Here is a 72,089-nt window from a genome sequence, read left to right as displayed (position 1 = left end):
GCGAATTTCTCAAATAACTTTGTGTTTTGATAACCCCCAGAAGAGTTCTAACTTTTATCATAAAGGATCGAATCGCTGAAGTGAAAGACGAAAGTGTTATATCAGTCAAAGTACGAAATTTTTGTGTAAAATTGGTTTTTTTCCGAATTTCTTCAATATCCCTGTGTTCTGATAGCCCACAGAAGAGTTATAACTTTTATCATGATGTGTCGAATTTTTGAAGTGAAAAAGGTAAGACTTATATCAGTCAAATTTCGAAATTTTAGAGTAAAATTTTTTTTGCGATTTGCTCCAATATCTCTCTGTTCTGATAGCCCCGAGAATAGTTCTAACTTTTATCATAATGAATCAAATGGTTAAGGTGAAGAACGAAAGAATTATATCAGTCAAAGTACGAAATTTTGGAGTAAAATTTTTTTTGCGAATTCCTCAAATATCTCTGCGTTTTGATAGCCCCCAGAAGAGTTCTAACTTTTATCATAATGGATCGAATCGCTGAAGTGAAAGACGAAAGTGTTATATCAGTCAAAGTTCGAAATTTTTGTGTAAAATTGGTTTTTTTCCGAATTTCTCCAATATCCCTGTGTTCTGATAGCCCACAGAAGAGTTATAACTTTTATCATGATGTGTCGAATTTTTGAAGTGAAAAAGGTAAGACTTATATCAGTCAAATTTCGAAATTTTAGAGTAAAATTTTTTTTGCGATTTGCTCCAATATCTCTCTGTTCTGATAGCCCCGAGAATAGTTCTAACTTTTATCATAATGAATCAAATCGTTAAGGTGAAAAACGAAAGAATTATATCAGTCAAAGTACGAAATTTTTGAGTAAAATTTTTTTTGCGAATTCCTCAAATATCTTTGTGTTTTGATAGCCCCCAGAAGAGTTCTAACTTTTATCATAATGGATCGAATCGCTAAAGTGAAAGACGAAAGTGTTATATCAGTCAAAGTTCGAAATTTTTGAGTAAAATTGGTTTCTTTCCGAATTTCTCCAATATCCCTGTGTTCTGATAGCCCACAGAATAGTTATAACTTTTATCATGATGTGTCGAATTTTTGAAGTGAAAAAGGAAAGACTTATATCAGTCAAATTTCAAAATTTTTGAGTAAAATTTTTTTTGCGAATTTCTCAAATATCTTTGTGTTTTGATAACCCCCAGAAGAGTTCTAACTTTTATCATAATGGATCGACTCGGTAAAGTGAAAGACGAAAGTGTTATATCAGTCAAAGTTCGAAATTTTTGAGTAAAATTGGTTTTTTTCCGAATTTCTCCAATATCCCTGTGTTCTGATAGCCCACAGAAGAGTTATAACTTTTATCATGATGTGTCGAATTTTTGAAGTGAAAAAGGTAAGACTTATATCAGTCAAATTTCGAAATTTTAGAGTAAAATTTTTTTTGCGATTTGCTCCAATATCTCTCTGTTCCGATAGCCCCGAGAATAGTTCTAACTTTTATCATAATGAATCAAATCGTTAAGGTGAAAAACGAAAGAATTATATCAGTCAAAGTACGAAATTTTGGAGTAAAATTTTTTTTGCGGATTCCTCAAATATCTCTGCGTTTTGATAGCCCCCAGAAGAGTTCTAACTTTTATCATAATGGATCGAATCGCTGAAGTGAAAGACGAAAGTGTTATATCAGTCAAAGTTCGAAATTTTTGAGTAAAATTGGTTTTTTTCCGAATTTCTCCAATATCCCTGTGTTCTGATAGCCCACAGAATAGTTATAACTTTTATCATGATGTATCGAATTTTTGAAGTGAAAAAGGACAGACTTATATCAGTCAAATTTCGAAATTTTTGAGTATAATTTTTTTTGCGAATTTCTCAAATATCTTTGTGTTTTGATAACCCCCAGAAGAGTTCTGACTTTTATCATAATGGATCAAATCGCTGAAGTGAAAGACGAAAGTGTTATATCAGTCAAAGTACGAAATTTTTGTGTAAAATTGGTTTTTTTCCTAATTTCTCCAATATCCCTGTGTTCTGATAGCCCACAGAAGAGTTATAACTTTTATCATAATGTATCGAATCGCTAAAGTGAAAGACGAAAGAGTTATATCAGTCAAAGTTTGAAATTTTTGAGTAAAATTGGTTTTTTTCCGAATTTCTCCAATATCCCTGTGTTCTGATAGCCCACAGAATAGTTATAACTTTTATCATGATGTGTCGAATTTTTGAAGTGAAAAAGGAAAGACTTATATCAGTCAAATTTCAAAATTTTTGAGTAAAATTTTTTTTGCGAATTTCTCAAATATCTTTGTGTTTTGATAACCCCCAGAAGAGTTCTAACTTTTATCATAATGGATCGACTCGGTAAAGTGAAAGACGAAAGTGTTATATCAGTCAAAGTTCGAAATTTTTGAGTAAAATTGGTTTTTTTCCGAATTTCTCCAATATCCCTGTGTTCTGATAGCCCACAGAATAGTTATAACTTTTATCATGATGTGTCGAATTTTTGAAGTGAAAAAGGAAAGACTTATATCAGTCAAATTTCGAAATTTTTGAGTAAAACTTTTTTTGCGAATTTCTCAAATAACTTTGTGTTTTGATAACCCCCAGAAGAGTTCTAACTTTTATCATAAAGGATCGAATCGCTGAAGTGAAAGACGAAAGTGTTATATCAGTCAAAGTACGAAATTTTTGTGTAAAATTGGTTTTTTTCCGAATTTCTTCAATATCCCTGTGTTCTGATAGCCCACAGAAGAGTTATAACTTTTATCATGATGTGTCGAATTTTTGAAGTGAAAAAGGTAAGACTTATATCAGTCAAATTTCGAAATTTTAGAGTAAAATTTTTTTTGCGATTTGCTCCAATATCTCTCTGTTCTGATAGCCCCGAGAATAGTTCTAACTTTTATCATAATGAATCAAATCGTTAAGGTGAAGAACGAAAGTATTATATCAGTAAAAGTACGAAATTTTGGAGTAAAATTTTTTTTGCGAATTCCTCAAATATCTCTGCGTTTTGATAGCCCCCAGAAGAGTTCTAACTTTTATCATAATGGATCGAATCGCTGAAGTGAAAGACGAAAGTGTTATATCAGTCAAAGTTCGAAATTTTTGTGTAAAATTGGTTTTTTTCCGAATTTCTCCAATATCCCTGTGTTCTGATAGGCCACAGAAGAATTATAACTTTTATCATGATGTGTCGAATTTTTGAAGTGAAAAAGGTAAGACTTATATCAATCAAATTTCGAAATTTTAGAGTAAAATTTTTTTTGCGATTTGCTCCAATATCTCTCTGTTCTGATAGCCCCGAGAATAGTTCTAACTTTTATTATAATGAATCAAATCGTTAAGGTGAAAAACGAAAGAATTATATAAGTCAAAGTACGAAATTTTGGAGTAAAATTTTTTTTGCGAATTTTTCAAATATCTCTGCGTTTTGATAGCCCCCAGAAGAGTTCTAACTTTTATCATAATGTATCGAATCGCTAAAGTGAAAGACGAAAGAGTTATATCAGTCAAAGTTCGAAATTTTTGAGTAAAATTGGTTTTTTTCCGAATTTCTGCAATATCCCTGTGTTCTGATAGCCCACAGAAGAGTTATAACTTTTATCATGATGTATCGAATTTTTGAAGTGAAAAAGGAAAGACTTATATCAGTCAAAGTTCGAAATTATTGAGTAAAATTTTTTTTGCGAATTTCTCCAATATCTCTCTGTTCTGATAGCCCCGAAAATAGTTCTGACTTTTATCATAATGAATCAAATCGTTAAGGTGAAAAACGAAAGAATTATATCAGTCAAAGTACGAAATTTTTGAGTAAAATTTTTTTGCGAATTCCTCAAATATCTTTGTGTTTTGATAGCCCCCAGAAGAGTTCTAACTTTTATCATAATGGATCGAATCGCTAAAGTGAAAGACGAAAGTGTTATATCAGTCAAAGTTCGAAATTTTTGAGTAAAATTGGTTTTTTTCCGAATTTCTCCAATATCCCTGTGTTCTGATAGCCCACAGAATAGTTATAACTTTTATCATGATGTGTCGAATTTTTGAAGTGAAAAAGGAAAGACTTATATCAGTCAAATTTCAAAATTTTTGAGTAAAATTTTTTTTGCGAATTTCTCAAATATCTTTGTGTTTTGATAACCCCCAGAAGAGTTCTAACTTTTATCATAATGGATCGACTCGGTAAAGTGAAAGACGAAAGTGTTATATCAGTCAAAGTTCGAAATTTTTGTGTAAAATTGGTTTTTTTCCGAATTTCTCCAATATCCCTGTGTTCTGATAGCCCACAGAAGAGTTATAACTTTTATCATGATGTGTCGAATTTTTGAAGTGAAAAAGGAAAGACTTATATCAGTCAAAGTTCGAAATTATTGAGTAAAATTTTTTTTGCGAATTTCTCCAATATCCTTCTGTTCTGATAGCCCCCAGAATAGTTCTGACTTTTATCATAATGAATCAAATCGTTAAGGTGAAAAACGAAAGAATTATATCAGTCAAAGTACGAAATTTTTGGGTAAAATTTTTTTTGCGAATTCCTCAAATATCTCTGCGTTTTGATAGCCCCCAGAAGAGTTCTAACTTTTATCATAATGGATCGAATCGCTAAAGAGAAAGACGAAAGAGTTATATCAGTCAAAGTTCGAAATTTTTGAGGAAAAAATTTTTTTTGCGAATTCCTCAAATATATTTGTGTTTTGATAGCCCCCAGAAGAGTTCTAACTTTTATCATAATGGATCGAATCGCTAAAGTGAAAGACGAAAGTGTTATATCAGTCAAAGTTCGAAATTTTTGAGTAAAATTGGTTTCTTTCCGAATTTCTCCAATATCCCTGTGTTCTGATAGCCCACAGAATAGTTATAACTTTTATCATGATGTGTCGAATTTTTGAAGTGAAAAAGGAAAGACTTATATCAGTCAAATTTCGAAATTTTTGAGTAAAATTTTTTTTGCGAATTTCTCAAATATCTTTGTGTTTTGATAACCCCCAGAAGAGTTCTAACTTTTATCATAATGGATCGACTCGGTAAAGTGAAAGACGAAAGTGTTATATCAGTCAAAGTTCGAAATTTTTGAGTAAAATTGGTTTTTTTCCGAATTTCTCCAATATCCCTGTGTTCTGATAGCCCACAGAAGAGTTATAACTTTTATCATGATGTATCGAATTTTTGAAGTGAAAAAGGAAAGACTTATATCAGTCAAAGTTCGAAATTATTGAGTAAAATTTTTTTTGCGAATTTCTCCAATATCCTTCTGTTCTGATAGCCCCCAAAATAGTTCTGACTTTTATCATAATGAATTAAATCGTTAAGGTGAAAAACGAAAGAATTGTATCAGTCAAAGTACGAAATTTTTGGGTAAAATTTTTTTGCGAATTCCTCAAATATCTCTGCGTTTTGATAGCCCCCAGAAGAGTTCTAACTTTTATCATAATGGATCGAATCGCTAAAGTGAAAGACGAAAGAGTTATATCAGTCAAAGTTCGAAATTTTTGAGTAAAATTTTTTTTGCGAATTCCTCAAATATCTTTGTGTTTTGATAGCCCCCAGAAGAGTTCTAACTTTTATCATAATGGATCGAATCGCTAAAGTGAAATACGAAAGTGTTATATCAGTCAAAGTTCGAAATTTTTGAGTAAAATTGGTTTTCTTCCAAATTTCTCCAATATCCCTGTGTTCTGATAGCCCACAGAAGAGTTATAACTTTTATCATGATGTGTCGAATTTTTGAAGTGAAAAAGGAAAGACTTATATCAGTCAAATTTCGTAATTGTAGAGTGAAATTTTTTTTGCGATTTGCTCCAATATCTCTCTGTTCTGATAGCCCCGAGAATAGTTCTAACTTTTATCATAATGAATCAAATCGTTAAGGTGAAAAACGAAAGAATTATATCAGTCAAAGTACGAAATATTTGAGTAAAATTTTTTTTGCGAATTCCTCAAATATCTCTGCGTTTTGATAGCCCCCAGAAGAGTTCTAACTTTTATCATAATGGATCGAATCGGTAAAGTGAAAGACGAAAGAGTTATATCAGTCAAAGTTCGAAATTTTTGAGTAAAATTGGTTTTTTTCCGAATTTCTCCAATATCCCTGTGTTCTGATAGCCCACAGAATAGTTATAACTTTTATCATGATGTGTCGAATTTTTGAAGTGAAAAAGGAAAGACTTATATCAGTCGAATTTCAAAATTTTTGAGTAAAATTTTTTTTGCGAATTTCTCAAATATCTTTGTGTTTTGATAACCCCCAGAAGAGTTCTAACTTTTATCATAATGGATCGACTCGGTAAAGTGAAAGACGAAAGTGTTATATCAGTCAAAGTTCGAAATTTTTGAGTAAAATTGGTTTTTTTCCGAATTTCTCCAATATCCCTGTGTTCTGATAGCCCACAGAATAGTTATAACTTTTATCATGATGTGTCGAATTTTTGAAGTGAAAAAGGAAAGACTTATATCAGTCAAATTTCGAAATTTTTGAGTATAATTTTTTTTGCGAATTTCTCAAATATCTTTGTGTTTTGATAACCCCCAGAAGAGTTCTGACTTTTATCATAATGGATCAAATCGCTGAAGTGAAAGACGAAAGTGTTATATCAGTCAAAGTACGAAATTTTTGTGTAAAATTGGTTTTTTTCCTAATTTCTCCAATATCCCTGTGTTCTGATAGCCCACAGAAGAGTTATAACTTTTATCATAATGTATCGAATCGCTAAAGTGAAAGACGAAAGAGTTATATCAGTCAAAGTTCGAAATTTTTGAGTAAAATTGGTTTTTTTCCGAATTTCTCCAATATCCCTGTGTTCTGATAGCCCACAGAATAGTTATAACTTTTATCATGATGTGTCGAATTTTTGAAGTGAAAAAGGAAAGACTTATATCAGTCAAATTTCAAAATTTTTGAGTAAAATTTTTTTTGCGAATTTCTCAAATATCTTTGTGTTTTGATAACCCCCAGAAGAGTTCTAACTTTTATCATAATGGATCGACTCGGTAAAGTGAAAGACGAAAGTGTTATATCAGTCAAAGTTCGAAATTTTTGAGTAAAATTGGTTTTTTTCCGAATTTCTCCAATATCCCTGTGTTCTGATAGCCCACAGAATAGTTATAACTTTTATCATGATGTGTCGAATTTTTGAAGTGAAAATGGAAAGACTTATATCAGTCAAATTTCGAAATTTTTGAGTAAAACTTTTTTTGCGAATTTCTCAAATAACTTTGTGTTTTGATAACCCCCAGAAGAGTTCTAACTTTTATCATAAAGGATCGAATCGCTGAAGTGAAAGACGAAAGTGTTATATCAGTCAAAGTACGAAATTTTTGTGTAAAATTGGTTTTTTTCCGAATTTCTTCAATATCCCTGTGTTCTGATAGCCCACAGAAGAGTTATAACTTTTATCATGATGTGTCGAATTTTTGAAGTGAAAAAGGTAAGACTTATATCAGTCAAATTTCGAAATTTTAGAGTAAAATTTTTTTTGCGATTTGCTCCAATATCTCTCTGTTCTGATAGCCCCGAGAATAGTTCTAACTTTTATCATAATGAATCAAATGGTTAAGGTGAAGAACGAAAGAATTATATCAGTCAAAGTACGAAATTTTGGAGTAAAATTTTTTTTGCGAATTCCTCAAATATCTCTGCGTTTTGATAGCCCCCAGAAGAGTTCTAACTTTTATCATAATGGATCGAATCGCTGAAGTGAAAGACGAAAGTGTTATATCAGTCAAAGTTCGAAATTTTTGTGTAAAATTGGTTTTTTTCCGAATTTCTCCAATATCCCTGTGTTCTGATAGCCCACAGAAGACTTATAACTTTTATCATGATGTGTCGAATTTTTGAAGTGAAAAAGGTAAGACTTATATCAGTCAAATTTCGAAATTTTAGAGTAAAATTTTTTTTGCGATTTGCTCCAATATCTCTCTGTTCTGATAGCACCGAGAATAGTTCTAACTTTTATCATAATGAATCAAATCGTTAAGGTGAAAAACGAAAGAATTATATCAGTCAAAGTACGAAATTTTGGAGTAAAATTTTTTTTGCGGATTCCTCAAATATCTCTGCGTTTTGATAGCCCCCAGAAGAGTTCTAACTTTTATCATAATGTATCGAATCGCTAAAGTGAAAGACGAAAGAGTTATATCAGTCAAAGTTCGAAATTTTTGAGTAAAATTGGTTTTTTTCCGAATTTCTCCAATATCCCTGTGTTCTGATAGCCCACAGAATAGTTATAACTTTTATCATGATGTGTCGAATTTTTGAAGTGAAAAAGGAAAGACTTATATCAGTCAAATTTCAAAATTTTTGAGTAAAATTTTTTTTGCGAATTTCTCAAATATCTTTGTGTTTTGATAACCCCCAGAAGAGTTCTAACTTTTATCATAATGGATCGACTCGGTAAAGTGAAAGACGAAAGTGTTATATCAGTCAAAGTTCGAAATTTTTGAGTAAAATTGGTTTTTTTCCGAATTTCTCCAATATCCCTGTGTTCTGATAGCCCACAGAATAGTTATAACTTTTATCATGATGTGTCGAATTTTTGAAGTGAAAAAGGAAAGACTTATATCAGTCAAATTTCGAAATTTTTGAGTATAATTTTTTTTGCGAATTTCTCAAATATCTTTGTGTTTTGATAACCCCCAGAAGAGTTCTGACTTTTATCATAATGGATCAAATCGCTGAAGTGAAAGACGAAAGTGTTATATCAGTCAAAGTACGAAATTTTTGTGTAAAATTGGTTTTTTTCCTAATTTCTCCAATATCCCTGTGTTCTGATAGCCCACAGAAGAGTTATAACTTTTATCATAATGTATCGAATCGCTAAAGTGAAAGACGAAAGAGTTATATCAGTCAAAGTTCGAAATTTTTGAGTAAAATTGGTTTTTTTCCGAATTTCTCCAATATCCCTGTGTTCTGATAGCCCACAGAATAGTTATAACTTTTATCATGATGTGTCGAATTTTTGAAGTGAAAAAGGAAAGACTTATATCAGTCAAATTTCAAAATTTTTGAGTAAAATTTTTTTTGCGAATTTCTCAAATATCTTTGTGTTTTGATAACCCCCAGAAGAGTTCTAACTTTTATCATAATGGATCGACTCGGTAAAGTGAAAGACGAAAGTGTTATATCAGTCAAAGTTCGAAATTTTTGAGTAAAATTGGTTTTTTTCCGAATTTCTCCAATATCCCTGTGTTCTGATAGCCCACAGAATAGTTATAACTTTTATCATGATGTGTCGAATTTTTGAAGTGAAAATGGAAAGACTTATATCAGTCAAATTTCGAAATTTTTGAGTAAAATTTTTTTTGCGAATTTCTCTAATAACTTTGTGTTTTGATAACCCCCAGAAGAGTTCTAACTTTTATCATAAAGGATCGAATCGCTGAAGTGAAAGACGAAAGTGTTATATCAGTCAAAGTACGAAATTTTTGTGTAAAATTGGTTTTTTTCCGAATTTCTTCAATATCCCTGTGTTCTGATAGCCCACAGAAGAGTTATAACTTTTATCATGATGTGTCGAATTTTTGAAGTGAAAAAGGTAAGACTTATATCAGTCAAATTTCGAAATTTTAGAGTAAAATTTTTTTTGCGATTTGCTCCAATATCTCTCTGTTCTGATAGCCCCGAGAATAGTTCTAACTTTTATTATAATGAATCAAATCGTTAAGGTGAAAAACGAAAGAATTATATCAGTCAAAGTACGAAATTTTGGAGTAAAATTTTTTTTGCGTATTCCTCAAATATCTCTGCTTTTTGATAGCCCCCAGAAGAGTTCTAACTTTTATCATAATGTATCGAATCGCTAAAGTGAAAGACGAAAGAGTTATATCAGTCAAAGTTCGAAATTTTTGAGTAAAATTGGTTTTTTTCCGAATTTCTCCAATATCCCTGTGTTCTGATAGCCCACAGAATAGTTATAACTTTTATCATGATGTGTCGAATTTTTGAAGTGAAAAAGGAAAGACTTATATCAGTCAAATTTCAAAATTTTTGAGTAAAATTTTTTTTGCCAATTTCTCAAATATCTTTGTATTTTGATAACCCCCAGAAGAGTTCTAACTTTTATCATAATGGATCGACTCGGTAAAGTGAAAGACGAAAGTGTTATATCAGTCAAAGTTCGAAATTTTTGAGTAAAATTGGTTTTTTTCCGAATTTCTCCAATATCCCTGTGTTCTGATAGCCCACAGAATAGTTATAACTTTTATCATGATGTGTCGAATTTTTGAAGTGAAAAAGGAAAGACTTATATCAGTCAAATTTCGAAATTTTTGAGTAAAATTTTTTTTGCGAATTTCTCAAATATCTTTGTGTTTTGATAACCCCCAGAAGAGTTCTAACTTTTATCATAATGGATCGAATCGCTGAAGTGAAAGACGAAAGTGTTATATCAGTCAAAGTACGAAATTTTTGTGTAAAATTGGTTTTTTTCCGAATTTCTCCAATATCCCTGTGTTCTGATAGCCCACAGAAGAGTTATAACTTTTATCATGATGTATCGAATTTTTGAAGTGAAAAAGGAAAGACTTATATCAGTCAAAGTTCGAAATTAATGATTAAAATTTTTTTTGCGAATTTCTCCAATATCACTCTGTTCTGAAAGCCCTCAAAATAGTTCTAACTTTTATCATAATGAATCAAATCGTTAAGGTGAAAAACGAAAGAATTATATCAGTCAAAGTACGAAAATTTGAGTAAAATTTTTTTTGCGAATTCCTCAAATATCTCTGCGTTTTGATAGCCCCCAGAAGAGTTCTAACTTTTATCATAATGGATCGAATCGCTAAAGTGAAATACGAAAGTGTTATATCAGTCAAAGTTCGAAATTTTTGAGTAAAATTGGTTTCTTTCCGAATTTCTCCAATATCCCTGTGTTCTGATAGCCCACAGAATAGTTATAACTTTTATCATGATGTGTCGAATTTTTGAAGTGAAAAAGGAAAGACTTATATCAGTCAAATTTCAAAATTTTTGAGTAAAATTTTTTTTGCGAATTTCTCAAATATCTCTGTGTTTTGATAACCCCCAGAAGAGTTCTAACTTTTATCATAATGGATCGAATCGCTAAAGTGAAAGACGAAAGTGTTATATCAGTCAAAGTTCGAAATTTTTCAGTAAAATTGGTTTCTTTCCGAATTTCTCCAATATCCCTGTGTTCTGATAGCCCACAGAATAGTTATAACTTTTATCATGATGTGTCGAATTTTTGAAGTGAAAAAGGAAAGACTTATATCAGTCAAAATTCGAAATTATTGAGTAAAATATTTTTTGCGAATTTCTCCAATATCTCTCTGTTCTGATAGCCCCCAAAATAGTTCTAACTTTTATCTTAATGAATCAAATCGTTAAGGTGAAAAACGAAAGAATTATATCAGTCAAAGTACGAAATTTTATGATAAAATTTTTTTTGCGAATTCCACAAATATCTCTGCGTTTTGATAGCCCCCAGAAGAGTTCTAACTTTTATCATAATGGATCGAATCGCTAAAGTGACAGACGACAGAGTTATATCAGTCAAAGTTCGAAATTTTTGAGTAAAATTGGTTTTTTTCCGAATTTCTCCAATATCCCTGTGTTCTGATAGCCCACAGAATAGTTATAACTTTTATCATGATGTGTCGAATTTTTGAAGTGAAAAAGGAAAGACTTATATCAGTCAAATTTCAAAATTTTTGAGTAAAATTTTTTTTGCCAATTTCTCAAATATCTTTGTGTTTTGATAACCCCCAGAAGAGTTCTAACTTTTATCATAATGGATCGACTCGGTAAAGTGAAAGACGAAAGTGTTATATCAGTCAAAGTTCGAAATTTTTGAGTAAAATTGGTTTTTTTCCGAATTTCTCCAATATCCCTGTGTTCTGATAGCCCACAGAATAGTTATAACTTTTATCATGATGTGTCGAATTTTTGAAGTGAAAAAGGAAAGACTTATATCAGTCAAATTTCGAAATTTTTGAGTAAAATTTTTTTTGCGAATTTCTCAAATATCTTTGTGTTTTGATAACCCCCAGAAGAGTTCTAACTTTTATCATAATGGATCGAATCGCTGAAGTGAAAGACGAAAGTGTTATATCAGTCAAAGTACGAAATTTTTGTGTAAAATTGGTTTTTTTCCGAATTTCTCCAATATCCCTGTGTTCTGATAGCCCACAGAAGAGTTATAACTTTTATCATGATGTGTCGAATTTTTGAAGTGAAAAAGGAAAGACTTATATCAGTCAAATTTCGAAATTTTTGAGTAAAATTTTTTTTGCGATTTGCTCCAATATCTCTCTGTTCTGATAGCCCCGAGAATAGTTCTAACTTTTATCATAATGAATCAAATCGTTAAGGTGAAAAACGAAAGAATTATATCAGTCAAAGTACGAAATTTTGGAGTAAAATTTTTTTTGCGGATTCCTCAAATATCTCTGCGTTTTGATAGCCCCCAGAAGAGTTCTAACTTTTATCATAATGGATCGAATCGCTGAAGTGAAAGACGAAAGTGTTATATCAGTCAAAGTTCGAAATTTTTGAGTAAAATTGGTTTTTTTCCGAATTTCTCCAATATCCCTGTGTTCTGATAGCCCACAGAAGAGTTATAACTTTTATCATGATGTGTCGAATTTTTGAAGTGAAAAAGGTAAGACTTATATCAGTCAAATTTCGAAATTTTAGAGTAAAATTTTTTTTGCGATTTGCTCCAATATCTCTCTGTTCCGATAGCATCGAGAATAGTTCTAACTTTTATCATAATGAATCAAATCGTTAAGGTGAAAAACGAAAGAATTATATCAGTCAAAGTACGAAATTTTGGAGTAAAATTTTTTTTGCGGATTCCTCAAATATCTCTGCGTTTTGATAGCCCCCAGAAGAGTTCTAACTTTTATCATAATGTATCGAATCGCTAAAGTGAAAGACGAAAGAGTTATATCAGTCAAAGTTCGAAATTTTTGAGTAAAATTGGTTTTTTTCCGAATTTCTCCAATATCCCTGTGTTCTGATAGCCCACAGAATATTATAACTTTTATCATGATGTGTCGAATTTTTGAAGTGAAAAAGGAAAGACTTATATCAGTCAAATTTCAAAATTTTTGAGTAAAATTTTTTTTGCGAATTTCTCAAATATCTTTGTGTTTTGATAACCCCCAGAAGAGTTCTAACTTTTATCATAATGGATCGACTCGGTAAAGTGAAAGACGAAAGTGTTATATCAGTCAAAGTTCGAAATTTTTGAGTAAAATTGGTTTTTTTCCGAATTTCTCCAATATCCCTGTGTTCTGATAGCCCACAGAATAGTTATAACTTTTATCATGATGTGTCGAATTTTTGAAGTGAAAAAGGAAAGACTTATATCAGTCAAATTTCGAAATTTTTGAGTAAAACTTTTTTTGCGAATTTCTCAAATAACTTTGTGTTTTGATAACCCCCAGAAGAGTTCTAACTTTTATCATAAAGGATCGAATCGCTGAAGTGAAAGACGAAAGTGTTATATCAGTCAAAGTACGAAATTTTTGTGTAAAATTGGTTTTTTTCCGAATTTCTTCAATATCCCTGTGTTCTGATAGCCCACAGAAGAGTTATAACTTTTATCATGATGTGTCGAATTTTTGAAGTGAAAAAGGTAAGACTTATATCAGTCAAATTTCGAAATTTTAGAGTAAAATTTTTTTTGCGATTTGCTCCAATATCTCTCTGTTCTGATAGCCCCGAGAATAGTTCTAACTTTTATCATAATGAATCAAATGGTTAAGGTGAAGAACGAAAGAATTATATCAGTCAAAGTACGAAATTTTGGAGTAAAATTTTTTTTGCGAATTCCTCAAATATCTCTGCGTTTTGATAGCCCCCAGAAGAGTTCTAACTTTTATCATAATGGATCGAATCGCTGAAGTGAAAGACGAAAGTGTTATATCAGTCAAAGTTCGAAATTTTTGTGTAAAATTGGTTTTTTTCCGAATTTCTCCAATATCCCTGTGTTCTGATAGGCCACAGAAGAATTATAACTTTTATCATGATGTGTCGAATTTTTGAAGTGAAAAAGGTAAGACTTATATCAATCAAATTTCGAAATTTTAGAGTAAAATTTTTTTTGCGATTTGCTCCAATATCTCTCTGTTCTGATAGCCCCGAGAATAGTTCTAACTTTTATCATAATGAATCAAATCGTTAAGGTGAAAAACGAAAGAATTATATCAGTCAAAGTACGAAATTTTGGAGTAAAATTTTTTTTGCGAATTCCTCAAATATCTCTGCGTTTTGATAGCCCCCAGAAGAGTTCTAACTTTTATCATAATGTATCGAATCGCTAAAGTGAAAGACGAAAGAGTTATATCAGTCAAAGTTCGAAATTTTTGAGTAAAATTGGTTTTTTTCCGAATTTCTCCAATATCCCTGTGTTCTGATAGCCCACAGAAGAGTTATAACTTTTATCATGATGTATCGAATTTTTGAAGTGAAAAAGGAAAGACTTATATCAGTCAAAATTCGAAATTATTGAGTAAAATTTTTTTTGCGAATTTCTCCAATATCTCTCTGTTCTGATAGCCCCCAAAATAGTTCTAACTTTTATCATAATGAATCAAATCGTTAAGGTGAAAAACGAAAGAATTATATCAGTCAAAGTACGAAATTTTATGGTAAAATTTTTTTTGCGAATTCCACAAATATCTCTGCGTTTTGATAGCCCCCAGAAGAGTTCTAACTTTTATCATAATGTATCGAATCGCTAAAGTGAAAGACGAAAGAGTTATATCAGTCAAAGTTCTAAATTTTTGAGTAAAATTGGTTTTTTTCCGAATTTCTCCAATATCCCTGTGTTCTGATAGCCCACAGAATAGTTATAACTTTTATCATGATGTGTCGAATTTTTGAAGTGAAAAAGGAAAGACTTATATCAGTCAAATTTCGAAATTTTTGAGTAAAATTTTTTTTGCGAATTTCTCAAATATCTTTGTGTTTTGATAACCCCCAGAAGAGTTCTAACTTTTATCATAATGGATCGACTCGGTAAAGTGAAAGACGAAAGTGTTATATCAGTCAAAGTTCGAAATTTTTGAGTAAAATTGGTTTTTTTCCGAATTTCTCCAATATCCCTGTGTTCTGATAGCCCACAGAATAGTTATAACTTTTATCATGATGTGTCGAATTTTTGAAGTGAAAAAGGAAAGACTTATATCAGTCAAATTTCGAAATTTTTGAGTAAAATTTTTTTTGCGAATTTCTCAAATATCTTTGTGTTTTGATAACCCCCAGAAGAGTTCTAACTTTTATCATAATGGATCGAATCGCTGAAGTGAAAGACGAAAGTGTTATATCAGTCAAAGTTCGAAATTTTTGTGTAAAATTGGTTTTTTTCCGAATTTCTCCAATATCCCTGTGTTCTGATAGCCCACAGAAGAGTTATAACTTTTATCATGATGTGTCGAATTTTTGAAGTGAAAAAGGTAAGACTTATATCAGTCAAATTTCGAAATTTTTGAGTAAAATTTTTTTTGCGAATTTCTCAAATATCTTTGTGTTTTGATAACCCCCAGAAGAGTTCTGACTTTTATCATAATGGATCGAATCGCTGAAGTGAAAGACGAAAGTGTTATATCAGTCAAAGTTCGAAATTTTTGTGTAAAATTGGTTTTTTTCCGAATTTCTCCAATATCCCTGTGTTCTGATAGCCCACAGAAGAGTTATAACTTTTATCATGATGTGTCGAATTTTTGAAGTGAAAAATGTAAGACTTATATCAGTCAAATTTCGAAATTTTAGAGTAAAATTTTTTTTGCGATTTGCACCAATATCTCTCTGTTCCGATAGCCCCGAGAATAGTTCTAACTTTTATCATAATGAATCAAATCGTTAAGGTGAAAAACGAAAGAATTATATCAGTCAAAGTACGAAATTTTGGAGTAAAATTTTTTTTGCGGATTCCTCAAATATCTCTGCGTTTTGATAGCCCCCAGAAGAGTTCTAACTTTTATCATAATAGATCGAATCGCTGAAGTGAAAGACGAAAGTGTTATATCAGTCAAAGTTCGAAATTTTTGTGTAAAATTGGTTTTTTTCCGAATTTCTCCAATATCCCTGTGTTCTGATAGCCCACAGAAGAGTTATAACTTTTATCATGATGTGTCGAATTTTTGAAGTGAAAAAGGTAAGACTTATATCAGTCAAATTTCGAAATTTTAGAGTAAAATTTTTTTTGCGATTTGCTCCAATATCTCTCTGTTCTGATAGCTCGAGAATAGTTCTAACTTTTATCATAATGAATCAAATCGTTAAGGTGAAAAACGAAAGAATTATATCAGTCAAAGTACGAAATTTTGGAGTAAAATTTTTTTTGCGGATTCCTCAAATATCTCTGCGTTTTGATAGCCCCCAGAAGAGTTCTAACTTTTATCATAATGTATCGAATCGCTAAAGTGAAAGACGAAAGACTTATATCAGTCAAAGTTCGAAATTTTTGAGTAAAATTGGTTTTTTTCCGAATTTCTCCAATATCCCTGTGTTCTTATAGCCCACAGAAAAGTTATAACTTTTATCATGATGTGTCGAATTTTTGAAGTGAAAAAGGAAAGACTTATATCAGTCAAATTTCGAAATTTTTGAGTAAAATTTTTTTTGCGAATTTCTCAAATATCTTTGTGTTTTGATAGCCCCCAGAAGAGTTCTAACTTTTAACATAATGGATCGAATCGCTGAAGTGAAAGACGAAAGTTTTATATCAGTCAAAGTTCGAAATTTTTGAGTAAAATTTTTTTTGCGAATTCCTCAAATATCTCTGCGTTTTGATAGCCCCCAGAAGAGTTCTAACTTTTATCATAATGTATCGAATCGCTAAAGTGAAAGACGAAAGAGTTATATCAGTCAAAGTTCGAAAGTTTTGAGTAAAATTGATTTTTTTCCGAATTTCTCCAATATCCCTGTGTTCTGATAGCCCACAGAAGAGTTATAACTTTTATCATGATGTATCGAATTTTTGAAGTGAAAAAGGAAAGACTTATATCAGTCAAAGTTCGAAATTATTGAGTAAAATTTTTTTTGCGAATTTCTCCAATATCTCTCTGTTCTTTTAGCCCCGAGAATAGTTCTAACTGTTATCATAATGAATCAAATCGTTAAGGTAAAAAACGAAAGAATTATATAAGTCAAAGTACGAAATTTTTGAGTAAAATTTTTTTGCGAATTCCTCAAATATCTCTCTTCGTTTTGATAGTCCCCAGAAGAGTTCTAACTTTTATCATAATGGATCGAATCGCTAAACTGAAAGACGAAAGGGTTATATCAGTCAAAGTTCGAAATTTTTGAGTAAAATTGGTTTTTTTCCGAATTTCTCCAATATCCCTGTGTTCTGATAGCCCACAGAATAGTTATAACTTTTATCATGATGTGTCGAATTTTTGAAGTGAAAAAGGAAAGACTTATATCAGTCAAAGTTCGAAATTATTGAGTAAAATTTTTTTTGCGAATTTCTCCAATATCTCTCTGTTCTGATAGCCCCGAGAATAGTTCTAACTTTTATCATAATGAATCAAATCGTTAATGTGAAATACGAAAGAATTATATCAGTCAAAGTACGAAATTTTTGAGTAAAATTTTTTTTGCGAATTCCTCAAATATCTCTGCGTTTTGATAGCCCCCAGAAGAGTTCTAACTTTTATCATAATGGATCGAATCGCTAAAGTGAAAGACGAAAGAGTTATATCAGTCAAAGTTCGAAATTTTTGAGTAAAATTGGTTTTTTTCCGAATTTCTCCAATATCCCTGTGTTCTTATAGCCCACAGAAGAGTTATAACTTTTATCATGATGTGTCGAATTTTTGAAGTGAAAAAGGAAAGACTTATATCAGTCAAATTTCGAAATTTTTGAGTAAAATTTTTTTTGCGAGTTTCTCAAATATCTTTGTGTTTTGATAGCCCCCAGAAGAGTTCTAACTTTTAACATAATGGATCGAATCGCTGAAGTGAAAGACGAAAGTTTTATATCAGTCAAAGTTCGAAATTTTTGAGTAAAATTGGTTTTGCGAATTCCTCAAATATCTCTGCGTTTTGATAGCCCCCAGAAGAGTTCTAACTTTTATCATAATGTATCGAATCGCTAAAGTGAAAGACGAAAGAATTATATCAGTCAAAGTTCGAAAGTTTTGAGTAAAATTGATTTTTTTCCGAATTTCTCCAATATCCCTGTGTTCTGATAGCCCACAGAAGAGTTATAACTTTTATCATGATGTATGAATTTTTGAAGTGAAAAAGGAAAGACTTATATCAGTCAAAGTTCGAAATTATTGAGTAAAATTTTTTTTGCGAATTTCTCCAATATCTCTCTGTTCTTTTAGCCCCGAGAATAGTTCTAACTGTTATCATAATGAATCAAATCGTTAAGGTAAAAAACGAAAGAATTATATAAGTCAAAGTACGAAATTTTTGAGTAAAATTTTTTTGCGAATTCCTCAAATATCTCTCTTCGTTTTGATAGCCCCCAGAAGAGTTCTAACTTTTATCATAATGGATCGAATCGCTAAACTGAAAGACGAAAGGGTTATATCAGTCAAAGTTCGAAATTTTTGAGTAAAATTGGTTTTTTTCCGAATTTCTCCAATATCCCTGTGTTCTGATAGCCCACAGAAGAGTTATAACTTTTATCATGATGTGTCGAATTTTTGAAGTGAAAAAGGAAAGACTTATATCAGTCAAATTTCGAAATTTTTGAGTAAAATTTTTTTTGCGATTTTCTCCAATATCTCTCTGTTCTGATAGCCCCAAGAATAGTTCTAACTTTTATCATAATGAATCAAATCGTTAAGGTGAAAAACGAAAGAATTATATCAGTCAAAGTACGAAATTTTTGATTAAAATTTTTTTTGCGAATTCCTCAAATATCTCTGCGTTTTGATAGCCCCCAGAAGAGTTCTAACTTTTATCATAATGTATCGAATCGCTAAAGTGAAAGACGAAAGAGTTATATCAGTCAAAGTTCGAAATTTTTGAGTAAAATTGGTTTTTTTCCGAATTTCTCCAATATCCCTGTGTTCTGATAGCCCACAGAAGAGTTATAACTTTTATCATGACGTATCGAATCTTTGAAGTGAAAAAGGAGAGACTTATATCAGTAAATGTTCGAAATTTTTGATTAAAATTTTTTTTGCGAATTTCTCCAATATCTCTATGTTCTGATAGCTCCGAGAATAGTTCTAACTATTATCATAATGAATCAAATCGTTAAAGTGAAAAACGAAAGAGTTATATCAGTCAAAGTACCAAATTTTTGAGAAAAATTTTTTTTGCGAATTCCTCAAATATCTTTGTGTTTTGATAGCCCCCAGAAGAGTTCTAACTTTTATCATAATGGATCGAATCGCTAAAGTGAAAGACGAAAGAGTTATATCAGTCAAAGTTCGAAATTTTTGAGTAAAATTGGTTTTCTTCCGAATTTCTCCAATATCCCTGTGTTCTGATAGCCCACAGAAGAGTTATAACTTTTATCATGATGTGTCGAATTTTTGAAGTGAAAAAGGAAAGACTTATATCAGTCAAATTTCGAAATTTTTGAGTAAAATTTTTTTTGCGAATTTCTCCAATATCTCTCTGTTCTGATAGCCCCGAGAATAGTTCTAACTTTTATCATAATGAATCAAATCGTTAAGGTGAAAAACGAAAGAATTATATCAGTCAAAGTACGAAATTTTTGAGTAAAATTTTTTTTGCGAATTCCTCAAATATCTCTGCGTTTTGATATGGCTGCAGACCAAATACAGCAGCAAGCTCATGTCATTCAGGAATCGATAATTGCATTCCATAATTGCATTCTTTCCATCATTGCCATCCAATGGGATGGCCTACTTTTCATCCTTTCCATCATTGTCATTATTGCCATCGTTGCCATCATTGTCATCCCATTTTCATCATTGCCATTATTATTACGCCATTGCTGCCACTGCCGACATTGCCACCATTTTTATTATTGCCATCATTGCCATTTTTTTGATAACATTTCCATCATTGCATTCATTTCATTATGCGATTCTTTTTCCATATTGCCATTTCATTGCCATCATTAACATCGAGAACATTGTCATAATTGCCATCATTTCCACCATTGCCGTCATTGCCGTCAGGCTATATATATTGTCATTGTCATTATTTCCATTATTGCCATTCCATTAACATCATTGCATTCATTCCAATATTTCCATCCCATTGCCATCCCATTTCCATCATTTCCACAATTGCCATCGATTAATATCGAAGAATTTGATTAAAATCCGTTTCTTTACTGATTAACACTTTAATACCTTATATCGTATATTATTATATAATTCTTAATTAATTTTTTTTTGTAAAGTTTTGATTAATCTTTACGTGATATTTCGTAAAAACTGTTGAAAGGTTGTATTAAAATCAGATCAATAATCTTCACGTTTGTAAGTTAGAGAATAAAAATAATACTCAAGTATCCATATATTTCATTGATTTTTATTACATTATTATTATTATTATTATTATTATTATTATTATTATTATTATTTATTGTGCCATATTAATCGCGCGTATTGTCATTTGTAAATCATGCGTATGCATGTATATGCCATTGTAACATAATAAAAAAAGAGTAGGCGCTTTCTAATCTCTCTACGTCCCTGCGCAGAAATCGTCCGAAATCCTCTTTCTGAATTTTACGGCCTAAACGTAGCACGGAAAACGTGCTGGGTGCCGAGAGGGGCGAGAAGAGGAGGGTATCCATAGAAATAACATCGCCGCTTGCTCCATGTCTATCACCGCGATGCTTTCTCTCTCTAACTGAAGGCTTAAACAATTAAAGGACAATCACGTTAAAAGAGAAAGAGAGAAAGAGTGAGAGAGAGAGAGAGTTGCGTCAAGATTTAAAAAAATTAAAAAAGCTAATTTTTTCAAAAGCATAATTTGAAGACATTTAAATAATAAAGAATTATGTAAAAATAAAAAGATGGTATATTTATTCGTGGAAAGACATTTATTTCTTCTTCATCATATGATGCGATGTTAATTACAATTATTTTTTAAGTACTGCGTAAAATGAATGTTTCTTTAGTAAAGAACCAAATTCTCTCTGTTACTATTAAACATCTTTTTTAAGTAAAAATATGATTGTGCAAAATATGGGCATAAACGTATTGATATGTATTAATATCAATGTTAATGTAAATAATTCAGACTATAATAAATAAAAAATTACGCGAAAGTAGACGTAATTAATCATTTGTGCACATTCTCGACCCCTGTTCTGGATGCAACATACGCGATACGCGTCAGATTTTATTTGCAGCAAAATGGATGTTAGCACGGACAACAGCCTACATCCATTTCTCGAGTGATGGATGTGGGTTGTTGTCCGTGCTAACATCCACACTGTTTTTAACGGCGGGTTGCAAAATGGATGTGACACGTAGTTCCCATTCTGACCAGAATAGATGTGCGTCACTAGTGTATGGGAGTTTCGAAGCGTTATAGGAAAAAGGCCGCCGTGGCCGCTCTCAGGTTCCTCTCTGCTCGCATCTGTTCGCATCCTCGTCGTCCCGTACGAGTTGGTAGTGTTGGTACGAGTGTTTGATGCGAGCGAGCGTTTCGAGAGAGCCGTGGAGTGTCGAAAGTAAAGTGAAATGTCGGGCGTTCGTACCAACATCACTCCGTGTCGAATACGATGCATGGTGCGAAGTCGTGTCGCGTTCAATCGTGTTTCGCATCTTCTTCGTTTGCCTCGTATCTCGAGTTTTCGACGGGCATGACTACCGAGAGTGCCGAAAATGAAAGGTCGCGTGGTCTTGGAGGATCTTGGATCTCGAATGTTCGACAGCTGCGGCCGAGACGGAGCTGGACCGGAGCGACCAACGACGAACGGTGAGTCAGTTTCTACTCGTATTGTACTGTTTAGTCGCCCCTACAATTCGATATTTGCATCTCGTCCCGATTGCGTTCACATAAAATTATCGTCGATGCGATGCGACGAGAATCAATCAATCGCGCAAAAGCGAGTAGATTAGGAACGATTTGATTTCGTGTACGCGCGCTCGGTGCTGTATCGTTCATGCAGGGGCACCAACATTGATCACATTCGCGCGAAAAATATGATTTCGACATAACACATCAAGAATATATAATAGTTTTTTTCAATCCTAAAATTTGCTTCTTCTTAAATCTGTTTTATAATAATATTAAATTACATAATATATATTTTATAATCGTCAGACAAATATATATAACGCGATGTGATTATTTAAACTATAATGTGGGTCATTATTTTTACATAATTTATAAAAACGTTTTATTTCAATCAAGAAGATATGTACAAATCTGTAGTAATTTGTATTCCCTAGGATTGTTTGTCTTTTAATTTTTGGCGACTCAATTTACCTTCTGTTACTCTGTCATTGGCATGAACGTTATTCTGCAGATACATATAATAGTACAGTATCCAGCAGTAAGTTATACCAATGGCACAGTATATAGAAGTAAATGCTAATGGCAAGAACGGCAATTTGTCGCCGAGTAATAATTTATGTAGCACTATTTCGTAGACCGTAACTAGAGGCAGCGGTATTACATACAGCCATTCATGTAATTGTAATATATGTCTGCCGTGTTGATTAATCAGGACTAAAATCGACAAAAGCATGTATGTCAGCGATAGTAGTAACTTCAATGAAGATAAGTTATCGGGATACAGCAGTGGTAAAAGAGCAGTCTGACCAGCACTGCTTAAAATAATAAATATACGCGCGTCTTCCGCATATATCGCTGCGAGAACGCTAAAAAAAATTATTATTACAAAAGCATACTATTTTCTGAGCTCCAAATGAATACACGTTTTGTAAAGTAGTAAAACGTTGAGTTAGTACTCACCACAAAGGGATGATTGCGGTTAAAATGGCTTTCTCATGCACATGCCAACCGAACATAAATGAACTTAAAGCACATAATATAATGCACCTAACAAGGTTTTTTGAATTCATGTAAGGTTTCTTGCATAACAGACTCCACAGCGCAGGCTAAAATAATAATTGTATTAATTATTTAATCTGTATATATAAAATATAATAATAGATAAATTATTGTATTGAAATATATTGTATATATTATAATATGTGGAAGACCGAAAAGTGATATCATTTTTCTAAATAATATAAATATTGTATGTAGTTTTGTTATAATTTATTATTTATTCTATCATATATGTAATTACTATTATTTTCTATGATGATTGTTCACTTATTTATTTGAATATTTCCTTATCCACCATATTATATCAAACTATTATCTTTTCTAATCATTAGAGCACTTCTGGAGAAAAGAAACTTTGTAAAAAAGTAAGTAATGTTCGAATTTTATTCTACTTTTTTCAAATCAAAGTCGATTAGCTTCTTCGAGAAAGGAATTGAAAATTAAATAAGTTCACGACGACCATCAGAGAAAATAATGATGATTATGTTACTGAATAAATTATATTAACAAAACTACTCAATGTTTACATTATTTATAAAACAATGGCATTATTTTCTAGTTCTTCTGATATTTTACTACAATATTTATATAATTGTACTACAATATTTATATAATTAATTTAATTTAGAATATTATATTAAATTTTATATGTTATTTATATAAATATATTTATATAAATATCATATAAAGGAGGAGGGGGAGAAAACAGTCAAGTTATTATGCACTATGTGAATAAACTTACGAGCATTGCTATAAAAGTCAGAAGAAACGTAACGATAGGAGTTGGAGTAGGTAGTATAAGGAAGTTTTGTTCTTGCACCAGACCACCCGTCATTACCGCAGATTTAATTTCTTTCAACCATCCCAGACGTTTCAATATCACAGACAGCACTTTTTCTGCGCCGATATACAGAGCCCAACCATTCGCAGCCCAGTACGAATGTACCAAACCTCTTTTAAATGGAAATAAACGGGACATTACCTAAAAAAAAAAAAAAAAATGATTTAAATTAAATAAGAAAAATGTAAAAATAAACTATAATAGCTATGTGAATATTACCTGTGGTAATTGAGTTCTGAATGGACCAAAGGATACTGCTAGAATAGTCAGAACTATAAGGCCAAGACTAAACAACCTCTTAAAGAACTTTCCACTGTTCAGACAATATGATTTTAATAGCCAGATGGTGTATGCTGGTGCCACGTATACATACAGATGTTTTAAATTGAGTAAAATGGCAAACCACATAGCACCTTGCAATACTGACATCTGGAAACAAGCTGTTTTTTACTATAAGTAAATTCCAAAGTATATTGCAGGTTTTACCTGTTTGTCAATCTTTGAGACTTTTGCCATTGACATCAATAAAACGCCAAGTAAAAAACCGTTGTACTGGAAATGTATATGGTCGACTAACAGTAGTCCTACATTGCACAATGATAGAAATATAAAAACTATATGGCTGTTCAAAGATTTGCAAAATGTTCTACCTGTTCTGTAAAAATATTTAAATTTTGGTTTTGCATTACATAAAAATTCTTTACAAGTATATGTACAGAAAGAATTTAAGGAATTATCTTTTTTTTAAAGAGAGATCCTTTTTTATAAGATTTAATCACGTTATCATGATATTGATACACTTACTCTCTTACTCCATATGCAAATATCAGATCTGCAAATATAACTGTGCCTCTTTGGAAATATATAGTAGCTGACGAGGCATAATTCAAATTCTCTACTTTGAGCATCTCTGGATCGAAAAGTACAGCCACTTGGCTGAGACAGTACTCAAACCACGCAAACAGTGGTGGATAGTCTAGAGTCCAGGGAGATTGTGCGTTCATATACCATTCTGCAACAGGTAGACTGTGGGTGATAGCCAGCCAATTGCGATGTACCTCAAAATCAGTGGAGCGGCTGCAAATATGTTTATTTTTTTATTGTTACCCTAATTTACGTAACAAAATAAAATTATTAACATATTAATGAGAGTTTAGATTGTTTTTTAATAAAATCATATTTTTCTGATGTATCAACTCTCTTGTAATTGCTTATTATTTAAGTATAACCTTTTCATGAAATTGTAAACAATTTCTATTGTCAAAATTGAATTTTATCATTATAAAACTTCATAGATATAAAATAAATATAAAATACTTAAAACAGATATAAATTCGATGTAAGTAAACAATTTTAGTACAAAAAAAAACCGGCAAAAAGACTGTTCAGAAAGCTCGCTTACTAAGTAGGAATTAGAAGAATCTTAATGCAGGTGACTAAAAGGAAGATCTTCAATAACGTATTGTCCACCTTCCAAAGAACAGAGGAAAAAGATGAAGAAGAAGTGATCTTTCCATCCTGGTTTACTTGAGTTTCTGTCAGAATATCTTGCCGGGCAGTTGGCATGTTTACTTCTCGTTAGTTGGCAAGTTGCACCTTGTTGTTTATATCAATTGTGTCGCGACAAGTCTCGATGCATTCCGCAAGTGTAATAGCGGCTCAGGGAATAAACGTTTAGTGAAAATATCGTCAATGCCACGTCCACAAGCGAACACGTGTGACGAGGTTAGGACGTCTGTCGCGCGTGACGTTTATAGGTTAGGTTTGCCAGAGGAGCTAGAGTCCACGCAAGTCCAAGTCTTGGACGGAGCTGCCGAACTATGGTTGTTCCCGGATTGTCGCCGGTTCTACGAAGGGCTGTGCATTTTGCTCAGAGCTTCAGTCGGTGTCGCGTGACACGTGACATTTGGAGGTCCGATCAGTGCCGAGCATTCAATAGAAAACCTGAGGTATTTGACAGCGACATCGTCAAGAAGCCGCGACCAAAAACGGAGCCAGTGCCGAAGATCACGCTCGTGTCACTAGACAACTCGGTCTCCGTGACTGTGCTAGAGGAAGCTCAGCGTCTAGCGAAACGCCGCAACCTCACCCTCGTTAAGGTCAACGATCTCGAGAACAAAACGCAACGACCGCTCTACAAGCTGGTAAACAGCACTGATGACATCCTCGAGGACACCGAGGAGAAGGAGGATACCAAGAGTGCCGAAAAGTCGAGTAAGGGTACTAAACTGCTCTACGTATCTGCTAAAATCACCGAACATGACCTACAGACGAAGACAAAGAACGTGGTGAGACTGTTGAAAAAGGGGCACAAAGTCAAAATCGTCATCACTCTGGACGGCTCTGATGGGGTGAGCCTATGCGATTCTTTCTAGGGTTACCAAATTGCTTCATCCTGTCCTACTTTAGAAGGACATATTAAATAAAATTGATCAGATCATGTAAGATTCAACTTTGCAGAAACTCTGTTGACACAATTTGTAACTGCTATATAATTTGGGAATGATACTTTATATAAAAAATATTTGGTAATATATATTTATATCATAATTACTTGTATCTATTGCTTTCTTCTGTATAATATAAATTTGCAAATTCTACATATTATTTACATAACAAGTCTGTGATATTTCAATATATCAAATTTAAATGTTGATGCATAGACTGTAATATAAACATTATACAAAAAAGGTAGTTAATTATAATAAGATGATATAAATGTATCATTGTTACTTTTGAAAAAGGACGAAAATATAATTAAACATTGCTGCAACTTTCATTATATATAAATTGTGATATTGAATCTTATAGTTATTATATAATAAACATATAATTGTGTCGACTGGAAAACTGAAATTTTATGAAGAAATTTAAGAGAGTTGGAGTCAGAAAGATAAGATTTTAGTAAAAAATTTAAACAACAATTCTCATTAATATGTTATAATTATTGAGTCAGTTTTTATATAAAGTTATGGTAAGAATAAAATAACAAGTGTATATTTTATAGAAAGGACAGATGAAAAAGAAATAAAGGAAAAATGTTTTTTAATACGTTTTAATAATGTAATTTACATAATTAAAATTTTAATTTTTTTTTATCTTATATTCTTTGTTAACATTTTTTTATAAAAATTGTTCTTTCGTTAATGTGATATTTAGTAACTTTATTCTTTTTTTTTGCTTTGTATACAATTGACTGATTAAAGATGAAATAACTGTCAGATAGAAAAATACATGGAATATTACATTAATTAATATATAAATCGTACATAACTTATGTAAAAAAACAAGTTTTTTTAAGATGTTTTAAGGATGTTTAAAATGCGGTTAAATAGAATAGAATAGATTTAAATATAAAAGACAATACTTAATTACATGTATGTTTTTTTAACATATATAGGATAAGATGCAAACAGTCATAGAAGATGCAGTAAAAAATGACGGCAGTGTCCAACGAATGCCGTCGAAGAAGAGTGTTATTTTATTCTTAATAAGTCCCTTACATAAAAACGAAAAGAATTCTGTAGATAATAAAAACGAGATTGGTAGCACTAGTAGTTAGTAAGGGATAATACGTGCATGTAAGATTCGGTGAATGTGATAAATATGGACATTATGGACAGATAATAATTTGTTGGCGAGTGAAAAAAAAATAAATCCTTCAAATTATTAAAATAATAAAATAACGTGTGTGCATATTTATATATGTATATAATGTCTGTATATACGTAATGTGTATAAAATATGTTTATCTTAGTGGTTATATTATATTTATTTTGAATATATTATAACGATTTTACAAAAGAATAACAGGTAAATAGCCCTTTTTGTACCATACCTACAATTCCATTATTGTCAATGAAGAGAATTCCATGTTAATAAAACTTCTCATTACGCGTCAAACAAATGGCTTACTGTCTACTGAACTATTGATATGTCTACATGTCGCATTTTACGATAGTATTTTAAAATATCGTGGTTCTCAGTTTTTAACTGAAGCTGTTATACAAACTTTGGTCTTACAATGAGATCTGTAATGCTTGATAAATGCTACAAATATATGACGATACGCGTATACGTATAAATAAGTGGTCTTCTTCGCGTTTTACTATACCCGCGCTAGAAAGGAGCAACTTACTTAACATTAATATTATTATGTCGCGATATACTCTGATTTTACCCTTTTGCTATCATTAGACAGATATCAAATGATTTGTCTTCACCTTCCGTGATAAACTATACGACTATTTGACGTTATTGTATTACAGGTGACAATTCCAAAAACTCTAACGTTCTCTCTTTTCTAAGCACAATTGACGCATTGGAATGCAAATCCATTTTGCCTTAACTTAATATCATGTTGAGAAAATGTCACGTATTATAGATTTAAGATAAATAAAGTCATATGAAATTTCCTACTTTCTAAGTAATTCAGCATCAGCACGACATACGTTGCAAAATGATACGATTTTCCTGTGCGTAATAAATTACACTGGAGGACAGAAAATTAGATATGAATATAAGAAAAAAACAATTCCCAAAATCTTTTCCTTCGCTAGCTGTTTTAGAAGAACATACTATTTAGATAAACTTCTATTCTCTACAGAAGATAATCAGCGTTATGCAATGCGTCTTAAGTATTATGATTAAGTATTACGATAAGTTGGTTCAAATTGTGTATATATCACAAGATAGAGAATAATAGATTTTTTTTTATTTTATAATCCCATTCAAATAATTTCTTTTCTGTTACTTTAAAAAGATATTTATTCTTATTGATTTTAATAATCAAAATCCAAAAATTTAAAATCGCGATTTCTGAAAAAATGAATTTTGATGTACGATTTATGAACTCAAACGAGATAATTACGTTGTAAAATATATTTGTTATTTCAAATTCTAAAATATTTTTGTTATCAAATGAATTACTTCGTTTCATCTTCCTGATTTTTATCACGTTAATTCTATTTTCACTATTAAAACGGCAAGCATCCGTTCACGTTAAAAGCGTGAACGTTTGATAAAATTGCTGTCATCCAATGTTATTCTTATTTCTCGATAGCTTTGCTACCTCTACTCCTTCTAAACGTGCTTCAAAGATTTCAATCGCCTGACGTATCTAAGAGGAAGAGTCGCTTAATCAGTCTAGTTATATAAATTCCAACGTTCGAAACAGAACGCATCGCCATGCAAATCGTTTATCGATTAAATGACGACAGAATTGAAAACGCTGTGCCCGTTTATTGCGGACAGTCCACCCTGTGGCATTCCTTGAATTCCACTAAGGTCGGACAAAGTTTGGCCCAAACTCCTCTCGGCTTCACCATTATACTTCTGACCCTGCTTCGCAACCTCTCGCCGCAAGTTGCACTGCACTTCGACCATGCTGACCACGGTGTCACTTCGCAATCCACTGAAACTTTGTGAGCGAGACGATTAGATAAACAGAACTATGATGATCCTTGTTCAAATATTTTATCAAGTAAACAACAGACTCGTTTCAGATTCCGATAGACAAATCACGTATCCAATCAACTTGTTTTATCTACCGTATTAACTCATTCAACTGATCTCTTTCTCGTTTATGAATATGTTTATCGAAATGCTAATTCTATTCGTTTGAGCAATCTTTCTCAATGTGAAAATGTGTAATATCATTATTCTCGACTTTAGATATTAAATGTAACACGTGTAAATTTAATGTTTCTTTCAAGAAAAACTGGAAAGTTTGAGGAAATAAAGTCTGAATATACAGAGAATTTCGTGAATTTTAATTATTCGTTTGAAACGCGATATTTCGAAACAATATGAAACTTACTCTCGTGCTCGTTTCCGGTATTTTTATCTCGATGAAACCGCCGACCTGTTCCATCACCCTGTAGAGCTGCAAAATTTCTCTATTATATTATTCTTTAATCGTAGAAAGAGAAGCAACATTTTCAAATTTAATTCATTTCCGTGTAATAAAAAACATAAAAAAATTATAATTAGTAAAGCGAATATATTAAGCTTTAATAACTGTCAATTTATTTTGTAATAATAACTGAGGGAAAGTAATACTTACAACACGGCGGAAGCTTGCGGCATTTCTTTCTTCGGAGAAACTTTCTTGGACAGCTTTTACCTCCATTCTTAGCTGGAAGCTGCTCACGAGAGAATTAAATTTTAAATATATCTATCAAAAGCATTCTTTTAAAATTCAGTAATATATTTATATACGCGCTCCGATTGGAGGATTTACGTCAATATGACTATGTCAATACTGCTGTACTATTTAGTTTTTGTTCCGCGTCGTAAGCAATGAGAAATTTCAAATAAGTACGCGAATAAAATTCCAACAATACCATAATTTGCCTGGTGCTCGTAGTGTACCCACGACAGCTCTCACAACGGGACCATTTACTCCATTCGGAGACCTGACAGTCCACTTTGCCATTTTCACTCGATTCCATTATCTGACTGCTCGCTTGAATGCCATTAAAATTCTCCCTGTCTGTAAAGACGCACAAAATGATTTTCAGCGAAGCAGAAATTTCCGTGCGCATTGTATTTCTCGGTTAATGGTTTTTAAATTCATACTTTTCGTAAGAACGGAATGTACGTGTGTATCTTTATGTATACGTGTACGGGTGGATCTCTGTTATAAATACTGATTTGCTATTGATCGGAAATGTTGAGTAATTTTTGCATTAGGCAATTAATTATCACCATGTTGCGCTCTCTTCGCTTTCGCGCTGCGTTGCTGCTGAACGGGAATATGATAGCTGAGAACGCTGCTAAGGGACACCTTGAAGTTTTTCGTGCTTGCCGACAGATTTGCCCTCAATTCTCCTGAATTCGTTAGTAAGCGTGTGCAAGATGTAACACAAACGATTGTTCATGAAAAGGGCGTTTACTCACAATGAGGAAGTTTTAAAGATTAAAGAGTTCAGACGCCAAAAAAGTGTATAATTCTTGAAAGTCTTAAATGAATTTGAATATAATCAATGTTCTACTATTATACTTTTCTAACATGTTAAAATGCATTAGTATATTTTTAGTATATTCTCTAATACATTAGTAATAATTAGATTAATAAAACTTAAAAAAAAAAAGCTTAAAGAATTAATATACCACAGTATAAAATATGCAGAACATATAATCGACATCATACAGGATGATTATTAATGAATGTTCCCACTTTTTACTATACGAGCATGATTTACCAATGGATACGTATTTCTAACATATTATTATATTAGAAATTACAAATGCGTGCTTTTATGGTAAAAAATGGGGACGTTCATTAATAATCACCCTGTATAGTTACACGGTAAATCTGACAGTTATTATCACAGGAACAGGAATTGGAAAATTTTATTAGCGCAACTGTGTGTAACGATCCCATAATTAATAATAAAACGATGTGCCATTATAAAGTGATGAATACGGCGTGCAGTAATCGACAGTAAACTTACTTTGAAGAATACCGCAGACTTTGTAACAATCCTGCTCGTTCGGGAACTTGTTTCGATTACCGCCGCATCCGGTGTAGTGAAAGTAACGACATTTGCCAGTCTGTTTGTCGAAATAGGTTCGTAATTGGTCGTCCTTACAATTTCCTTTCTGCAGGGGTTCGCTACAAATCTCTAATTACACATTTCTAATTTGGTGATGTTTCGCTGTTACAATTAGAGACAATATAATGACAGGAGACGCGCAGCTGTGACAACATTTAAAGATGAAGCGCGTGACTTTAATAAGTAACAGGTTGTCAGTTGTTAGAAATCTTGCTAGTAAAAATATAACAAAAGTACATCTATGGATTTTTTTTGCACATTATTTAAAATGAAAATCAAGTATTGTTAGAATTTTCCGGAGCGTCGCGCGATTTTGTGCCTTTGAGCTATCGAGTAAATCGAAAGTCAAAAATTGAAAGTCACACATTCTGCGTACCTTCTATTTCTTGCCTCGTAAAATTGCAACTCTTAATTTCGGCTATGCATGGCACCGACTCGTGTTTGCACTTCTCGTCTTCCTTATCCAAGTCGTCCTTGTACATTAATTGTCTAGATCTCATTTTGATGCCAGATCCGCAGCTGGCACTGCACGGCGTCCACAGGGACCAGCCTGTGTAGCGATCATTAGGACACGTCTAGGCAGTCCAAAACGAAAAATCAATCAATATAAGAAAAGAGCAATTTATCGAGAGAATTGTAGAAGCGAAACTCTCTTCTTCTTTATACTTGCTAAGCAGACATTTATAATTAACTCGAAAAATTTTTCAAACGAGTTCTTTTGAATTTCATAAATTTTTTATTTCGAGAATCATTTAGCCTAAAAGTGCCTAAAGTAATGTGCACTATGAGAATACGACAAGAGAACTTTACATTTTCAAATAAGTATCAAAAAAAAAAAGATTTTAGAAAAGTTTTTAATGAGTTTTGCTTCTTTCTTTGCTGCATGCGTTGAACGTGAATCTTTATTAATCGTGAAGTTTTATTTATTAGATCTTTTGGTGGCACTTGATCGTTGCATTCTTTACATGATGATTTTGCATGTGAAATATTATAAGCATAAATGTACGATTGATAATGACTGTTAGTAACAATTATTAAACTAAAATTCAGTATTTATTCATTTCGGTTAACAATATAGTTACAAGACTGCAATATTGAAAGAGTCTTTACCATATAAAACTTCAACTTTTCATAGGTTTTTTTTTTCTCTCTTAGTTTCAAGTCTTAAAGATGTATTTCTGAAATAATATATTTATAAAATTGAAATTATAAGCATTTGAAAATTCTATGCGTGATTTGATGTGATAAAGAAGAAAAAATTCTAAAATATTTTTCAAATCAATATCTAACGTAACAGAAATAAAAAGTTTTACTTATAAAGATTCCGTTTTTGTTTTAATTTGAAAAATTATTTTTTCATTGCTCTGAATGAGCAAATTGTCTTAACAAGTACTAGATTTTACAATTGATCAAATTTAGATATGTTTTCTCTCTTCTGAGTGGTAAGAATAAACTGCTTGAAAATGAAAACAAGCAGCTTTGATCGTAAAGCATCTTTAGTCGTTATACAGCAAGAGAATTTAAAAGCACTCGGAAATGAGTCTGAAGTAATATTTCAAGAAAAAAGAGATATTAATTCGCCGGAACTTGGATCCTTCAATGCGCTTTTGATGTTCGGCGCGCTTTACATATACCGTACCGCTTCTTGCGTGCTCTAATGGCATTCTATAAAAAAGAATATGATTAAATTTTTCATACGCCGAGTACTAGATTTCCCTTGCTGATATCGTGTGACTTACGTGAGGGGTGCCGGTGTCATGGATCTACGAGAAATGGTACGGATATCGATTACTCGTGCGAAGCTATCGCCGCTGGCTGCCTGGTGATTTAATACTTAGCAAAGCTGCTGCTGGATTCGTTGTAATAAATATCGAACGGATCGTTTATTTCTTCTGTGTTTCACAGAGATATAAAATCAGGGTTGGCAGGAAAAGTCCAGTAAGTGGAAAAAACCATGGTAAATTCCGGATTTTACCGTCCCGGATTTTATCCCATAAACTGGCAAATTGGAATAAACTGGCAAGAACTAAAAAAGTGACTATTAAATAAAATATATTTATATACAAAAGAAATATTTTTGCTGTAATCTTATAATGAATCTTATATATATAATCTTGTATATATTAATGAATTTTATATAAACCAATAAAATCTTTCTAAATTAATATATGTAATTAAATGCAAAATAGTATTATATGTAATAGTAAGTAATAATATTAATTAATAGTAATAATAATAATAGTAGAAATAATTAAATAGTAAAATTTTATGTTTACCAATGTTTACCAATTATTAACGTCTTTGCGTTCGCCATTTAACATTTTATAACAAAAAACTAATTTATTTGTTACGTTGATTCTTAATCTATTATGAATTTTGTTTTGGATGAAACTTAGATTGGAGAATACTCTCTCTGTTGACGCTGAACTCGCTGGACAATTATGTAAATGCATGACAAAATTAACAAAATCTTCGGACAAATTATATTTAAAATAAAAAAAATTATATTAAATTATATTAAAATTATATTTAATTATATTTAATTATATTAAATTATTATTATTTTTGCCAATTTTTTCCGGAAAATACCGAGTTTTTGCCACTGGCATGGACTTTATCAAAAAAATGTGGAATTTTGCCAATCCTGTACAAAATCCGCTTGATATTTATTCGATAAGGTACGTGAATAGTTAGTTGTATCCGAACGAACTTTTCGACGTATTTGATTTCTTGAAAGATCCAATTGACTGATTCTATGATTTAGAATCTGGATGAAAATCCGGAAATCGACAAATAAATATCAAAGCACAAATTATATGCGGCAGAAATTAGATGCAATTCCACACAAAAAATAAATAAATAAACAGAGAAACTCACGTGAGAATTATTTTAATAAGCGTTTAATATCACAAATTAAAAGATCTTTATGCGCTAATCCTCGAAGATAGATAAGCAGGAAAATTTTTTTTGATTAATTTTTAATTGAAATTTCAACAAATATTTATGTACCGATTAAGCTATTAAGCAGTGATATTCTTATTGAGAATAACAAATTTCAATAAATTATAACGTTTGACAAAGCTTTTGCTGAAGAAAAAGCAATATCAGATTTATTACAAATTTTGAATATGATTTATTTATTTTTTGTTACGTAATGTTTAGCAATTACGGCAAGCTTTAGGGAATAAATTTAGCAATCGTAATTTAATAAATAAAATTACGCGAATCAGTTTTGGAATCTTGTCGGAAATCTCGTTCTTCTCTGATCTTTTAGTCTCAAAATCTCTGAACCTTCTCATACCTGCAGCAATTCCTTTCCAATCCCGTTCGCCCATTCAATATAATCCTTGTCTTCATCCTCGTTCTTGTTCTCGTCCTCGTTCTCATTCTCGTCCTTGTCATCGTCCTTGTCATAGTCATCGTTGTTCAATTGTCGATTAAATCGCCTTACCTCTTCCTCGTCTTCGCCCTCGCAGGGTGGCTGGTTCTTGCAGGGCAACGTCTGCTGGAGCTCTAGCCCGTTCGGCACGGATCTACACTGCTTTCGATACTTCTTTTGCTGAAAGTTCCTGGAGCGAGTCATGCTGCCCTCACCGCAGTTCTTCGAACACGGACTCCACGAGCTCCACTGAGTTAATTTACACATTTCGCTGTCCAATAGTGCGCTGTGACGTCCATTATTAACGCTGGCAAATTGTAAGTGCAATTATTTCGCGGCGATTTGAATCATCGTGGAAATTATAGGGAGGAACAATTTAAATAGATTTTTTTTAATTATACGGTTTATCGCACAAAAGAATATGGATGATTAATCGCATATTTTTATCTTAAAATCAAGAATTTTTATATGGTTTAACAGATTGTTAAATATATCCTCATTAATCCAATTTCATTGTTTTCAGTTATTATCTGACAGCGTTCTCATATTTTCTACTAAATTTTCAGTGCATAATGACCGTCTTTTTAAAAATGTAGCTGCTTCCAGCACAAAGTTTTTCATATAGGAATCTACATATTCAAAACCAAGGTTTATGAGTGAATACTACACTGTTGCATCTCATATAATATTAATTTCAGCTTATGCTCTCTTTTCAATATGCTTTATGAGCAGTAAGAATTTAAACTGTGTGTTAGAACTGCATGTTAGATAATCATAGTACGTTTAGTAGAATATATTTAATAATAATAACTTTGTCTTTTATTAATCTCTTTATCTTATTATTAATCTATTGAACCATATACAAATTTTAATTTTAAATCAATAATCTACGATAAATCCATCACACATTTTTACGGCAGTACGTTATATAATTTAAAATACTTCCTGTCAAAAATATGAAAACTTATAAGAAAAATAAATTATAGAAGTAGGTAATAGGAGAGCTTTAAAAGACCAATTAAAAAAATAAAAAGAAGATATTTTTCTAATGTGTAAGGAAAAGAAATTTTAAAGGAACAAAATCCATAGAAGATTCTTTAGCGAAGAAAGAAATCTTAAGAAATTTTATAAATTACTTCTTAATTACGAGAGATTGAAGATGCATTACCAGTGGCTTTGTGCTGTACCGTAACAGATTCTTCGACCCGTAAGAGGCGTGTTGCATTTATTCGCGTTCGCCGCATCTTCGTTGAGAAATTCACGTTGTCTCAGCTGAGTGCCTCTACCGCAGGTGACTGAACATGACTTCCATTCAGACCAGGGCGATACTTTACAAGCTTCTACATATAAAAAACGTCGATTATCTTTTTAGATGTTTCCATAAAAACCATAAATTGAATTTAAATTTCTCGTTAATGCATTTAGAATATGAATTGACCGTCTTACAATGACGTAATCTATCTACATACACTGACATGAGAGAAATATTAATCAAACATTTAATTAAATAGTGATCAAATGAATTTCGTAGTTACTGGTGCTTAGTTACACCGAATGGAACCATTTGGTTATAAAGTTGTATAAAAATAATTAATTAAAGCTACAGATTGTTTGAGCAAAACATCTACGTATTTAGTAATTATAACTATAAAATTCATTTGATCACTAATTAACTAAATGTTTGGTCCATCTCATTAAATATTTTTCTCAATGTACAGCAGATTTATTAAGCAGTGCCTGTCTATAGAATGGCAAGCAAATAATAAGCATGTCGCGGAATTACGCGGAGCAAAAGTCACTCTAGTCACTCACCACGGGCTTATCCCGTTTTAAAACAGTTCTCACATGACCAATTTAGGGAATAATTATGCGGATCTGCGTGTGACGTGGAGATTTGTGATGAATGTTACTTTAATCGTTCAACTTCGCGGAAATTCGTTCATGAGTTTGAGTGTTTCAAACTGGCGTTTAATTCTGCATTTTTTTCTCTCCTTCTCGGTGAGATGCAAATTTTTTACATCGCCGAGAGAGAACTGCGGATTGGACATTAATGCGCTGCTTTCAAATACTCGAATGATACAATTAAATCCTCCACATTTCGCCGAACGATAGTTTTTTTTTTTATTTTTTGTATTTACTGTACCTGTACTATTCAGCGCTTCGTCATCGTTATCGCAGATCTTCTCGTACAATCTCTGCCTGTTGAAGTAGAGTCTCGCGAAGGGTTTCATGTCCATACCAGACGGATCGTAAAACGGTGATCTTGAATCGTTCGGGTATGATGACGTGATACGTCGAATTGGCTCCTGCGGCTCCGTTTGCGAATCGGATGACTAGTAATTAATACGAGGAATAAATATTGTCCCTTAAATAATTATTAAAAAATATTTGCAAATATTTACAAGATAGTATTTCTCTAGAAATTATAAGATATCTTGTTTATATTTCTTAAAGTCTTCTTTGTTTCAAAGAATTTCGTTGATTTTATTTCTCTTAAAATTTATTTTCCGTTTGATCGAATTTGCCACTATTTAAATTTATTAATTCTCGGATCTTCTTACATTTTTGTGCACAGCATCACGATACACAGTAACCGCAACGCGGTGATAACAAATAGATCTAATTAATTTTATCATTTATTAATACTGCTGAACAAGAAAGTCGAAACGTACAGTATCTATTAGTATTAAGTAACTAAATTTTATAGTTAAAAATTATATCTCATCTTGTTCGTTTTTTGACTTTTATTTTTTTCTTAATAAAAAGTAGACCTGTTCTGACGAGAGTAAACCAAAAAATTCCCGCAATTAACACCGCGCGAAAAAGGTAGGTTTTTTTGCAAAGAAAATAAGGGAAGGTAAAACAAGGAAAATTTTTACTCGTCGGAAAAATGCCAAAGCAGCGATGACGTCAGCGATTCTTATTGCGTACAACGGGGGTGGCTATTACGAACTGATAGAATTAGGTATTCTCTCGTATCAGAGATTTCAGATTGTTATACGATTCCTCGCTAACGGATGACGAGCATTTTTTTTTTTTAATAGCCCTTCACTCGCTCGACGAAGTGATGAGGTACAAATCAAGTGTGCTTATCTTGATGCAGTTTTTATGAGGAAATTTTAAATTGATTCTTCTTTACAAAAAAACTTTAAAACACTCGTTAATCTTGAATTATAAAGCAAATTAAAATAAAAGTCGATTACCACGTATGTAATTCCGTCGTCGGTGCCAGCATCGTAAGGGTAGAGATTTATTTCCTTGTGTTCTACCCAACTTCTATTTGATAAACACAGTTCTAATCCTGAAACGCCTACGAACCAATCTGGTGAAGGATCTGCGGAAGATTTTTTTTTTAATTGGTTTGAATAAAGAATTATTATTTAACCTATACAGCACCAAAATTTTATGCATCTAAAAATTTATTCAGCAAGAGCTTAATACATTTAATTCAGTTTTTTATTCAAATTATACACTGATAAAAATCGGCAGTAGAATTTAATGAAATGTAACGAAAGCAAATTTCAAGCAAATACATTAAAAAACATTAAATGTATATTTAATGTACATTTAATATTGTCAAAAGTGCACTAATTTCATGCACAAGATTTTCAGTTATTGATACATTAAATTTAATGTGTAACTTAAAAATTCATTAAACTTCATGACATTTTTAACAGTGTCAGTCACATAAAAAAAGTATAAAATGAATAAAATGACCAACGGGATCACAGTGAAGCAAAAACTTGGCGTACTTGCGTTATTAATTACATTCCTGTAAATACATTTATAACATCATTAACATAATATCTTGGAAATATAAAAATAATATGTATAAAATGTGTAAGGTGTAATACAAAAAGAATATGTACTGTAATAAAAATAAGTCAATATTAATATCGTTACTGTTTCCGCAACAATCGATGCTGTATGGGAATATAAACTTAATATATATTTTTTTAATTAATAGTAAAACTTAGCCTTACCAATCATAGACACCAAGGACACAAGATGATGCTTTTTATCTACACGAAAAACGGCAAAAGTTTTGCCAGTCGTCACATTTGGATAACTAATTCCTCTCGCCTTTATTATAGTCCTAATCTCTTGACTCTACAATAAATGTCTGTTGTTAATATGTATATAATAATTATTATTATATACGTACCTAGTGTTTATAAGTATTTTTATGTATCTCTTAATAAATATACTTATGATTTATAACAGTAAATATAAATATATTGATTACGTTTGCCTACTAAAGAGCTCCAAGTTTCCAAAAAATTTTACAATTTATTATTTTTTTAATTAATTATATTAATTAATAGAAATTAATTTATGATTCTAATTTATTTTAGTGAAACGTTTGATTTCTTAACACTTTTTGTATCTATCTCTTTTTATATCTATCTTTTCGTTGTATTTTGTATAAAGCATATTAATGGAATTATCACGAATAAACATGAACAACAGAAATTAAATTAAGTTCTTTATCTTGAATGATAATTTTCAGAAAGTAAATCAAAATCTTTCGCAGAGCTTCACCTATAAGAGTGTTTGTTTCAGTATATTATTGCATCTCTTACTCGATTTTTTAATTCGGATTCCAATATTCTCGTCGAACCGATCTCAGCCACTTGTCGTAATCCTTCACTAGCCATGTCGCTGTAATTCCAGAATCTGTAATCGTTAGTATGGCTAGCGCCAATCACATCTGAAAATCGGATCAGCCAGCCCTTACTGGGGAAATCCTGTAGGCAGGCAGAATAATGAATGAACAACGATAAATCCGAATAGAAGCATGTACATACAGACTTTGTATAGATGAGTCGCGTTATAGTTTTCACTTGTCATCGACACATATTCACATACTTTCGGATGTGTGTTTCTCGACCACAGGCCTTCGAATGTCACTTCAAATTTTGCTTCGTCGCAAGCACGGCATTCTCCAAGAACCGGCTCCTGTTTATCGGCTTCCGCTTTCGTGTTTCGACATACTTCTAGAAACAAATTGGAGTCATCCATGTACCATACGTCTTGCGTTTCCATCACTGTCGCTCTATAAAAAAGAAAAAAATATATATAATTGATACTGCGTGGATTGACGGCCGAGGAGGTTTTGTACAAAAAAAATGGTTAAACAAAATAATTGTTTAAAATATCGAATACCGAAATTGTAAAAACTGTACTAATGAGCTCCGACCTCCCCTCCTGTGCGCAGCAAAATGTTAAAATGCGAAATTTCCACGCGCTTATAAATAAAACACGGTATTATAGATATAGGTATTTTATACATGTACATTCTACTACATGTATGCAAACACGTTTAAATATTAGATATTTACGTTTTGAAACAGCACATTTATCGTAAAAGTTACGTAATTATTATTTAATTTCTTCTGAATATTGTGCGCAAAATATGTTTTTATTTTTCTGCATAAAAGCATGTTTTGTTCATAGAAGCGTGGTATAATTAAATTCTATTAATTAAAACACGTGTATCATAATAATACTGATATTTAAACTTATAACAAAAGTTGTGTTGATACTATCTAATTTAAACGTTATCGCGCGAATATCATAGATCTCATTTTTAATTAATAAATATTCCTTTACCTGAGAAAGATGCAACCGCTGCCTTCCGCAGGACTGGTCCAAACGACGGACACATTTTCCTTCTGTATCATTGATGTCTCCACGACGGCGTTCACGCAATTTTCCGCGAATTTAGTCATCGTATCGTCCTGAAGATCGAATAGACCGACATCGGTCGTCTCGTTCGCGTTTTTGGCCTCGGCAGATATGAGGAATCTCGTGAACTTCCGATGCAGTTGATCGGTACTGTCTGTTAGCAGGATCACTGAAATCGAAAAATCGAAATAATCGATGATCTATTTGGTATGCTCGCATTCCGTTCTACTCTTAGGATGGCTGCGAGATGTAGAGACGCAATGCAATTTTGCCTGTATGAATGAATAATGCTCTTGCATTTCTTTGTATTAATATTTATACATATTTGGGAAAAAATTATATTTGAGGACACAATGTGAACTTTGAACAAATGCTTTTACATGCAACAATATAAAACACGATAAAACATCAAATTATAAGTAATAAAAATCTTAATGTATACATTGAAAAGTGCTAACTATTATAAATCTTTAGTTAAGTTTATGAAACAATCTAGTTATAAAATATCGATCAAATCATGATAATCAGAAATTTTATTTGGTCTTATCAAAACGTACTATTATTTTGTTGATAATCAAAATATTTTTTTTAGCGTATTAAAATATCTTTTTAAAATATCTTTTTAAAAGATATGAGCTTTTTAAAAAAGCCTTTTTTATCTTTTTTTTCTGAAAAAGTAATTTTGTCAATTTTATTAACGTTTGCAAAATTATTAATTTATTAATAATTGAAGAAAATATGAAAAAAGAGAATAACAGCAAATTACAATGGTTTTTTGAATAAGTTTCCTTTGAAACTTTTATTTTATGTATTATATGATACACACAAACATATACACACACACACACACACACACACACACACACACATTTGTTGATAAGCAAATAGAAATTGTCAAGCAGATAATTCTATTCTGTTTCATTTTTCTTTATTAATTACTTGGAAATGAAGTAACTCAGATAAATTCTACGAAAGAATATCCATGCAGCAGCAATTTTTGCAAAAATAAAACATACGTACATACAAAATAACAATGATAAATAATGCTTCTACTACGTGATGTTCTAGAACGTATTCGCATGTACTTCGAGACACGGGAAATGAATTTATTCGATTGTTTATTCTCATTTTTCACGTTCTGCTTCGTCCTTTTACAATCGCCATTGAAAGCAATAATTTTTGCACACGCAACATCAGTAAACACAGAAGATACGCGGCTCTCGCAGTTACTTTTGCAATACATAGATTTTATTTTATAAAAAAAATATATATATAACATGTTGAAGAAATAATTATTCAATAAATTACTGTACGTTGTGAACTAAAAATTGTGTAATAAAATATTTTAAATAATAATTTAATTTTGTATGAAAAGCCATACTGATTTTCGTTGTTCTGAATATTATTTGTGTTTCTTGTAAAAAATATTTTATAGTATAACCATATCACATTTGTTCCGAGCTAGCAATGCACAAATATTATTTACAAAAGACTTGTAGTCGATAGCGTATTGTAATCATTTTAGACTGAAAAGTAATGTCTCACTTTTCTATTACCAAACTATTAATAAATTCGGATTATCGGAATCACACCGGGTTCCCTTCACGTACAAGTATAAATTGCATTACAACCATGAAATTATGTTATATGTATGCAATATGTCTTTCATCATTAATATTATATGCGCTTTTTACAATATAACCGAAAGATTCAAAATATACAGCAAAAATGTGAAAATTAAAGAGAATTTTACGCAGCAAGTTTTTTCGAACGGTAAATTTAATTTACGAAATTGCGATTTTTGAGAAATAAATTAGAAACATTATATGCTTTACATTTACATCATATTTAAAAATCTGCATTATTTTTGCGTAGCACATAACAATTTTATTTGATGTCACTGTTATAACATCTTAACTTTCGTGATAATCTAAACATCGTCGTATTGAAATAACAAAGAGAGTTATTGCGCAAATGCTTTCGTCATACCATTTTCAGCGTAATCAATCGCGTCTTTAAGAATACTCCGATCATGCAAATAAGAGCATTCAGAAACTTTCGTCTTGTTCGCATATAGTTCGTAATTGATTGCAATCGAAAAACAAAATTCTGCAGCTCCGCCTCCAGGAGGAAAAATTTAAACGATCGAGGGAAAACTTTCAGTACAGGGTATGGAAAACAATTAAGTTCGATGAAGGAAGAATCGCGCTTAGTTTCTCAATGCATCGAAATTGATTTTATTCTGAATAATACACGGAGAAATATATATTTTGAAAGAAAAATTAATTTATTAAATAATGTATTAGATATTTTTCAAAATTTTTATTGACTCATCTTTCATCTGCCTTCTTTCTCTGCAATTCTTTCCCCCCTTTTTTTAAAGTGCAACAATAAGTACTATATCTATTAAGTTACATCTAATATTTCTTACTAGAGATGCCGAAAGATTGCACGTACATAAATATCGACTTATAGATTTTTCACATGTGTCGAATATTCGCGTTCTCGGAATAGAAACATGTATCCAGCTCGGGTACTGGCCCGCTATTTATAGCATGTATTAAACACGACACACCGTTACTGCGTTCAAGGGAATTTCATTCTCTATTACGAAATATTACGAAATATCTGTAATTATGTAATAAGTGTGTTGCATTTTACGTGACTTTATTTGAACGATTTAAACTTCACTAAATCACCGTTCGTAAATTTGTATAATTTTAACAAAATGAATCTCTTTTTATTTGATTTGATTAAATTTTTTGTCATGTATATATTTGTGTTAATAGCATCAATTACATACATTAATATATTAATTACAATATATCTAAAATTTTAAAATTATATGAAATCATTTTTTTTACGAAAAAGACATCGAATTACTCGAACGTGAGAAAAAAAAATTGCGTAAATAATTAGATAAAACGTTTAGAAGTATCAAATACAGTCTGATCGCAAGATTATATTCGTGAATCACTCTCCACATCGTGTATCGTAATTCTCAGCTGTTTGAAACAGTACGGCTTCTGGTGTTAGGGGTCTTCTTGAACTACATCTCTTCATACATGCCTAAGTCTTACAGTCTGCACAAGTCTTAATCCTTGAATACACGAGAGGGATTTTTAAGGTCTTGCAGTATTCATTTTATTCCGATATTATTCAACACCTTCGATCAAAGTTTTTCCTTCTTCCGCGAAACTTTTAGAGAAACTTGAAAACTAAGCTTTCGATAGTATTCAATTTAAAATTATCGAAACCTTGTATTATTACTTTGAAATAAAATTCATTGGGAAGTCATGCGGTCAAGATTTAAAAATGTTTTCCGAAGTGATTTAAAATTAGTAATGAATTATGCATATAATATGCGAGGACTATTACTCACGATGTCTGATTCGATGAAACAATTAAATGAAAAATTAATTTAGTAGAATAATTCTTTCGAGTCACGCGAAGAATGTCGAAATTACTGCATTGTAAGTCTAATCTTTTCGACCAATTCTTTCTTTAACAGAATCGTTAAAGTAAATTTTAATCAAAAAATGAAATAAGTATTTTCAACCATTACTCATTTTACGGATAAACATATATGTATAATATTTCATTAATAATAACTTTATTCATAAAACAGTATATATTCGGAAATATTCGTCCAATTTGGTGCACGTTACCGGAAATCAATACAATATAATGAATAAATAATTTGTCAAATACATGACGGTAAATTAAAATAAAAAGTCATCAATCAGCAATTTTTTAAATGTTCTGTACTCAGCTACCGTTTTAGAGACCGTTGTATTTATCGAAACACAAATTCGTCGCGTTAAAGAGAGTGGTGCGTAGCAATGAGTCACGGGTGTCCGCGTTCACCTCCCGCGTGATCATTCCCATGACCCTGAATTAAAAGAATTAGCGGTAAAAACGCAGTTAACTGAGACCTTCGTCGGGATATCGCGTTTCCTGCATGCAACGAGCCTCCCCCGAAACATTCGAGAACGTCAGAAGAATATGTATAACATCCAGGATCAGCCAGTATAACTCAGCAAGAATAATCTCACCGATTCCCTTTATCGCGTCGCTTTCGAATAATCGCGCGTCTCGAAGTTTTCTCGCTACGACTCGCTCCGTTCTCCAAGAGACGCAAGCGAAGCTTGTTTTTCTGATCGCGACGCAAACGTGCCAGAATCCATATTTTGCGTTTCGCTTCTCTCCACTTTCCAGAGCTTTTAGAGATAGATCGGTACCAATTCCGATGGTATCCGGCAGTTTTCGAGTTGCTCGAAACTTTTTATCGGATGATCGAACTCGACCTGAAACCGAACGGGGGAATCGGCTTGGACCCGAGCGGCGTTTTGCATCGCGCGCGTGATGCTGCTCGGTCCATCGAAGTTCAGCGTGAAATTCGTTCGTCGAAAGCTCCAGTTTTCATTCACAACAAAGAGGATTACACGTAAAGCCGAACAATAGTATCTGTCTGCGTAATGTTTCCCTCAACGATAGCACAACAGTGACGGGATGAATTATTAATCAATCTCGTATAGTAATGAAAACGGGTGCATTTGCGCTTTACGGTATCGCGTACGTAAAATACTCTCGTTTTTCTCTCCCTCTCTCTCTCTCTTTCTCTCTCTTTCTCTTGATGCGTGACTGAAATTCCTCGAATAATTGCGATGCGAGACGACGACTACGGCATTAACTTCCGGCAGTGGGCGGTGATGAAGTCGGCGAGCGATTAGCTCCGATACGAGAGTAAACGGTGTTGGAAAATGATAGCGCTAATTTATGAAAATTCGAGATCGCGATAAAGTGAAGGAGAAAGGGTTCTTTCGCCTTTGCGATGCTTCAACTTTAAATTCGTTCGTCTGACTGAATTCTGGCAATGGAAAAAGACGTAATCGCTTTCGGAGATATGACCGTACGCATTATTTATTACCATTCCGGGAAAAAATTTGTCATAAATTTCCATAATTACATATTATATGGATATTGATAATGATTAAATATAAAACGTTTTTCCCCGAGTTTATCTGGCTCGTCGGTTTGTCCCAGAGAGAAAAACCGGAGCGTTTGCGAATGAGTCGTTATTACGCGGATGATTTAGATGTACAACGTGCCTTCATATCTATTGCGCTTTTAAAGTAAAATTTAGTTAATTGTGGAAATTGTCGACATTAATAACGCGACTGCATAATTAGCCATTGATCATGTAATCAACTGCTCCTAATTAGCGAGTCATTGTCGTTTCCCAAGCGTACCTCTACGGAAGAAAATGAAAATTTATAGCTGTTTGTGTTTAAAATTAATTAACGCCACAAACAATTTTCGTCACTTGCACCGACAACTTCCGGCAACTCTTGAGCTTAGCGTTTCTTCGACATTTTCTAAATTATAACTAACTGCAAGGACTATAATTAGTTAACCGATCTCGCAACGAGATCACATCTTAAAGCTATTCTGATTAATCGTATAAAATAATGATTATCATTTTTAAAAATTACTCGAAATGGCATGGAATTTCTCTCTCGTTGAGGAGAAATTCCATATTAGCAGAGGATCAATATCGCGAGGGAACATCTGGTAGCTTCGATCATTCTGTAGACGAAGAGAAAAGATCTGTTCGTGATTAACACCTACACCTTACCGTACATAAGGTTGATTGTCCCAGCTCTTTACTATCCCTCACCGCATTGTTTCGCGACTCTCCATCGCGGTAACGGCGCAATAATTTTCCCGAGCTTCCTCGGCTGGCGTCCTCTCTTCTTCGGGATTTAACCCCTGGGGCGAGTGCGGTCTTCTCTCCGGCAGGCACGATTTAATAGAATTTTATCGGGTCGGGGCCGTTGAATCCGCTCGCGTTAAACCTGCAGCGCGACGCGGCTCGCGGTGTCTCGCACCTGGCGTCCCGCCAGCGTTACGTAACACATTAATTCACCGGACACGAGAGATTTGCATGCGTTAGTGTATGGACGCCCTCAGGCGCCGTGCGAGGAGCTAAGTTTCGCGATAGGAAGGGACGAGGATGAAAAAGAGAGATCGAAGGAAGGCAAGAACAAGAGCAAACTTTATTGAGTTGGATCGCCGTCCAGACAAATAGAGATGTTTTCGCTGGAGGAGCATCGGGATTTATGTCAACGCATAGAACCGGTTTAATCATAGGATGTACCGCGCAATAAAAAGATTATAAATGATTTAACCTTTTGAAACTTCGAAGTATATATTGAATCGATTTTCTTGAAACTTACAATAGTATCTCTCTTTTTTTTTTAGATCACTGATTGCGAATTTAAAGTCAGAATTTAAAAATTCAAATCGACAGATTATTTGATATGGAGAACCAAATGAACTTTGAATTCTTAAAATTAAATTATTATTTTTCTTTATGTCTTACATTTACAGCTGACATTTTGAAGGTACAAGATGTGATCAAAAATTCAAATTAAGCGCACCAAATCACTTAAAGAGCGTAATTTGTAGGGCGTTAGAAACCAATTTTATATATAAAAAAAGACCTATTATTTGCCTTGCGACACCATACTCAAATATCAACGAAATACAATATATAATTCTATAAAACGTATGTACATAACGTATGTACATAAACGTGTATTTTATCGAATTTTATTTCATGGATATTTGAGTACGCTGCCGCAATGGGTTAAGCTATCATAATTGAACCGAACGATTTCGTTTGTTTATGTTTGATGTAAATTTATACGCTGAGTTTCGCCATGAATAAACATGCGAAAACAAACTCAAGGAAGAGTTCATAGAATAATATAACGTACAAATAACGAAAGCAGAATTTGATTACGAAAAATAAATGGCTTGCCAGTTTGTTATATTATGCAAATGATGCCTCGCGGGAGATGTCTCCAGCAAATTGTCCCTATCGACGTGACATAAATCTGCTATATTTCGCCGTAAAATTCTGATTGAACGGTTTTAGTCGAAAGGATTTGTCGCTAAGGTATAGGAGGGCCGTAGCTGGGATATCTGCCCTGGTATATCGAGGCAGGGGAGGCTTGAGACTACGGTCATCGATTCAGCTAACGATATCATGTCGCGCGAGTTGATGATGCTCGATATAAAAGATGCGAAAAAGCAGTAACGATAGCTGTGCAGTCGAGCTTGAAAAATGTGTCGACATCTCGGGCAAAGTAACCAAGTAAAAACGCAATTTTCCATAGAGTTAGAGTTACAAATTAGTTGGGATAATGTAGGTATATGTACATACGACGTCATCGTGCTTTAGATAATGCTAAGTGCTAAGTGTCATAAAATGGTTTTCATGTTAATATATTAGTAGTTACTGCGAGATATTGAAAATTAAATATATATGAAAATTGTGTGATAATTGTATATATAAAAATTATGCGTAATTATATATATTTTAATATATATGGACACATTTTATGTGTAATTTTATATAATTATATATAAAAAATTTTTTTCCGGAAAATTCTATTTTATGTATCATAAAATGATTTTTATGATACATAAAGTAGAATGCGTATTAAATTATGCTGACAATGAATATAAATTGATGTGAGCTTTAATAAAGGTTTAATTTTCAAGATATTAAATTTATATAACTATTAGTACTTTTTAAAGACAAATTCAAACCAAATCCACCAAATAATGTCGTTAGAAGAGTTTTAAAACAACGGGTTATCCGTGCAACTTCCCGATGAGGGGGCAATTATCAAACTGCAGTCGCGCGCAAAACCGTCACAAAGCTAATCGGTCAAAGTTCATCGCGGGTTGCGCGTGCGGCATTTATCTCGACTTTCAAGGCAAAATGACCTTTTCTTGCACCGCCGCTTCCTGAATCTCCACCTCGGCCCCTTTCGATCCGAAGCACGGTTTCCGCCGGCCGGAAAAGCGTCGTTTACGACGCGCAGAAAGCCGCGACGTCCGACAGATCTACGGTCTCTTCTTCGATAATTGCCGTAATTACTGCTAAAGGCATAGTGCCACTGGGAAATCCATGATGCGCGCGTTTCGTATTTCAGACTGCCATCAAAATACGGGTAATTGATACGCCGATGACCTCACCGTGCGTTTCAATTTCTCGGCGTCAATACGAACGGTGGAATTGTGACTTCACTTCTCTCTATCTCTCTATCTCTCTTTCTCTCTTTCCCTCAAACTCCTTTATTTTATCGGAAAAGATTTGAATTTTTTCCTGATCTTCCCACATGATTGCAACCAATAGAGAACTTATTTAATTTCCTCGTACCAATTATTCGTATCAAGATTAATCAAACAAATTGATTTTCTTTAGCCCAATGTTTTCTATTTTATCATTACAAAGATTTCTATAAATGCAATTTACGCGTTTGCGAATATCGCCTACACGTTTTATTCAGTAAACAAACGTATCCTACTTCCTGATTACTTTTGCTGGCCGCTTCACCGTATCCCGGTTTCCAGTTTATTTGCCTTTTTCTTTATGTCACCACGTAACGCGTTTTACTATTTCACCGATGTCATAAAGCCAAGGAATGTTGACAAAGCGAAGCAATATCTGACATTTTAAGAGTCTTGGAATTCCGTATCAGCAAACGTATCCATATAGAAGGCTTATAGAGCATCAAAATTTCGCTAGCAACGAATATTGCAGCGGACACCACCGGCGGCCTGCACAGCATAGTATATCTCGTCGGATTAAGTCACTGGATATTTGAAAATCCGAAATATCGTAAAATAAACAAAGATATTGTGCCTGATTGCTCTCGCAACAATGTTCGCACATTCTAATTAAATTTTAGTCAAATTTCAACTACGTTTTAATTAAATATTTAATAAACGAATTTATTTGATTTAAATATAATTATTACTTATTTTACGTATTCAGTTTTTTAATTATACAGCTTTTTTTTTAAATTGGAAAACGGAAAAATGCAATTATTATACAGCTTTTTTTTAAATTAGAAAACAGAGAAATACAATTATTATGCGCATAAATGTAGACGCAACAACGTCACATTCGTGCAAACGTAATTTCCAGAAAACATCCGAGTACGATTTATAAATGTCAATGAGGGAGATCTGCATTTTATTCTTTTTCTCACGTTACAGAACTTATTTAAAGTTTAAAAGCATTCAAATGTCACGAAGATCTAAAGCAGTTGCGCTTGCGACTACGACAAGTCGGAGACTAACTTCTCAGTCGGAGATACCATTTTCTCAATTCATACATCTAAATGGTATAATAAATTGTATAATACCGAAGCAACGTCAGATGAAATCTCTTTCTCTTTCTCTACACGCACGTGCCAATAAAAAATTACGACAATAGGGTTCATTTATCTCTTTTTGCAATATAGATAATGTGATTCGAAATTAGATCGATGGCTCGATTTTCTCGCTCGCGATTGCGTATATTCTTACCAATGTATCGCGTGTTCGGCATATAGGAGGTCTCGGTCCTGTTGAAAAGCGTCATGAAGAAGTGATATTTGCCCTCGGCATTGGAACGCGGCCCGGTAGTGCCTTCTATGATCCGGGAGCATTTTGTCGAATCCGTACTGGTTGCTGTTACGAGCAGCAACAAAACGCCGTAGTACATAATCCCGGCGTTATACATCGTCTGCAAACAGAGAAAATAACGTAACAATATTTCATTCTTGTTCGGTTCGAACAGCTTGCGCGCGTGGCAATACAGATAATAAAATCACACATTTTCACAAGTTCGCGATCAATGCCGACACGAATACAATTTACACGATTAAAATAGCTTTACTTCAGGGGATGCTAGAGTGACAGTACGGTTTTAGTACAGGCATTCTGTACTTGCTTGTATTTCGCATCTTTGTTTACGTATTATTAAATATGGAAGAGTTTAATCAATTATCATTGTTTTTTTACATTTATATATATATATATATATATATATATATATATATATATATATATATATATATATCATGATAATCGCGTGTGTTAAATATGCGTGAAGTTTACGTTACAATTTACATCAAAGCTGAAGCACAAAACGTGAAACGACTGGGAATAGGTAAAATTAAAATGCAAATTGATTTCGGGAGAGCAACCGTTGATTCTCGATCCCACTCACGTTTGAAAGTACGTCGCACATCCTCACGTTCTCCGTTTATTCCCCTATTATGCGTTTCAATTAAAATTTAAGCAAAGAGGAACATTCCGGCATCTCGTCAACACACGGCGAACGAATTTAACGTTTCGCGATTTAATTGCGAGCTGAGCTTACGCTAGTGTCAAGATGATTGAAAATGCACGACAGTTTTTTTTTTTTTTAGAAAGCACATTCCAGCGTTATCATATAGCGTTAAAATATAACGAAATAAAATAAAGAGATAATTACTGGTAAAGTAAAAAATGTTGAAATTAATCCTTAAACGATTTTATACATAATAAAATTAAATTTTTTAAATATTACGCATCTCTGAAAATATTTCACGTATCCATATAGAGATAATTTTAAATCCTTTAAAATCTATAACGAAAGGAGACGAAGAATTTCCAAACCAAAAACCGATTATTCCAAATTCTCAATTTGATTTGCAAATTATCGTTTCTTTTGCATGAGACAATACAATCTTAATAATCTTAAAATAACATAAATATCATGTTTCGATAAAAAATAATTAATTTAGTCCTTTACACATCCTAAAAAAGAGAGCACGAAGCAGAGAAAACCGAGAAATTGAAAATTTAAAGGTTGCAAACTGATCGTTCCGATCTTGAATCTACTAACTCGTTTCGTTCTAATTGCAATGGCAAGAGATCGCGAGGAACGTAAGTGCACGTGAGTACCGCGAGCTAAAGCGATGCCAACACGTGAGACAATTGTCCTGGCTATGGCCACGTGTTTGGTATAACAAAGCGTGCTGCAAATGCATCGACTCTGAGTCACTCGGCAGAAATCTTGGCAGAATCTTGGCTCCGAAACGAGTACGTAGAGACGCTTGCGCTTTTCCCGGTTCATTGAACGAGCACACATTCGAAACGTCCTATGTCGTAGTGAAGGTAGAGCAAGACACAAAGTATCACTGAAGTAGACGAGCAGCTTAAGCGTGTCTTTTTGATGTCGATCTTTTTTATTTTCAATTCGGATTGAAATGTTTTTATGAAATATTTATGAATAGAATGTTTAAGTTAGAATTCAAATTTTTATCACCAAATGAAAGCAATATTAAATCAAGACATTGCAATTAAATGATTATATATTATAATTATATAATCGTATATATATAATGTTACAGCAAAATATAATAAGATAATATAATAAAGTTGAAAATTAAAATTTGAGGAATAATTATATGTAATTAAGATAAAAGTATGTTACAAAGTACAGAATATTTAGTCTTCTGCCCTAGCAGCGCAAAATAATTAAAGCAAAACGAGAGGTGAAGAGGTGCTCGTATTTGAACGGTTAATTATAAATAAATATGCGCACTCGTCGATGATTAAAGAAAACTAATTCCAATATTTTCCAATGAAAACGGTAAATAACTAATTACGCACCACATTACAACTTGAATGAACGAATTTTGCGGAGTTTTGCAGTTATCGCAGTTATCGCGATCTAATGAACAAAACTTGATGCACGCAATGTTAAACCTTGGACTTCATCTGCCATAAGTGGCCTATACGATCGTATATATCAATATGCGAGATGGGAAACGCGGTGCTTGAATACGTCATGCGACACGTTGATCCACGACGAACATCGCTGGCCTCTCTAATAAGCTGGTTAACCATAAATCCCAAACGCCTAAATATATTGCGCCACGCCGGTGTATATAGGGCATGGCATTTCAACTCTGCTTGGCGTTCTGCCATGTTCGTTCTCTCGGTCGCGAAACACCAACAGGAACTCAAACAGATATCTACCAAAAGACTCGACAGCGCAACTATACGGTTTTCCTGCAGTCGCCGTTTACATTGCTGAAATTATATTGTTGCGGATACCTGATTTGTTTACAAGAGATTTGAACGATCACGTTGAGAATAAAACAAAATTACTGAAAATACAGAGTAATATTATTATATATAAAACGATATTGTGTCTTGTACCATCCATCTGTGTAGAAATTATTGTGCATAGATTGTACACGTAAAATATAAAAACGTAAATATGTAGATTTATAAATTTATTTAAGCTAATGTAGGATAATGAAGCTATTTGAAATAAAACGAAATTATTCATATAATTAATAATAATTGTTACACCTTGACAATATTCTATAATCAAATTGAATAATTTACTACTAACAAATTTATTATTATTTAATAGGTATATAAGATTTATTAACACACAAGCAACTCTCGTTTTTCATTTATGCATAAAACACATTAAAAGAATTACATTATTATATATTATCGAACGATTGAAAAACTAATTAAACAGAATCATTACATTTAACAAATCCTACATTTCTCGCTGTATTAGCAAACGTAGGTGATTATTAATTAATCATTCTACAGCTAAGCCACATTAAGCCCTTTATCTGTGAATAGAGTATCACAGAATTTTGCAGCATAAGCAAGTTAAATTTCAAGTAAATAATAAATTAATGCCCTGTTTGTTAATTTATGACGTTACTATTTTACGTCAGTTTAACATACGAATAATTGATTGCGGCAACATCATAATTATTTTATACATTTCTAGCTCGCTGAGCGTTTCTATATAGATTAGAATTAATGCGGCGATCAAACAGTTGAACGCATAATTTTAGAGAACCTGCACTTGTATTTCTAGCATATTTGTTTTGCATTGTCATTTATACGTGTACGAAAAGATGGCCCCCATCGATATTTTATGCAATATTAATATCCTCGAGATTGAAGCTCGAGCCCATGGTCGTTATCGACTTAAATGAGATTGCCGGATGAATAAACAGCAAAGTCATACGAGAGATGATGAGACTGAGGATGCTGGGATTTGGAGAGACTCATAAGGAAAGTGTAACTTTGGACGACGGATTGCCAGCCAGCCGACGTCAATATGTCGGTTTAAGACTTTGAAAGAAAAACGGGGGTCGCGAAGCACGGGACGAGGACACCTCTCATCGGCGATATTACGACGATCAAAGCCGCGGAATAGGAGCGCTTAGAGAAGGTGGAGAGACGAATTCATACCTTCATCAAAAAGACGACTTGATATTTAACTGCGCAGGTACCGCAACCCGTAATAATTTTCACCAAGAAATGAGCGCCGTGACGCGCGTTATATCGTCGCGTCGTCGTCATCGTCGTCGTCGTCGTCGTCGGAGCATTTCTTGTCTCTTCTATATATCTATCTCCTCATTTCTTTTATTTACCTAAATGTATCTTCCATAGAAAACCGCGATCCAGAGATTTTATATCGTTGTAAAATACGTTCTACTTCACTGAATGCTTTCCGAAGGAAATTGCGTTCCTGACGTTACTGCTTGACAGAGTATTCGCCCCTGTAATATGCGACCGTTATACATCATGCTTCATAAAATGCGCTTTGGACGCGAATTAACCCTTTAAAACGCAGATTTTTTAAAACAAAGAATAGACAATTAGTTGTTTTGAAGAGATCTTTTTTTTATTGCTGCAATGCTTTTGCCGCATTTCCCTTGTCGCTCTTTTGCTAAATTTTAAACATATACCTATATTACTTTAAGTATAGACAGTGTTAAGTATAGACATTAATTCATAAGAAAAAGATGTAATATTCTTCATAAAACGCTGGAAAGGCTTTTATTTCTTTTTGTTGCTTTATTTCTTGTCAAATGGTATTTTCTATTTTATCATCGTGTGATGCGAATGGTTGATTCATTCCACCAAATGTTTAATGAATTTTTAACGAATTTATTTTTCTAGTGAATTTTTGATATTTTTAGTATTTTGGTGTTTTTGCCTGCCTCACAAAGAGTCAATATAAATGCAAACATTAACGGAATACTTTTATGAACGCCTGTCTCGCCCAGCTGTTGTTCACCTTTCATGCGGAAGAGTAAAAAACTGATCTCTCTGCCGGTGTCTCTCTCTCTCTCTCTCTCTCTCTCTCTAAATAGCGATAAAAACTGACGTTTTTTTGTTTATCTGCACCGACATTCAGCGTGTATAAAAGTCCATAAAAAATTTAGAGTATTCAGCTGTTCCGCAAGCACTTCCGGATGAAGCATTGATTTTCCACTTGAAATAGTCGCGGCCAATAAATGCCGTCATCGACGCTATTTCGGCTCATTGAAATGTTCGACGAGCGTTCGATGAGCCGACGCACACTCTCGGTACTGACTAAATAAATGTAATAATTCGGGAATAGAATGATAGGGAACACATGCTGCCCATTGGACAATTCGTTAGCGGCTGTCAGAATAAACGGTTGAATAATCACTAAATTACCGTGGCATCGATTCGTCCTGTTGCTCCGTTTAATGCTCATCAAATCGTACCTTCGCGAATTATTATTTCAACATTTTCGCGTATCGATCAATCGTATCTTTATGTTACAAAATTTTTACGTTATAAAATATCATCAGTATTACAATATTTGCCATTAAGAAAGTATTTCGAGGCGTTTAACTAAATTCCTCGATCTCTTCGGAGTTTAGCGCGGTCTAAAATCTCTAAAGGTTCTCGATCAACGCGTTCTATCCCATTTGACCTATTTATTTCCTCTTTAATAGCGGTTGTATGCAAAAAGGCTATCGTTAAAAGTGACACCGAAATAAACGCCAATTGAATAATTTCCCAATACATTCCGGCAATTCGCCAGAAATTGCAAATTTTCAGCTCGCTGATTCGAAGGAAAGATTCGGCGGGACGTATTCCCGGCGGCGCTCACACGTAAGAAAGGAAAATGCACTCCTGCAGTCAGTGCAGCCGTCTCTGACGCAAAAATCACCGGCGGTTCGATCGCCTTTTATCCGACTTATCCTTGTTGGACGCAACCCCTGCGCGTCCTCCTGCTCCCCTTTTCTGCTTTCCGATGTCCTTATCTGTTCCTACGAGCAGCCTGGCAATACGTTCGGATAATGTGCCTAGTCATGCATAAGGGAAGCACTCTGCACGCTCGACTAGTCGACAAGCCGATCGAGCAAAAGCGTCAACGAACATTTCGAATCGGGGCGCGTAATTACGCTTTACATCATTTAACGTCCAAAATGTAATCAAAATCGGAAATCCAAAGGCCAATTAAGAACCTGTAATCAAGCGCGTTACAACAGTGTTTCGATTTAAGCGATTAATACATTTGCACGTGATGCGTGTACGTAAATTAACTTGGTTTATTATTTTATATACCGTCCTGTCGCCATTTTATTTCGCGAATACGTATGCATCGCTGAGCTTTGTTTTTGATATCTTTCTATTTGGCCATCTATGTTGCCGAACGCACGTCATCCGAGTTGACCCGAGTTTCAATACGGTAAAAAGAGTGAACGGCGCAGACTGAATTGGTTTATTTCGCCATCGACAAAGGACAAAAGCGATGGCGCTTCTCACAACATACAATTACACAAGACATTACACAAAGGGTAATTCGAAATATGCCCAACAACGTGACCTATATCATTCGTTAAAAGAATACTGTTGCCTCTCGTGCTAATTTCAGTGCATTTTTTCTCTCTTTCTCTTTCTTATTTTCTTTCTTTCCCCTTATAGTTGGTTTCTTCAGAAACGCGACGTAAGATTGTAATCCTTCAAAGATTCTCTCGTTATAGGTACAATCGAAAATATTCGAGCAAGTGGATACTCACCGTAATGTCGTTCGTGAAGCACGGCGTACGCGAAAAATTCTTTTCCGTCCCTCGCGAAAGTCACGTGCGTTCTCCAACGCGGCAGGGAAACACACCCGTGACACGTCCGCCACCGCCGCGAACCTCCGGCTGACTGACAGCATTCTGACTACCAGGCCGTTACTACTTCAGACTAGGCGGCCGAGCGTGCGCAGCGCGCTCCAAATTTTTTCTTCTTGCGATGATCTCAGAATATTCAAGTTTTCAATCGTTCGAAACAATCGCATTAATTACGAATCTCTTCTCAAAATGTGAATACACATCTAACAATTTTTACAAAATGATCGCTTGCTGAAGCAGTGAGTATATCTACTTTACCATCTCTTTTTGCGTTCAAATTTTAAAATTTAATGTAATGTTAATAAATAAATTTTTTAAAATAATGTAACAAAGTCAAGCTTGTGTGAGTAATCATTAACAAAATTAATGTGGAAAGAAAATTATAAAATTCTGTGAGAAATAATGTATTAATATAAATATAAAACACAACTTTGACTGTGACACATTTCGTGTTACACTGAGCCTTCATCAGCAATAATTATAAAATAAATGATAACGGAGAACAAGATAATAAAAAACTATGTGAGAGACATATCTACTTTCAGAGTGACATATCAAATATCAATATATTCATATTAATGTATCATTTTTCAAATTTTGTAATTTTTTTTCCCCGTTACTTTTATTAAATTTATGTTTAGTTTTTTTTGTAAGTAATAAATATATATTGATTTACCATTAAGTTTTTTAAATTTATAATAAAAATATACTTCTCAGAATGAAATTTTAATCATCTAACGATATTTTCTAATTAATTATTTGTTGATATATCGAAGTCAATCGAAGTTTGATTAATGATTAATATATCATTCATTTGCAATAACAATGACATAATTGTCATTTTTTAATTGTAGGCAAGAAAGAGAATTCTGATGAGAGTCTAATGCATTGAATAAAGAATTAATAATATTATATATTTATTCCTCTACAATTAGTTACAATACATTATTAATATACAATACATTAAAAATGCATTAAAAATAATATTACAAAATTTTTATAATTCAAAACATGAGAAATTTGTTCTATATTATATTATTATTTTAGCAAATGATATTATTTATTATGATTTGGAAAGAAGTTCGTCAATAATTAAGAATATTTAGAAACGTTATACTTTAAAAATGTAATATTTATACATTTCTGATGATAAACACGTGCATGATTCATGATAATAAATAAATCAGCGGGTATGTGTTTTCTGCATGAATTTACAAATAAAGCGGAATGCTCAGATAAATTCTGTAACAAGAGGGGGAAGCGAGAAATAAGAGAGAAAACCTGCCGCCCTCATTTCTTCTGTGACATGCAGTGATATAAAATAACATTACTGCGACCGTGCGACGATCACAATCGTAATTCAGGAATTGTCAATATCAGACATTTTTGTTTGTAAATTTTTATCTTGCGAGGGAAAGAAAATGGAGGATTGTGAAATAGTTTTGTGGAAATAGTTTTGCAATATTTAGTAAATAAAATATCTCATATATTTGTTCGCAATATATATTCCTGTTGGTTGTATTGTGCCTATTGTATCTTGGCTATTCGCGGCCAGTTATTTCCGATTTAGCTTTGACGTATTTCAGTAAAAGCGACAGGCTTCTATAGTTTATTTTTGAATGCAAAAGTTATGATATTATACTATTTGCTTCTCGATTCTCATCTCTCAGAAACGCTCAGTCTCTCTTTCAATAATTTTCCCAACGCGTCTACTACTGGCTCAAAGTTGCTAATTGCATCATATTGTGAAACGAATCGTAAGCTTGTGACGCTCTTCTGAAAAGTGTACCAACAATTAATCCACTCGATACGTAGAAAAGACTAAATTAAACTGAGTAATTGACTTGACCTTATTTACTACTGAATTGCTTTATTTATTTGAGCGTGACGAAACTCTTGTCTCTCAGTTTTTGACAATTAGAGTGGCGCCGCTTGTCTATCATAATCCAGCTGGCTCTACGAGTATGCGTTTTCCAAGAAGTTCCGAGAAGCTCATAATAAAATCGCATATACATTTTGAAAAAGTATGATTTTTCTCGTCGTTGACAACATTACTTTATTTTTTGACAAATTTTGTATCATCAACGAATTCAGAAAAAGTACTATTGTCCCATTTATTCATATTTAATTTTTAATTTTAATTACAAATAGAAAATTAAATTATTTTAGTTTTTATATATTAGCAATATTACGATATTTTTTTTTTTTAATTCTCAATATACGCACATAAATCATCTCGTAAATCTCTTTTTACTTTAATTTAAAAATCAATTTTAAAGTATTTTACAAATTTAATAATTGAGACTGATTTTTAATTGGGTCTTTTTATCGCAGTTGTACATTTTATTATCGAAAGTGTCAACGCACAGACATCCAACGTAAAATTAATCGCGATTTCGAAACACCTCGAAGTCGTCGACTGTCTCACGTGAACGTGAACGTGAACCAATGTTAACGCCTAATCGTCTCGCTATCCAACCAACACGAAATTAAAACTTTCCTTAAAGTTATCCTTCTCGAAAATCTCGCAGATTCATTTGCAAATCCAATCGTCACCGATCGTGCCATCGTTATCGAGAAAAGGAGCCGGGATAATGCTGAGCGAAACGGTCACAATAAATTCTTCAGGTTATTTCATGTCAAAACTCTTGATATAAAAACTACGATCTTTGTATTTTTATTGTTACATATTTACAAGCTGTGACGCGAAGTATAAAAATTGTAATATTTAACCCTATAACATCAATAGTAAAACTATTGCAAATTCATAAGCTTTTCTTATTCATGTATTGGCATGCTCTTCGCAACTACGACAGAATAAATTTCAGAAAAATCTTGAATAATTCACGCTATGTTTATTTTTTTTTACTTTTATTGTTCTTCCGGAATAAAAAAAAATAATAGTGCTGAAATATGATTTTCTCACAGCTAAGCAATCTACTGTGTTAAAATAAATATCAGTTCTGATTAAAAATAATTTTGTTCTAAAATGGTCTGAAAAGTTAACACAATTATATTAAAATATTATATAAAGGTTATATCAAAGTAATGCTAATTGTCAAAGCAACTCGAGATGCGTTCTCTTCGTATTGCGCTTACAAATATATCCTCTTTGTATTCATCTCCATGTACTTCTTTTATTTAAAAGAAAAGAAATATTTCTTTGCGATATGAAAAGAAAATAAGAAAACAAAACATATTTGGGAATCTTTAAAATAAAATCCAAATGCTTACTGTATTATTATATAAAATTGTATTAGAGTGAAGAAGCGCGCACATTTATTTTTATTCTCTTTGTAGAAAAAGCGGAAGATCATTCATCAAATACTTCAAGAAAATCAACTGTGTTGAATACTGCAAATAAAATCAAGAGTAAAATTCCAACGACTAATTTTGGACGAAATGGCATGCAAGTACGTTAATTATTTAACACAATTATTGTTAAATAATTTTGTGTATAACATAAATTGGTTATCTTATATTCAGCGGTCTCTTCTCCTATTTAATTAAAACGTTACATATCAATCGTCAATATTCGCAATAATTAATCTTAATTTAAAACAATTGTTTGTTATAATTTACGAAATATCTTCAATGCTATTTGTTGATTACCTGTCAAACATTACTCAAAATCTTTTCACAGGGCGACTCGGCGAGTCATCCAACGTACGAGGAGACTTCCAACGGGATAAGCTCCAACAACAATTCTGTTCGTCGATCGAGCATGAAGACTCTGAGTACATTGCCATCGAGAAAACCGACGAATGCGGTCCCCGTGGAGAAACCTCGTCAGCTGGAAATACAATATAGTTCAAAAAGGATGCGCTACATGAATCTGAAAAGGACGCTCGTCGATAAGCAAGTAACTGTTGGGGGGCAATTTTCTCTAGAACAACGTCTCATTACGCGATTGTAGTATAGAAATTGTTGGGGATTCTTTTTAAACATGATGAAAGATCAAAAACTTGGACTGTATATCAAGATTAAATAATGAGGTATGTATTAAATGACATTTTTTTCTCCACGGCACGTCCCCAGAAAGTCGCGCAAGATCTGTACGATGAGATGTCGAGTCTACGGGAGAAGATAATCGCGGCCGGCGGCAAGGACCCCGGCAAGATCGAAGAGCCGAGATTGCCACAAGTGGAGTGGCCCAAGCAAAGCCCGCCGACGCCGATTCAGACGAGCTCGCGGCACGACTGCATCGAGCAGCGGGAGCCAATCTGCATGGACGAGTCAGTGGTAATCGGTATGTCGCTGTTGCAAAATCAACTACAGGATATCTGCGACCGCTCCCAAAAGATCTGTCAGCGTACCCTGGACAAGAGCTCGTCGTTCGCATCCCTCTTCAAGTTCTGGCTGACAGAATCGAGCCGACAGGACGAAATGGGCAACGTGTTGGTCCCGGTGAATTATTCGGAGGTGGAGGCGCAGCAGGCGAACTTCACGCGAGACAATGAGGAGATGAGAACGCAGCTGGATGATCTGAGAATGGCCCAGAAGGACTTTGTCGCCGAATTTGCGATGAGATCCTCGAGTCTGCGTAGCGAATACGACAATTATCGCGGGCGTGTGAAAGAGGAGCGGCCGAATGTCGATCGCGAGGACTTGCTGCAGGAGCAACTGAGCGCCGCTCTGGAGGAGCTCAAGGCGGAGCGTGACAAGGCGAATCAGGGGAAAGATAGGACAAGAATGATGGAGCTGCAAATACAAAAAGCGCGGACGAAGATTCGCGAGCTGGAGGGGCACGTGGCTAACGAGGAGGTGAAGTCGCAACAGCTGCAGAACAGCGTGAAGTCATTGGAGGCTCAGTTAAAGCAGAAGGACCAGGCAATGGAGCTAAGGATGAAGGATATGCACAAGGCGATGAAGAGCGGCGAAAACCTCGTGGCGAAGATGGAGAAGCAGCGCGACAGCTACGAGTCACGGTTGTCCTTTTAATCCCGCCGAATTCTCGACCGCTTTTTTTTAAACCTTTAAGAAGCATAAAAGCCCAATGTTAATTTTAAGTAATGGATAAATAAGAAAAGCTTTTTCTAACGAAATTAAATTTTTATTAGAAAACTGAAAAAAAGTCGCTTTGTAGATAATTGCTTGGATAAGGGGAAGATCGATCCCTTCCCCCCTTTTACTCTGTGTTTTCTTAAAATTGACTTGTTTTAGGATGCTGGAACTCAAAGAAAAGATGGCTCACAAGGAAGCAGAAGCAAATGCTATTATCAAGGAATTATCAGCCAAGTTTGAAACTACCGATGCAGAAATTATCGAAGAGAGAAAAAAGAGGTGAGTTATAGTTCTGGTTTTAAGAATCATTATTGGTTGTTTGTATTTCAATGCAGTGCGAAATAAAGTAATTGCGTAATTATCATATTATCTTATTTTAAAATTTAATATGTACATGGATAATGTAAAGTGTAATATTTCTCGTAAACAATTTCACATTATCCACGTATATTCTCTTTGTTTGATAAACTTGGGAAATCAAGTTTTTTGAAAGAATTTCACAATTAATTTTAATATGGAACTCATTGCAGACAACAAGCCGAGAGCAGTCTAACTGAAATGGAAGAACGCTGCAAACACCTCGAGGAGAAGAGCCAGCTGCTCTGCGATCTCGCGAGTCAGAAAAGCAATAATATTACTGTGACAGGTAGATAAGCTCAGTAATTCCAAAGTATCGAGAAATTTTCTCATTTGTACAAAATATTAACATAAGACATTATATTATATATCCTCATCGAAAGCTTTCATTTCAATTATCGGCCTTTAGATAATAGTCATACGGAAAACGAGGTTTGCCTGTATAACGATTTGCTGGCGGCCCGGGCCGAACTGGAGAGACAGAAGGAGAAGATCGAGCAACTCGAGAGAGAGAAGCAAGAGATTGTCGCTGTGATGCATCAGGCGGCAGTTAGTTTGCACTACTTTCGGGACTTCTGCTCATATAAGACCTAAGAATCATTTGAGATTCGTTTCCCCTTCGTTCGTTAGACCGTGATTTTCCGTCTCCCTATAAGTCTTTCTCAAAATTAGTTTCGATTATTCATCCTTTTTGTTTGCTCACAGAACCGCGATAACGAAGACGAGACGAAGGATAGGTTGGCCGCCGAACTTGTTACCAAAACTAATGATCTTCAGAATTTAATGCTAGAGCACGCTCGGATCCAGAAGATCGCCAGATTCGCGTAAGCTTCAACATTGACATATTATCCTGTTAATAAATAAAGATACTTTAGACAACGTTTAAGTATCTGTCAGATACTTGAACGTGTGTTGTCTAAAGTATCTTTATTTATATTTAATTTATACAGAAAAATAATATTTCCTTTTTAAAAAGAAAAATATTTTATAGAATATTTAGATATGCATATATAGCATATTAACGATTAAATTTATTCTTTTTGTTTTACATGTAGAATAAATACTAGATTGTTGTTGTCTTACATTACAACGATCTTTCACATTTCTCGACCAAAGATATGCTTGAATCAATTTTAATTTTTGCTCAATTTTTACTAGGCAAGAGAGAAATGAAGTGCTGGAGAACCAGTTATCCGAGATTCAGCATCGTCTTCATGTGAGATCGAAAGAAAATGGCAAAACTCAGGAACTTGATGCGATGGAGCTTCAGCAGCAGATTAGCGACCTGCGAAACAGCTTGGCTGAGGTTATTCAACAGAACCGAGAGCTAGAGACCACTTTAACGCAGAAGCAGCTAGAGTTGGAACAACGTGATCGGGTGATGCGCGAGCAGAGCAAATTCCTTAAAGCCCGGGATGAACTGCTCAGCCTTCTCAAAGGAAAGCAAGCGAACGCGGCAAATCCTAATGAAAATTGCGAAGATATCGATGAAGTAAGGCGCGACATTCTATTCAAGCCTTTTTTCTAATCCTCTCATTTAATAAGTTAAATCCTTTTAATCCATTCTTGATCCAAACTATGGAATAAAATATCATAGTAATATATTTGCAATAAATTTGTTTTTCGATTTGATTGTTATCTTTCGGGACTTAATTCTAATGATAAGGATGTATTCAGATCAATAAGCAGATCGCGGCGAAAACAGAAGCAATCCAGGAATTATATATCACACTGGAGGGCAAGCAGATGCAAGTAATGCGATTGGAAAAATTAGTGAAGCTGCTGGAGGATCAGCAGGATCGCGCACAGGCGCAACGTACACGACTCGAGCATCGTATCGCGCAACTGGAAATGAACTTGCGGGAGAAGAACAGAAACGACAGCAATCGGTATGTCGAGAGGAAGTATTCGCGTAAACCTCGCTCATACATCGTCGATGACAGACTGTCGCGTACTCTTTCTTGCGAATCGAGACGAGCGTTACTGGAAACACCCTCGCCAAAGTTTCACTTTGTCGATACGCATTCACGCAGAAAATTAAGATCCCCGCGATATCGATATTTCTCGCGTCACGTTTTACCTACGAAAAGTTCGGATCCTCCGCCAGGAAAGTTTCATCTTAACGACTGCTATCGCGTTTCTTCCAATGAGGAAGAGAGTTTCATTTGCGAGCAATGTCGGCGGAAAGTTAGCGCGAAATTTAGGGATGACGTAATTCATCACGTAGGAAATCATCGCATTCGGAGATCTCTTTACGGTTGGTTGATGGATTCCTCGGCTTTGGAGGCTTTCGGCGAGCCAACGAGTCGCGTAAACAAATTTCATGCCGAGCCAAGCTCGTCTGAGGAAGACGCGGATTGCTTCTTCGTTAATCCTATTGTGGTTCGTGATAATGCAAAGGATTGTAATAGAGAGCCGCGTCGTTGTCGCGAACAGCATTATTGTCGATATCGTGGACGTCTGCCAAGACGGTCTCTTCGTGATGTCTCTCTTCGGCGATGTAATCCGATTATTCGCGCGACATAATGCCATTATTTCTCGTACAGTTCGTGCATTACGTCTTATTGTATTCATGTTATAATTAATCACTTCATCCTGAGTGACAGTATCGATCTAGCAAAAATATCCCTAAAAGATACGAAGGTCGTATCATTTTACAATGCCACGCTAATGCCATGTTCAATGAATATTTTAAAAAAAAATTTGACCTTTTTATGTTGACAATTTTTTTTATTCATTAATTCAGTAAGCTCTAAGAACATAATTTTTACGAATACTCACTTTTTTAAATAAATTAATCGTCATTACGAATATAAATAAACAGACGTTATTAACACATTTGAGATAGACCATTTTTATGCGGATTTATATATATATTTTTTTCATTGTAATATCATTTCTAAAGATTTTTTTTCAAAGTTTCGTTTCAAATATATTAATGATCTGTTTAGGCTAGGTACTCCTTGCTACATTGTATCGATATCGATGTGATTTGACGACAGAATTTCTTACAGAGTGCCTAGCCTTGCAGATTGAATTTTTCTATAATTTTGATAACTGAGTCTTTTATGTTTTAGGAGTAAAACCTTCGGCATCCTGTAAGAAACTCTGTAATCGTCGGCACAGCCTGTAAGTATCAATGATTGTGACTACATTGGATTTAATAAGAAATTATTTACATATGCGTATCCAACTCATATGTATATTCAAAATAATATAATCTATAAAATTTTACGTTATATATACACATTTTAAAACCAATAATATATTTATACAAACGCGTTTTTGTAGACGCCATTTTACTTTGTATAACATTTATTCTATTGAATAAAAATATATATTAATATATTTCTTCTATTAACAATCATCATCACTGCTATCTGAATAGGCACCTATTAATGAGAGACCATTGCCGACATTATCCGATTTGGAGCTAGTATTTACTGTATTCAATGTACTAGTTGAAGCATTAGGTGTTTTGTCTGACTGTGGAACTATTTCCTTATCAGAGAAAACATTTTCAGCTGTGGATTTATTTTGTGATAACCTCGCATTTATCTTTATGCCAATATTACTTTTCTTGATCAAAGTGGATGAATTTTTTTTACTAGATAATGTATTTTCCGACCACAACGATCCTTTAGTGAGTTTGGAAGAATCTTCCTGCAAACAACCAATAATTACCATTAGTTTTAATGTTTCCAGTTAAATTTTTCTTATAAACAATAAATAAAATGTATTAAATATAAGATTAAAACCTTACTGTTGCTTTGACATTTGCTTCATCTGTTTTAAGTATTTTTGCAGGAGTGCAGGACTTTTGGACTTTTTCGTCATCTTTTTCATCTTCAAGCTTAATTTCTTCTACAACAGTCTCTTCAGTTAACTGTCTCTTACGAAATATAGATTTAACATATTGTTCATCTAACTCTTCTTGTTCTTTTTCTGTTCTATGCCTGGTATCAGTGTCATACTGCTGAAGCATTTCATCATAATCAATGGTTTGCTGCCTCCGATTTAAATCTTTTAGTTCTTCTAAACTTTCTAATAACTCTAGTTCTTGTTTTGATTGTTGTGTCCTTTTTTCCAGCAGCTTCATCGGATTGGTGGCCTCCTCCTCTTTCTCCTCATCCTCCTCTCTTTGCGCCTGTTCCTCAGCCAGTTTCAACGCCATAAAGTTTCTCGTGGCACCTGCCTCGATCTCATAATCTGTGTTCTTTGGATCAGTTTTAAAAGATATTTCTTGCAGGCAGCGGGTACATTTTATGTAAAACCTGTAGATGCGTATACCCAAATAATTGTCGCCCTCGACGTCCTCCTTTCGCGCATTAAATTTTTTGCCTTTATAGATGTATTCCCCACATGTCTTGCAACGCATGTTGAACGGCGCCATCAGTCGCACGGTGTATTGGCGATTCCTCGCCAGTTTCATGCGCGGGATCTTCGACGGATCGAAATCCGGAGGATAATATTTCTAGAAAACACGAGAGACAAAGATTATCAAGGTGTTCAGGTGGACGCGTATATATGGATATTTAATGAAAGGTGATTAATCGTCTCGTACTTACGTTCAAAACTTTACGTTCCGACATTTTGCGGTTCTAGCTACCTGCGTGTACGATTAGGCTTTAAAATTTATAATATTTATATTTCTTTAAAATAATTTCGTGGATAGCTCCGTGGCTCTTCTAGGTTAGGTCGGAGAACATGAACCAAGTGAAGTACGCAGCGTCACTCATGGTTGCCAGCCGTGGCAGTACTGCCAACCGAACACCAACCAATCATTGTGTCCCATTACTATATCGATATTCACACGACTTGCGATTCTCGAAGCAACTGTTGTCGCTTAATGAACAATTTCAGTTTTAAACGATTTTTTACGCGCAGTGGTTTATGCTCCATACGATCCTGATGATTTAAGGCTGTGAGAGGAGGACGTGATGCCGAAGGAGCTTGGCTAGTAAGCAAATCTAGAAGTCAGAATCGCGAAACGTTGATTTTCATAAAAATTGAGATTGAATTATGTTGTTTGTCTGCTTAAACAGGGATCGCATTTGGTGCGTGGAGGAGAGGCTAGAATCGCGGCAGCCCGCAGCAGCAAGTGGCGGAAGAAATGGTGAGTCTCAACAGCACATTTTTGAAATTGGGGGGTATATTAGACGAGTGCGATGCGTCGGTTTCTGAAAATTTTATGCGAGATGCAATGAATTAGTTTCGCTAGGACAAGTGGCTGCGGCTGCGCTCGCAGGAAGGGAAGCTTGCGTTTCGCCGCTAGAACTTCACGCATGTAAGATGGCGGTAGGGGTTCGAACAAATTAGTCGAGCGCAATATAATGGCGAATCGGTGAAAACTCGCATTACTATGCTCATCATTGCGATTTTATTTTGTTCTACTTTCTGTTTTTTATTGCGAAGAGAAAAGATTACTGAGAAGAAATATACACTGAGAAAAATGTTGTTAACTTGATTAAATTTTTGAACTTTATTAAATTTTTTTAGTTTAAGTATTTATGTATTTAAGTTAACTTAAATATATAAATAAATACTTGAACTGAAAAAATGTAATCAAATTAAAAAATTTATAATTATTTAATTACAAAAATTAATAATTATATTAATAATAATAAAAATGACTAATTATATATATTATCATTAAATTATTTATTATTTTAAATTAATTAATTATTAATTATTAGAATTTAATTTAATATGAAATTTATCTTACAAGGAAACTTAATTAAGTAACCTTTTACGATTTTAATGAGTTTTTATATAGCCAAAAATAAGAGATACATATTTTTTGTAAGTGCTAAGTCACACATTAAGGGGAAATAAACCTTTAAAAAAATTGTTTTTTTTTTCTTTTGAGGCAAATATCGAAACTGTAAAAGAATTGCAAAAAAATATTCTAAATGAAAGTTGAATAGTTTCAAGTGTACTTTATAATAATAATAAAATTTAAAATAAATTTTAAACAGTTTTTTAACGTAATTTTAAAGTACTTTATAATAGTAATACAAAACTTTTTTTTTAAATTATTCACTTTTTATTTAGTTTATTAATTCACATTTTTTCTATCTCTTATAGTTTTGACGATATTTATTTTGAAAGAAAAAAACTGATTTTTTTTTAAAGGGTTTTTATTCTCCTTAATGAGCGACTCAGTACTTATAAAAGCATAAATGTTTTTTAATTTTGTCTATATTTTAACATATCATTAAAATCGAAGAAGGTCACTTGGTTGTGTTCTCTTATAAGATAAATTTCATGTTATTATTAAATCTAATTATAATAATTAATTAATTTAAAATGATATATAATTTAATAATAATACATATAATTAATATTTTTTTATTATTATTAATATAATTATTGATTTAACAATTATTTCGCGAGTACAACGCGGTTGACTCGAACGATAAAAGAAGCGGCTTTCACCACATGAAAGCGCCTCCTGGACGTTTCGAGGAATGGGATTCAATTTGACCATGTATGTACGCGGATCTCTATGGGCGAGGGTTATTCAGCGAGGTGCCAAGTCCCTCGAACAGATCGACTCAGGTCGGCCGATCGCACCCAGAACCGGCAAACGTGAGCTTTGTGCCTCGGCAAGGCATTGTGCCCGGAAACGTCGTGCCTGGTTTTCGCGGAATTAGAAGAATACGCTCGCACGGACGCGTAACAATCCTCTTCGTACGTCTCGAACACCTTCCTTTAGGATTTGCGTACGCGTTAACTCGATCTCATTGTCCAGAAATGGACCCTGAGATTTGATATATCAATCGTCTGTGCAAATTTATCTTGACGACGTCAATTTTGACGTCTGATAAATTTTTCAATCTTTGAGAAAAGAGAAATGTAGCCAAGTTTTCACAGCATTCGTCTCACCAAAGAGAAAATCTAAAATCTATCTTTTATGCACAATATTTAAAAAAATTAACGCACAAGTGAGATTTTTGCATCGTTGCAAGTTCTTCGGACTTTTAAATTGTTTTTTTCATTTTTTATAGCGAATTTTAGTGGAAGCATTATTGCCATCTTACACAAATCGTGAAGATGTGTGTTCAATGTAAATATACAAACGGGAATAAATTGAGAAATCTTTAATACACTTTATTGTGCTATTTGATAAATATGTATTTTATCATTAGAAAGATTTCCATTTCACTTTGACACTTAAATTACATCAATATTTAGTGATTTAATGCATTGAGAAAAAAACTGTTAACTTGTCTAAATATATTTAATTAATTGTTGATTTGATTAAATTTTTTGGTTTTATGAAATTTCTTCAATTCAAGTATTTATATATTTAAGTTAAATGATATTTCTTTAATTCAATTTATATATTTAGGTTAAACGCATAAATACTTGAATTGTAGAAATTTAATGACTCAAGTTGGGACAGAATAATTCAAAATTAAAAATTCGCCTGGGTCTTCAAATTTCCGGTTGAACCACGGAGGATTAACAATTTTCTCGTGCGTGCACCAGTGCGTACTAGTGCGATCGAATTCGCTATTAGACTCCCTCTCTCTTTCCAACGCGATTTCACGGCGATAAATCCAACAGCGCGCTTAAAAGCACACCGCTTAAAAGCACGCATAATCCGTGGTCGGCACAAGCACGAACAGTATATTCCTCATCCGGTCGAACCTACCGCGTCGGGGATTCTTGGTCATTGGATACCTTTGGTTATCCCTTCGGGGTCCCACGGACGGTGGTGCATCGCGTCCACCCCCGAAAAACGCAGCCCGCCGAACCTGCGTCGAACAGAACAGAATGGGCGCGAGATGAAACGAGAAGGAAAGTGAGAACGGCGCGGAGAAAGAAGTGGGAAAGAGGGAACGGTAGGGAGATCCCGCTCTCGCGGAGGGCACATGAAAATATTTCTCGGAATGCCGAAAACCGAAACACGAGCCGGCTCTCTTCCTCCTCCTCGTCGTCGAGAAGGGACGCCGGCGGTCCTCTGTGTGACATCGGAGATCGCCGTCATTTCGCGGTGACCGCCTCTCGCTTCTGCTCCTCTCCTCTCCATCCACTTCCTCCATCCGTTTTCTTCCTTCTTTTTTTTTGTTTTTATTGTCGTTGGCTCATTCTCGCGCGTGGATATCTGAATATCCGAGAGCGCGAGAGGGAGCGAATCGCTGTATTTCGCACGTGGTGCGTGGTACGATCCTTTTTCAAGAACAGCGACGCGTGTGTTCCCCATATTGAAAAAGGAAAAAAGAAATTTCGCGATCGATATTATCACTCAATCGTGTCGCTATTGCCGGATTCGTCCATGGCGCCGATTTTCTTGGGAACCTGTCGGAATTTCAGGTTCATTTGTTCGTCTTTTGAAATCAACGAGCACTTTGGGGGATATTGTCGGCGAGACATCGTTCGGAAATCCGTGTATTCTTAAAGAATCGTAGAGAAACGTTGCACTTCGGTCAGCTTCTTCATGCCTACCTGAACATTCCCACAGGTTGAGAATTTCTAGTTGAATGGCGGGAGTATTGAGACAGTGACCTGGTCCATGGGTAAATATATTCAAGGCTTTCGAAGAATTGTCGTCTCCACACTCTTCACGGTGTGTTCGGATTGAAACGGGTCGTACATCGTGTAAGAATAATCTTCCATGAGCAAGTGGCTCTTTCTATGTATCAACAATGTTATTATGTGTTAATTATTTTAATAGATCGCACGCTATGCGTAAAGTCAATTCGATCAATAGATAGAGAATTTAAAACTCAATCAATAGATTTGGATCAAATATACAAAACGTCTATAAAACCTATTAAAGATATCTACTAGTGATACAATCAACGAAGAGATAATAAAGAACGCGTAATTTAGGTCTTAGAACTCACTGGTATAAAGAGCCTTGTTGCAATATTACAAATATAAATTCAACCGGTCTGCTCAAAAACGAACGAATCAGAAATCTTGTACAATGAGAAAACGATTTCTTTGAACTTAATAAATTTTATGGTATCCAAATAAATTTATTTATAATGGTCCAAGCAAGCCAATGTTTGAACCAATAAATACGACTGATAGTAGTGTTATTTTTGTCAAATAATAAATGTTGAATAAAACAATAAAACATTTTTACTCAAGCAAATAATGTTTTATATAAGCATATGTTTTTTCAATGAAACAATTTATCAGTAAAGTAAACAGAATTACTAATTCCAATGAAATCTTTTTCTCTGTGCAGGAATTATCAGATTGTACACTGAAAAAGAGATTGATATAATCAGTTATAATCAAGCTTAAATGATAGCTATCAAGCTTTAATGAAATAGTTTCGATTAAATATTCAGTTAATATGACCAAATGTTTAGTAAATATTTAATAATTGTTTATAATAGTAATCGATTAGTTACTATTATTATGTTTGTTTACTATTACTATAATTAATAAATATTACTAAATATTTGATTATATTAATCGAATATTTGTTTGAAATTATTTCACCAAAGCTTAATTATTATTACCAAAATCTTTTTTTCACTGTAGCAAAATCTCTGAAATACTTTGATGATAAAATCTCGAGCCTTATTATAATAATCAAAAGTGTTACTTGATTTTATCAAAACGTACTTAATCACATGCATTTTGTTAATATAATAAAATCATTTTACTTAGTGCTTCTTCGAAGAACTTAAAGAGTAGCTTAAAAGGCATTTAAACGGTTGCACCATTATTGTTCTTGCACCTGGAAGGCGTACGGCAAACCGGTCTATAAATATCCGTACGATTGCGCCGCCGGATGAATTAGACTTTACGGGTTTTTAAATTGCCGCCGTCATTTTTAAAGACCGCACCGGCCGTATCTGTGGCCGTAATTGTATACGCGCGCGACCCATTTCCCTCCCGCGTACGCGTACGCACTATCGCCGACTTACGATTACCGGTCATCGCCGATACAAACACCAGTCCACAACCACGGTCGTGGCACAAGATACGCTCGCTCGGGCTTACCTGCCCTGAATGCGATAAAGGTAGCATGTCGCAGGCGATAAGGCGCTTCCACGGTCTGGCACTCCTACGGCCAGGTGACAATCACCCGTTGCGCTGCGAGCTTATAGTTTCTTGCGCCTCCGAGAGCGAGTACGAGGACCGATAGCGCTATTTGTCGTGCGCAACCGACGAGAAGGAAGCCAGAGGCCTCCTATGAAACCGTCGAGAGAGCGTGAGAAACCGTTCGCGCTGACGGCTACCTGTATAAAAACCAGATGAGTTAGAAGAAAAAGTCGCAAATATCTCCTTTCTGCATATAAATTTTTTATCCCTTTCATATTTCGTATATTTCTTATCCTTGGGCACGAATAAAGGAAATACAATCGAAGTGCACGATATTGCAAATGTTAAGAAAGGACTATCTTTTTTTCTGAATAGAGAAAGGAATTAATGAAATCGTTCGGTTTAATATAATAATACGGGATCGAAGTATCGAGAGGCAACGCGTTTCGCTCGAAAGTACGAGCGACGCGATTAACAACACTTGGCTTAGGTCTACCACCGCGAAGTGCGTGACGAAACGTTGCGTCGAAG

General features: G+C 33.6%; 5 protein-coding genes across 7 annotated transcripts; 2 read left to right on the top strand and 3 right to left on the bottom strand.

The window, feature by feature from the left end:
* Positions 1 to 21,422: 21,422 nt before the first annotated feature.
* On the top strand, positions 21,423 to 64,892 carry LOC105196199 (synaptonemal complex protein 1). The gene is made up of 11 exons (XM_011161995.3): positions 21,423 to 21,797; positions 59,484 to 59,596; positions 59,827 to 60,045; positions 60,222 to 61,111; positions 61,347 to 61,466; positions 61,718 to 61,833; positions 61,954 to 62,093; positions 62,250 to 62,368; positions 62,703 to 63,036; positions 63,222 to 63,433; positions 64,622 to 64,892. The coding sequence occupies exons 1-11, from the start codon at positions 21,704 to 21,706 to the stop codon at positions 64,644 to 64,646; spliced, it is 2,382 nt and encodes a 793-aa protein (XP_011160297.1). The 5' UTR covers positions 21,423 to 21,703; the 3' UTR covers positions 64,647 to 64,892.
* On the bottom strand, positions 22,253 to 25,495 carry LOC105196202 (probable dolichyl pyrophosphate Glc1Man9GlcNAc2 alpha-1,3-glucosyltransferase). Its single transcript, XM_039457370.1, has 7 exons — positions 25,142 to 25,495; positions 24,544 to 24,816; positions 24,226 to 24,394; positions 23,959 to 24,168; positions 23,641 to 23,880; positions 22,800 to 22,945; positions 22,253 to 22,705 (listed from the first exon to the last, which is right to left on the bottom strand). The coding sequence occupies exons 1-7, from the start codon at positions 25,303 to 25,305 to the stop codon at positions 22,270 to 22,272; spliced, it is 1,638 nt and encodes a 545-aa protein (XP_039313304.1). The 5' UTR covers positions 25,306 to 25,495; the 3' UTR covers positions 22,253 to 22,269.
* Positions 25,506 to 27,638, top strand: LOC105196201 (translation initiation factor IF-3). Its single transcript, XM_011162001.3, has 2 exons — positions 25,506 to 26,090; positions 27,140 to 27,638. The coding sequence occupies exons 1-2, from the start codon at positions 25,560 to 25,562 to the stop codon at positions 27,299 to 27,301; spliced, it is 693 nt and encodes a 230-aa protein (XP_011160303.1). The 5' UTR covers positions 25,506 to 25,559; the 3' UTR covers positions 27,302 to 27,638.
* Positions 27,922 to 56,232, bottom strand: LOC105196200 (spondin-1). 3 transcript variants are annotated; one of them, XM_011161997.3, is made up of 17 exons: positions 56,085 to 56,232; positions 49,756 to 49,954; positions 40,291 to 40,534; positions 39,547 to 39,733; positions 39,261 to 39,425; positions 38,661 to 38,787; positions 37,881 to 38,011; positions 36,821 to 37,010; positions 35,846 to 36,017; positions 34,600 to 34,984; positions 31,675 to 31,873; positions 31,197 to 31,367; positions 30,448 to 30,570; positions 30,084 to 30,232; positions 29,804 to 29,882; positions 29,558 to 29,623; positions 27,922 to 29,158 (listed from the first exon to the last, which is right to left on the bottom strand). In XM_011161997.3, the coding sequence occupies exons 2-17, from the start codon at positions 49,949 to 49,951 to the stop codon at positions 28,980 to 28,982; spliced, it is 2,763 nt and encodes a 920-aa protein (XP_011160299.1). In that variant the 5' UTR covers positions 49,952 to 49,954; positions 56,085 to 56,232; the 3' UTR covers positions 27,922 to 28,979. The 3 variants fall into 3 exon arrangements, with proteins under 3 accessions (XP_011160299.1, XP_011160301.1, XP_011160300.1); XM_011161999.3 differs by having other exon boundaries at positions 34,750 to 34,984; XM_011161998.3 differs by lacking the exon at positions 30,448 to 30,570 and having other exon boundaries at positions 56,085 to 56,231.
* Positions 64,727 to 66,318, bottom strand: LOC105196198 (splicing factor YJU2). The gene is made up of 3 exons (XM_011161994.3): positions 66,113 to 66,318; positions 65,308 to 66,018; positions 64,727 to 65,207 (listed from the first exon to the last, which is right to left on the bottom strand). The coding sequence occupies exons 1-3, from the start codon at positions 66,134 to 66,136 to the stop codon at positions 64,902 to 64,904; spliced, it is 1,041 nt and encodes a 346-aa protein (XP_011160296.1). The 5' UTR covers positions 66,137 to 66,318; the 3' UTR covers positions 64,727 to 64,901.
* Positions 66,319 to 72,089: the final 5,771 nt, after the last annotated feature.

This window comes from Solenopsis invicta, chromosome 14 (genome assembly GCF_016802725.1).
Source record: "Solenopsis invicta isolate M01_SB chromosome 14, UNIL_Sinv_3.0, whole genome shotgun sequence".
Taxonomy (NCBI): Eukaryota; Metazoa; Arthropoda; class Insecta; order Hymenoptera; family Formicidae; genus Solenopsis; species Solenopsis invicta.
Note: the sequence above shows the minus strand (reverse complement) of the source record. Positions and strands in the feature narration are given on the sequence as shown.

Coding starts and splice junctions, on each gene's coding strand:
- LOC105196201 (XM_011162001.3), top strand. CDS start 25,560: ATGGTTGTTCCCGGATTGTCGCCGGTTCTACGAAGGGCTGTGCATTTT. Junction 26,091..27,139: donor CTCTGGACGGCTCTGATGGG/GTGAGCCTATGC, acceptor TAACATATATAG/GATAAGATGCAAACAGTCAT.
- LOC105196202 (XM_039457370.1), bottom strand. CDS start 25,305: ATGCCAACTGCCCGGCAAGATATTCTGACAGAAACTCAAGTAAACCAG. Junction 24,395..24,543: donor TTTGCATATGGAGTAAGAGA/GTAAGTGTATCA, acceptor ATATTTTTACAG/AACAGGTAGAACATTTTGCA. Junction 22,706..22,799: donor ACCGCAATCATCCCTTTGTG/GTGAGTACTAAC, acceptor AATTTTTTTTAG/CGTTCTCGCAGCGATATATG.
- LOC105196199 (XM_011161995.3), top strand. CDS start 21,704: ATGAAAGGTCGCGTGGTCTTGGAGGATCTTGGATCTCGAATGTTCGAC. Junction 61,112..61,346: donor CGCGACAGCTACGAGTCACG/GTTGTCCTTTTA, acceptor GACTTGTTTTAG/GATGCTGGAACTCAAAGAAA. Junction 62,369..62,702: donor CAGAAGATCGCCAGATTCGC/GTAAGCTTCAAC, acceptor AATTTTTACTAG/GCAAGAGAGAAATGAAGTGC.
- LOC105196200 (XM_011161997.3), bottom strand. CDS start 49,951: ATGTATAACGCCGGGATTATGTACTACGGCGTTTTGTTGCTGCTCGTA. Junction 38,012..38,660: donor GTCCTTGGTGTCTATGATTG/GTAAGGCTAAGT, acceptor AATCTTCCGCAG/ATCCTTCACCAGATTGGTTC. Junction 29,159..29,557: donor TACCGGAAACGAGCACGAGA/GTAAGTTTCATA, acceptor TCGCTCACAAAG/TTTCAGTGGATTGCGAAGTG.
- LOC105196198 (XM_011161994.3), bottom strand. CDS start 66,136: ATGTCGGAACGTAAAGTTTTGAAC. Junction 66,019..66,112: donor CGGAACGTAAAGTTTTGAAC/GTAAGTACGAGA, acceptor CGTGTTTTCTAG/AAATATTATCCTCCGGATTT. Junction 65,208..65,307: donor AAGCAAATGTCAAAGCAACA/GTAAGGTTTTAA, acceptor GGTTGTTTGCAG/GAAGATTCTTCCAAACTCAC.